At 35.5% G+C, this 72089-nt stretch overlaps 2 protein-coding genes across 2 annotated transcripts; both read right to left on the bottom strand.

Annotated features, from left to right (window-relative positions):
- Positions 1–29138: 29138 nt before the first annotated feature.
- Positions 29139–31518, bottom strand: LOC102592495 (IQ domain-containing protein IQM4-like). Its single transcript, XM_006357648.2, has 7 exons — positions 31102–31518; positions 30821–31001; positions 30638–30726; positions 30431–30518; positions 30094–30324; positions 29891–29992; positions 29139–29794 (listed from the first exon to the last, which is right to left on the bottom strand). Exons 1-7 carry the CDS (start codon positions 31404–31406, stop codon positions 29390–29392), a joined length of 1401 nt encoding a protein of 466 aa, XP_006357710.1. The 5' UTR covers positions 31407–31518; the 3' UTR covers positions 29139–29389.
- Positions 31519–42437: 10919 nt separating this feature from the next.
- LOC107062650 (uncharacterized) lies at positions 42438–43448 on the bottom strand. Its single transcript, XM_015313540.1, has one exon. It carries the CDS (start codon positions 43446–43448, stop codon positions 42438–42440), a length of 1011 nt encoding a protein of 336 aa, XP_015169026.1.
- Positions 43449–72089: the final 28641 nt, after the last annotated feature.

The raw sequence follows: 72089 nt of genomic DNA, 5'->3' as shown, positions 1-72089 counted from the left end.
GGAAACACTTGTTGGTATCTATTTCTATCTTTTTTTCATGTCTAGCTAAAACCCCAATTCTTGGGGTGTGATTTTGTGAATATGAGTTAAATTTCCTGTTGGGTATTGCTTATTGTTAGTCTATTTGTTGTTTAAATATGATTTCGTTTAGTAGTTGTGTTTGAACTTAATGGTATTGTAGTTGCAAATACGATTTCATGTTAATGTTTTTGGCTTACTCGAGAGAGAGGTTTTAAAACTAAGACTACTAAATCGATAGCCGATGGTTATTGGGTCATCGTGGGTTCAACTTGAGAGAGTGAATCCTAGACCTTTTCCCACACATTCAGCTCGAATGTGCTAAGGCGGAGGCTGCTCTTAAATGCTGCAACTTGGTGTTCGAGAGAAACCGAGTTGATTCAGGGTAAGTTGCTCGAGAGAGAATTTACCCCCACTAAAGTCTAGCCTAGTTACAAATATTCAGCGATTTACTATCAATAGCATTTACCCAATAGTATAGTTTATCCCATATTCCTATCACATCCCAAGAATCCCGTCTCCCTATCTCGCATCTTTATATTTTTACTGTTTTTGTTCATTAGTTGAATACCAAACCCCCCATTGATAGTTGACATTCGTGTCACCTTTAGATTTAGTATGTTTTTATTCGTTGATATAATATAGCTATGATTGATTAGAACTTGATTTTACTTTTCTATTTGATTATTGCAACCACTTCGTTGGGACTCGACCCCAACCCATTCAGTTGGGTTATATTATTGCACGCGATCGTTGACACTAGAATTGGAAGTTGTGTCTTTGATTAGGTCAAACATCACAGCACAACAACAACACAATTCTGATATATTTGGGTTCCAAAGAGCTAACACAATTGCTGTTGGTACCCTGTTTGTCCAGACCCTCCAGCCAAAGAAAGATATCTTAAGCGGGACTTCCTTCATCCATATCTTTTGGAATTGTTCATTAACATCATCTCTTCTTATCAATAAATCCCATACACTTTTAATAGTGAATTTACTAGTGCTAGTTTTAGTCCACCAAGGTCTATCCCCCTCCTCATTCTTTTTCACGTGATTCAAATGGCTTTTAACATGCTCAATGATGTTATTAGGGATGAACTGTTGCATACTCTCATAGTCCCAACCTGTATCCTTCATAAAAATATCAATGTTCACTAAAGGGTGACAAGTATGTACTTCTATTTGGTGTTTATATAATGGTCCAAGTTGGGTCCAATTATCATACCAAGCTGATGAAGTACATCCCTTAGGTTCCCACCATAAATATTGTTCAACTAGGTCCCTATTTTATAACATATGTTTTGATGACTGAGATCCTCCTTTCCACTCAACAAGGGTTGGAATTTGCTTCTTACAATACTTATTCCACATGAAGTTAGCCCAAGTAGAATTTTGTGTCCTGAATTTCCACCATAATTTGGCATGCATAGCCTTTGATACTTCAAACATAGATCTGAATCCCAAGCCCCTTCCTTGCTTTGGTAAGCACATTTTCTCCCAGGCAGCCCAATGTTTGCTCCTACCCTCAACCTTATTGCTCCAGAAAAACTTAGCGAAAATTTTATGAAGATCTTTTATTACACAATTAGGTGGTACAACAACAGATAAGACATGAATAGGGACACTTTGTAGAACACTAGAAATAAGCACGTCCTTTCCTCCATATGAGAGCATCTGACCTTTCCAAGCCTGAAGTTTGGATTTGACCTTCTGGATAAGCTCAACATAATGTATCTTCCTTTTTCTAGCATGAGTGATAGGACAACCAAGATACTTCAATAGGAATTGTCCTCTAGACATACCAGTGCAATCTTCCACTAGTTGTTTCTCTGTAGCTGATGCATTTTGATGCATATAGAAAACACTCTTCTCCTTATTGATTTTTTGACCTGATTCGTTTTCATATGCCTGCAAAACTGAGATTATCTTCTTCAAAGAATATATGTTAGCTGACGCAAAAATAATGGTATCATCTGCATAGGCCAAGTGATTTATAGGGGTACTCCACTTCGACATGCCATAACTCACATACAAATCATCCTCAAATAGAGCATTTAAGGATCTAGACAGAACTTCAGCTGAAAGTATAAATAGAGCATGAGATAAGGGATCCCCTTGCTTAACCCCTCTAGTGGAGTGAAATAACCCATGAGATTGTCCATTAATCAGTACTGAATACCAATTATTAGATACTAATCTCCAGATTAGGTCTACGAACAATTTTGAAAACCTTATTCTCCTTGGCACTTTCATCAGGAAAAACCAAGATACTCTGTCATATGCCTTTGACATATCAAGTTTCAACACCACATTTGCTGGCTTACCTCTTTTCCTAATATTAGTAACAATTTCTTGTGTGAGTAAAATATTTTCAATGATACTTCTACCCATCACAAATCCAGATTGATTATAAGACATCAATTTAGGAAAATATTTCTCAATTCTATCATGCACAATCCTTGATATTATTTTTCTGATGAAGTTGCTTAAACTAATTGGCCTCAAATCAGTGAAAGAGTGGATTTGTTCTTTTTTAAGTAGCAGGACCAAATTGGTGTGAGTAATGGATTTAGGAAGAGAATTACCTTTGAAGAATTCTTGCACCATTTTAAGAAGATCATTCCCAACAATGTCCTAGCAAGTTTGATAAAAGTCAACCCATCAGGTCCACTTGCACTGTCCCCATTTAGGTTAAAAACTGCACTTTTGACTTCATCAATCACAGGCTTTCTGCACAGGGACTCATTTTCCTCATCACTCATAATATTAGAGATATTTCTCAATAATTGAAAATCTGTGTAGTCTTTTTCCTGTCTAAACTGATTATGGTAAAAGTTGACTGCTTCTATAGCTGTCTCACCCTCCTCATCTAGACAGTCACCTTGATCGTTCTGAATTCTCTTCAACTGTAGTCTTTTCCTTCCTTTTACAATGCTATGGAAAAATTTGGTGTTTCTGTCCCCACTCTCAAACCAGTTATACCCTGCTTTCTGTTGCCAAAAAAATTCTTTAAAGTGGAGATATGTTTGTATTCTGCTTGAGCTTTCTGCAAAACAGCCTTGTTTTCAGCATTAGGGAACTCTTCTAACAAATTTTCTTTTATCTTGACAATATCTTTCCTAATAATTAGTTGTTTGAATATGTCACCATAAGTATCCTTACTCCATTTGGTCAAAGCAGTTTTTACTCTCTTTATATTAGCCTTAAACTCAACAAAAGGATCCAGTGTTCCAGTACGACACCAATTCTGCTTTACAGTATCAAGAAAAGAAGGATCTTCTGTCCAGAATTTGAGAAACCTAAATGGTTTTTTCTGCCTGGTAATTCTGCCATCACAACTTAATAACATAGGAGCATGATCAGAACAAATTCTTGCTAGATGCTCCACCTCCATTTAGTTAAACTTCCCTTGCATCTCTTGATTGACAAGAACTCTATCTAATCTTTCAAATATGTAGTCATTGCCAGCCCTCCCATTTCACCAGGTAAATGGGCTGCCCTTGAAAGGAATATCCACTAAGTCACAAGAGGAAATACAATTTTCAAAATCCTCATGATCCGCATCAAGAACTGGTAGTCCACCAATTTTTTCTTCAGAATTCAACACTACATTAAAATCACCTTCTAGGATCCATGGCCTTGACATATCTGTTGCTACTTGATAAATATCTTCCCATAATCTCAATCTCTCATTAGCATTACACTTAGCATAGACTAAGGTGATAACAAATGTGAAATTTAGATTAGAATCCTCTAGCTGTACAGTAAGTTATTGTGCAGAATCATATTAAACACATTAACACTCATATTATGATTAGAAAATAACCATATCTTTCCATTACAATTTTCCTTGGCATACTACATCTTTAATCTTCTCTTATACTTGTTGATGTGTCTTGCATGTTGAAAAGGCTCCATCAAACCAATGAAGGAGAATTTATGAAAGTTATGGAGCATTTGAACTCTATAAAACACTTGTTGGGTTTTCAATGACCTAATATTCCAAATGAATGCTTTCATTGGAATTTAGGGTATTATTTATTTCTCTTAGGCTAAATTCTGATGGGTTTGACATTTTCTCGATTACCATCTTTCTTCCCATTTTTAGCACTCTTCAACAACTTTGGAGATATGTCAGCTTCTAGTGGGATATCCCACAATTCCTCACTCTTCTCTGTTTCCACCACTCCAATAGCAATTTGGTTTTGATCAATGATACTACAACCCTCCTCCCCTATATTGTGAGAGATAATATTAGGAAGAATCATATTCGGTGAGTACACCATTAAAGTTTGCACAAGTTCCGAAATTTCCACTATTGCCATATCATTCTCTGGGCATATCAAACCTTCAATTATATCTGTATTATCCACATCAATATCCAGGGTTAAACACTCATGCTTATCACATTGAATTTTTTTCTTCAATTGCCAAGTATTTCTGGTTCTGCTTGATTTCTTTCGTACATGTGGCTAATTCTATTGCCTTATCATCCTGACTAGTGGTGTTATCTGTAGGTTTCTTTATAGACACAATATCTTGATCATGTGACTGAATGGGTGCTGCCTGCGCATACTCTACATTGTTTGATGCATGTTGTTTACCAATAGTTCTTGACACCCATTCTTTAGAGGAGTCACCATGTTGTTGATTAACAACCTTGCCACTTTGAACTTCATTATACTTGTTATTATTGTTTGTATTAGCCATTGGACTTGCCTTACTGTTGTTGAGACTGTTAACTGCTGACATTGTCGACTCATCTGCTATTACAACAAAGCTGTTCTTTAGCGGATGTGGGGTTTGTGTAATTGGAACCATCTTTTATTATCTTCCACTTGCCTGGATCACCTACTACTATACCACTTGAGAGGATCCTTGCTTTCCCTTTTTGCATCATGTGGTTATATGTAATAGTAGGTATTTGGGGTTGTTGATTCTGCACTCTTTTCTCCTCAATCTCTTTATTTCTTGTATCTTCATTGTTGATGTTATTTCTGCATTCATCCTTATTGTGGCCTTGAATTTTGCATTCATTGCAATACTTGGGGATGTAGTCGGATTTAATTATCACTACTTCTTTCTTGACTTCCCCTGTCACTTCATTTAGGATGTCCATTATTACTGATTTTGGAAAAACACCGTTTAAGTCCACCGATACTTTAATTCTTGCACAACTTGGTCTAGTCCTATTAATAGTAGCTAGATCAAGTTGCACAAGTCTGCCCACAGCAGAGGCTAATGAGAATAAACAATCTTTAGCGAAGTATGTGGGTAACAGATTGGGAAAAGATATCCAGGTGAAAGTTTTTGTGGTCTCTTCAGTCGTCTTGAATCGGGAGTCATAGATTAGAGTTCTCATTAAATATGAATAGCCATCCTTACTTGATATATAGAAAGCTCCATTTGAAATAAGATTAATGAAATCTTTCTGTTGGGTCAATCGAATCAAAATATGTTTGTTTCGAAACAATCCAATTTGACAACCACCTTTAATAGCACACTGTTGGGGGAATAATCCTCCTTAATTCCTTGAGGTCCGTCCATTCATATGTGAATTTACCTACAACTGCATATTGAAGATTATCCATCTTATTCATTGTTTCTACCTCCTTCTCCGTCCATCTAATATGTGGAATGCCTTCCACCATCATAACATCTTTACGTGGATTTGATTCAGAGGTTCTGGGAGTTGTTATCAGTGAGGCTGCAAATGATTTCTCTAAGATTTTGGGTTCATCATTAGCACCAATATTCAAAAAGGGGCAGAAATTGTCTAGAAAGAGTTGTTGACCAGCCACTGGGCATTAAACTAGGGTTCAGGCAGCCGTCATCTCCATCCTGCCAAAAAAAAAAAAGTTTTAAAAACATAAATTAGTATTCGATTTCATAAATATCAACTCTTTGATTAAAGTTGTGTCCCTAACAATTTTCCCATCAACCTCTAACTTTTTCATAAAGTTGCATCTTTTATAGAAAGTTGCAATTCTGTGGAAAAAAAATGATAATTTTGTCTTCCAGTTTTAACCATTGTATCCTAGATCTTTGTCTCCATGCAATCTCCTCCAATCCAGCTAGTTCTTCAAAATCCATAGACAAGTTGGCCTTTTGTAAAATTTCATCATCAGTTTTGTTCCTGAATACTCTCTCATGTTGCAATTTGGTTGGGATGTCATCTTTTCTCTACTTCTAATTGCCTCTATTATTCTTGCTCCACTCTTTCAATTTTACTTTCAAACATTTTAGCTTCTCATCTACAATGTAACTTTCCTTACCTTCCACAACGAAAGAACACCACCATGCCTTTACCTTCTCTTTGAAACCTTCCACTTTTAGCCACCAAGATTCAATTTTGAAGTATGATTTCTTCCATTTCCAATTCCCACAAGTTAGCATGATGGGATTGTGATCATAAGTTAATTTTGGTTGCACTTCTTGCTTGATGTATGTAAATGTCTCCCCCCATTAAGTACGATGCAAGAATACGTTAATTCTTGAGGCACATGTATGATCTTCCAAATAAAGGAGGAACAATCATTTCCAACTCTTCAATACATGTTGAAAATTATGAAATAGCACCATTAATTCTATTGTAATTTTTTCTTTATGATGAATATCCAATCACATTGAAGTAACCACAAATTGTCCATGGCCCTCAACCCTGTTTTTGACTCTTATTAGTTCTTCCCATAGTACTTTCCTTATCTCCCTATTGCAATCTGCATATACGGTTGTAATGTGGCAGCCCGAATCTTCATTGACTCCTGTGAACCTTCCACTAATACATTGTCTCCCAACCTTCAGTAGCTCTCCATTCCATACCCTTTTGTCCCGAAGTATTCGAATTCCCCCTTTATTATCCATTACTTCTTTATGTATTTCTTCCTTCCATCTATTTCCCCAAATGCTCTGTAGCAAATTGTCCAGTGGATCATTTATTTTTGTCTCCACGAGCACATAAATGTCTTGCCCCCATTGGTGTTGCAACTTTTTGACTCTTGTTATCCCTATTTAGGCCTCATTTGTTTTCATTAAGATTAAGATGCCTGAATCTTAATGCACTTCTGAATGATTGAGATGTTATCTCTAGATCTGAATGCTAAATGATTAAGATTGTTTCTTTTTTAGCATTTGAATGTATATAATTCATAATTATATAAGCATAATAAATATATAATTCAAATAAAATTATATTTGGGTGTTTGTTTTAATAAAATATTTTCAAGAAAATAATTTAAACAAAAAAGTTATTACTATGTGAAGTTAATGCTTAGTGCCTTTTGAGAATATAAACAAAAAAACAAGTAGTATTCAAAACTTTTCTAGCAATGAAGATGAAGACAACTTTTTCTCTGTTATTATTGAAGAGAGTGAATGTAACATTGAGGAAGAGAGTGATAAATTTAGGAAAAAATAGCTAACTAGTCAAAATCTCTAACATAATTATTAAAAACATCTACACTTTAAAATAATTATTAAAAATGTCAATATGTCAATATTTTAGCAAATAAAGTGTATCATAATATATTCATTTACCTTCCTTATATTTCTCAACTTGGGCTCACTTTTTTACTCCATTATTGGTGGAAAAAAAAGGGATCATATTACCCACTTTCCTCTCTCTAAATTTTTTACTCACATTCTATCCTTTCTCTCTCTCACGATTTCCCCCATTAATCCCTCACCTCAAGTAACTTAAACATTGCCTTGTTTAGATCAAAATTCTTCCATTTTTCTAAAAAACTTAGAAATCAGTCAAAGGATTTTCAATCTTTTATACAGGTAAATACATTGACATGAAGTATCTTTTCAAATTTTCAGTATTTTGGGTATTTATGGTTTAATTTTTTTTCTGTGATTTTTTATTTTGTATTGGAGATATAGAAGCATATATATTGTTTGACTTTATATACACTGTTGTATGTTTAGTAATTTTGAGAATTTTATTTAAGGTTTTAGGTAAGGAAAAAACATCTAATTTTCACTATAATATCTGATTCAAAGAGGATTACAAGAGGTATCCCAAATAATCATCAACTTTTTTGGGATTTTTCCTCTTTTGATAAATGCATTATCCAAGGATTGTGCGAAAATGTAGGCTCTGCGGCTAAAATGGCTGTAGAGAGTAGTCCAAAAAAAAGAGTTGTGGGTGCGGAAGAAATTGAAGAGCAAGTTGAATATCAAAGTGATGAAGAACAACTTTCCGACCATCAAAACGACGAAGAGGTTTTTAATTATGCTTCACAAAATTATTTTCAAATATTTTGAATGTTATATAATTGTAGTTAAATTTGTAGTTATATTTGACTTGAATTAAACATAACTTGTATATTACCCATAATTGTATTCAAGGTCGACTTGCATAATCATAATATGTATATTAATTGTTCCCTTCGACACAAGATTTGCTTTGTATTGAGAAAATTGTATTTATTTTTATGGTTAAAGTCACCCAAGAGGTTTGCAATTTGAAATTTGTATTTAATAAAATTAGTTATATCATTTCATAGTTTAAAGTCTCTGTGTTGTTACCTCCATTATAAATTTTGTGTTAGTGATGAAGAATATTGTATTCTTTTAGCTCCATTTTGTATCCCAAATTAGTTGCTTACGTACTCCGAATTATATAAGCTCCATTATGTATCATGTTTAATATATGTATTTATTTAAATGTCATTTGTTATTTTCAGTCCAATTAGTATCCCAAATAGATTGTATTTATTTAATCATTTTTCGTAGTCATGAATTCTTGTCACATTATATTTTTCTGGATTTCCATAATTCTCTATTATTTTTTCAAATTGTATTGTTTTAGATTCATTATGTATCCTTGTTGGAAATAGATACACCCATTGATAGGTGGGGGTTCTTGCCCATCTCTTGGGAGTCCATCTCATCTGTTCCAATTGAACAGTGTCCATTTTTTATTATTCTTAAAGGATAAGATTATTCTCTTTACTAAACATATGCGGATCCCAAAAAGTAGAAACGATATGACTTATGATACCGGATTCAAGAAGAATGGGAATATACACCTCTGGATGACCGAAGAACCAAAAGAGATGCTGGTATAATATGGGGTCTCCCCCTCCGACTAGTAACTTGCTTCATTTGAAGTAAGTTACAACTCCACTAAATAACTCCTTATAGTAAAAGAGGAAGAGATGTATTCTTGAATGGAGTGGGAGTTATAGGATAAGGGGTGATGTAACTCTTGAATGAATAAGAGTTACAAGTCTTAACCTTGTCTTATAAAAGGGAGGACTTGGGGTCATCCAAACATAACACAAAAACACAAGAAGAGAGTTTCTTAGATAAAAAGTGTAGTTATTGTGAAAAACAATATAAGACTCCATAGTGATCTTGTAAGAAACCACTTAGGCAGTTGGTGGTGATATCACTTGATCCTAGAACAAGAAAGATATGTATCATTCTGCATAAATCTCCGAGTATAAATCCTTCATTGGTATCAGAGAAAGATTTGTTAGATGTGATTATACTTTCACCATTGCATCATAAAAAATTAGTGATAAGAGAATTTTTGATTTTATTACATTTTGAAAAAAAAATTCATTTTTTTTATAAATGTACTGACTTTTGGCTAAGTTATATCCTAGAGTGGACTGACAATCTGAACAAGCCATATATTGATCGAGAGATATTTTCTATAGCTTTTCATCGATATATTATTTGTAAAAATTCGATATCGAATGAAAGAGATATGGGTGTTGAAAGTTGGCTGCCAAAGAAGAAGAAAAACTAGAAATTTCAGTAAGATTGCCTAACTTTCAAGCTCAACTTCTCCCTCTTAACATTTTCGATGTGAGCAAGACATATATCACTGTAAATATATTTTCAAAACCTTTCCAACGATATATTATTTGTAATTTTTTTGACATCGAATAAATGAGACATAGAGTGCTGAAAGTTCGCTGCCTGAAAACATAATCGAGAAATTTTTTTAATTCTAAAAGTTTTCTAGGTAAATTTCAATTAAAATAAAAAAAATAAATAGTTATCCATGATTATGGTTTGTGTCATTTGTTTGAGACATATGTATATTGAACGATTTATAAATTTATATATATATATTGAGTGAGAGTTCTTATTGATAGACAATTTTTCTTATTTAGAATTATCATAATTTATTAGTACACAATTGATTTAAAAATAATATTGGTATACTTAAGGTTACATGCGATGAAAGTAAGACAAACATAGACTTTTGAACACGGGCTTCTAGCTAAACAATATTAATTTAGATGCAATTTCAGCAAATAAAGAAATGTGTTTTGTGCTTATTTGTGCTATTTCTTCTATGTGCATAGATAAATTTATAAAATGGCTTCAAAGACTATCATTGTTGAATTGAATAAGGGTGAAAAATTAAATGGTGATAATTATGACATTTGGCACTGTAAGATTCAATACATTCTTGAAGAACAAGAGGCTTTGGAAACCCTAAACCATGTGATGGTTGAGCCAGTGGGTGAAGACACCCAACAACATAAGAGAAATCTTGAGACTTTTTAAGTCTGGAAGAAAAAAAATAGTATTGCTCGCATAACATTGCTAAGTAGTATGGTTGATGATCTTATGTGTGAGTTCGAATCTCATCCAAAGGCCCAAACCATGCGGATAGCACTAAAATATAAGTTTGGTGGCACTTCTACTATAAACTTAGGAGGTTGACCATTAAGTTTGACACCTATAGACTGTGCCCAAACTCATCGATAAGGCAACATTTAAGAGAGATGTCAAACATGATACGAGAACTAAAAGCAGCTGGTCATAACCTTTCTGATGATCAGCAAGTGCAAGTTGTTATAAGATCTATTGTTGCTAGTTGGGAATATATGAAAATTCATATGACCCACAATGAAAGCATCAAATCTTTTGAAGACATTAAACACCATCTTGTTCTTGAAGATAAGAGCCGTGACGCTTCTAAAGCAACTAATCAAGCTTTTCTTGCTGAATCTGCTTGGACTTCTAATCCTAAGCAAAAGAACAAGAACAAGAAAGCATGGAAGAAAAAGGAGTCTGATAAATCAAATCAGAAGGATAAATCTCAATCTAAGAAGAGAGGAAAACATGGTGTTAAGAACATTGATATGGCCAAAGTAGAGTGTTATTCTTACACAAGATGGGTCATTTTGCACGGGATTGTCCGGAGCAGAATAAGGTAACATCATGCACTAAAACTCCTCATTTTGCTTATGTCTCTAGTACTGCATTAATGGCAGATACTAATACTTTGTGACTGTTGACTCAGGAGCCACATACCACATAACTAGAGACAGATGATCATTTCTTGAATATCGTCGACTGTCTTCCAGGAGCAGATGGCTTTATGTAGGAAACAATGAATCAATTGAAGTGAAATGGAACGAAACATGAAAATTAGAGTTGCAAGGTGGACAAATCATTCTCCTACATGATGTCTTATATGTTCCAGACATTCAGCGAAATTTGATTTAAGTTGTTTCTCTTCTTAAATTAAATTTCAGTGTAAATTTCACTATAATTCTATTGACATTATTTATGGCACTGAATATTATGGTTCTGGTTACCTTTTTGATGGTTTTAATTATATATCTAATAATCATAGTTGTTTTACTTTAAGAGCAACTCCAATTTTAGATATAAATATTTGGCATGCTAGACTTGGACATATAGGCCTTGAATTAATGAATAGATTGGCAAAAGAAGGATTGTTGGGGTCCTTAACTAAAATTGAAATGTCAATATGTGAACATTGTCTAGCAAGAAAAACAACTAGAAAACCATTTGGAAAGGGAACTAGAGCTGAGTTTCCATTGGAACTCATCCATTCAGATATATGTGGTCCTATGAGTGTGAGGGCGAGGTATGGAACCTCATATTTCATCACATTTATATATGATTATACACGTCACGGTCATGTTTATTTGATCTCCCATAAGTCAGAAGTATTGAAATGCTTTAGATAATTTATGAATTTGGTGGATAATCAATTAAACTTAAGAATAAAAGCTTTAAGAACTGACAGTAGGCGTGAGAATCTATCAGATCAATTTAAGGATCTATGTGATGAAAAAGGAATTGTAAGACAGTTAATAATTCCATACACTCCTCAACAAAATGGAGTAGCTGAGCGAAGAAATAAAACTTTTCTTGAAATAGTTAGGTCTATGATGTCGCAGGCTAACTTGCCAATTTCCTTTTGGGAGACGCATTGATGTCTGCAACTTTTGTGCTTAACTGTGTGTCCTCTAAGTCTGTTGCTTCCACACCCTAGCTATGAATTATGGACGAGTAGAAAACCTGACTTAAATATATTGCGACCCTGAGCTCTGCAACATACGTGCATGATTCTTCTCATAAATATGAGAAGTTAGGCCCTAGGGGAAAGAAATGCATCTTCATTGGCTATTCAAAGCAATCAAAGGGTTATATCTTTATAGGAGAAATGAAGATGGAAGTATAACAGAGCTTGAGTCACGAGATGCCACATTTTTAGAGATTGAATTTCCTAGTAAGGCTGATATTGATAGAACTGTGTCATTTTATAAAGTTGTGGATCATCAAGAAAATCGTCAAGATTAAAGAAGTGAGGAACAAGAAGTTGTACCTTCTCTTGCTGATCCAAGTGGGAGAATTACTCATTTAGAGAATATTCCACAAGATACATATGTGCGGAAGAGTACACGAGGAACTATTCCACGACGTCGATTTTATATCGAAAGGGAAGCATTAATAGTTACTCCGCAAGATGATGAATAGCCTAATTCAGTTCAAGAGGCTTTTTCAAGCCCTACTAAGGATGAGTGGATAGAATCAATGAAAAAGGAAATGGAGTCCATGAGGACAAATCATATTTGGGATTTGATTGATCTTCCACCAAGTCGAAAGACAATAGGGAATAAATGGCTTCTCAAAATTAAAATAAAGGCAGACGGTGTAATTGAACGCTACAACGCTCGTTTGGTGGCTAAGGGGTACACACAACAAGAGGGAATTGATTATGAAAATACTTTTTCTCCAGTTGTGACATTTAGCTCTATTAGATTGATTCTAGTTATAGTTGCAAGTATGAACTTGGAGTTACATCAAATGGATGTAAAGACTGCATTTCTCAATGGGGAACTGGATGAAGAAATTTATATGGAACAACCATTAGGTTTTATCCAAAATGGTCAAGAGCGCAAAGTTTACAAGCTCAAAAGATCTAATTATGGACTTAAACAATCATCTAGCCAATAGTACTTAAGATTTCATCACGCTATTATGTCTTAAGGCTTTAATATGATCGATGAAGACCATTGTGTGTATATGAAGCGGTCTGAAACTGATTTTGTAATATTGTCCCTTTATGTGGATGATATACTATTAGCTGGAAATAGTCTTACTTTTGTAAAGGTAATAAAGAGTTGGCTGTCCCAAAATTTTGAAATAAAGGATATGTGAGAAGAAAAATTCACCCTAGGAGTTAAAATTCATAGAGATCCCTCTAAGAATTTAATAGCTTTATCACAAGAATCATACATTGAAAGAATTCTTGAATGATTCAGGAGAGGCTGTAAATCAATAGACACCCATGTAGCTAAAGGTGAAAATTTGACCCTTGAAACATGTCCCAAAACTCAAAGTGAAAAAGACGCCATGAAGAGGGTCACATATTCAAGTTCAATTGGGAGTTTAATGTATGCAATGTTGTGTACACGTCCTGATGTTTGTTATGCAGTGAGTCCTTTTAGTCATTATCAATCTAATCCATGACAAATACATTGGAAAGTTGTTAAGAGATTCTTGAGATACTTAAGGGGCACTGTTGATTACAAATTATGTTATCAAGGAAGTGACTTATAAGTGGTGGGCTACTCTGATGCTGACTAAGGTGGAGACTTGGATGAAAGAAAGTCCACTTCTGGTTATGTTTTTTTTGCTTAACAATGGTACCATTTCATGCAGTAGTAAGAAACAAACATGTACAACTTTATCAACTATGGAAATAGAGTTCATTGCATGCTCTTTAGCAGTACAAGAAGTTGTATGGCTAAAAAGGTTCATGGAACACTTAGGGATCATTGGCAGGTCAATAGATGCAGTGCAAATCGTTTGTGATAGCCAAGCAGCAATGACACATACTAAAGACCCTAAGTATTATAGTAAGACTAAGCCCATAGATACAAAGTATAATTTTGTCAGAGACATCATAGCACGTAAGAAAATTACTTTACAGTACATTTCTATGCATAAGATGGTAGTGGATCCCTTGACAAAGACACTAGAGATGTCTTTGTTAAACATGTGAAATCTATAGGCTTGTGCGGGATATAAAATGATATATTTCCTTATTTGAACATCTTGATCATGATGTTTGGATATTTTTTTAATTTTTTTATGGTTATTTCATACATTATTATTGATTAGCACATTCATAATATTAGAGTATGTCGTACAAGTTGATAAGGTTGTCTTTCTCACATGAGCAATGGTCTTGGGCGCTTATGGAAAGCGAGCCAAGATGAGACATTTGTGTTTCTTATTGCTAAAAAGGATAGCTAATAGATGTGGCACCTTCAATTAAGAACATATTATTTAAAGTTGCTCTAGTAAAATACTAGGATGAGATCCAAGAGAAATGTCAAAACGGATCGAAATAATGAATTTCCACTACCCATAATACTTGTAGCCAGATGTGAGATCTCCTCTAAAATTCCAATAGAGTGGTAGAACTCAGGTCAAGTAAAGAAATGAAAATTGACATACACTCTGATGAAATCTGAGGCACACTGTAACATGCATTTCATACTGCATGTGATTCATTACCGCAAATTGAAAGGTAAGTGATGACACCCTACTTCACTTTTATGTGAGACCTTAAAAATATATATTTTTAATTAGTGCCCTTATGATTTTGACAATATCACAATGTGATAGGTTAGTGTATGCTACTTTAGTATGAATCTAAATGTTATTAAAATGTGACATGAAAGAGTAATGCTAGGAAAGCAATTAATCCTGATCTTTGTGATATGTGGGAGAAAGGAAGATCATGTCAAATATATACACATTATGCTTGTGTCTGAGACCGGTCTATTATGAAACATATTTCAGTTAACATCATAAGTGTGGACACAAGGCACATAAAAATTGAAAATGGAAAGAGGGTTAAAAGAAGCCATATGTGTATATAGACATGTCGGGGCATCTACGGCACTTTATATGACATGATAATATATCATAAATAGTCATAAAATGGTGGTAGTCTCTTATGCTGATCTAGAAAAAGATTTCTAGTGTAAGAGCTCCCAAACTTAGTGTCTGAGCGGTCACGACAATACACTCGGTATGAATGTCTAAAGGAATTTACTTTTCAAAGGCCTATGTGTTTCATCCCATCATGTGTGAGTGAGAGATGTTGGAAATAGATACACCCATTGATGGGTTAACTAGTAACTGGCTTCATTCATGAAGTAAGTTACAACTCCACTAAATAACTTCCTATAGTAAAAGAGGAAGAGTTATGTATTCTTGAATGGAGTGGGAGTTATGGGATAAGGGGTGATGTAACTCTTGAATGAATAAGAGTTACAAGTCTTAACCTTGTCCTACAAAAGGGAGGACTTGGGGTCATCCAAACACAACACAAAAACCACAAGAAGAGAGTTCCTTAGATAAAGAGTGTAGTTGTTGTGAAAAACAATACAAGGCTCCATAGTGATCTTGTAAGAAACCACTTAGGCAGTTGGCGGTGATAACACTTGATCCTAGAACACGAAGGTATGTATAATTCCACATAAATCTTTGAGTATAAATCCTTCAATCCCAAATTAGTTGTATACATACCGCAAACTGTATTAGATACATTATGTATCATGTTTGTATTGGCTTATGTATATCTGCATGAGATTGTATCCATACTTTGAACTATATTAGATCCATTTTGTATCATTTTTCTCTATTATTTTTCAGATTGTTTTTCTTTTTAGTATTAGTGTGTTTTCAAATTGTTTTTTTAAAATGCATTTTTTATCAGTAATTAATACAAATATGTATTTATTTATTTGATGGTATGCAGGCTAACTATTTTTATGTGAAAAATCCGCCTACAAAATCTCCACATGTTCAACATATTTTTAACAATGAGATTAAATATCTGTACAAGCTTGTATATAAGGTATTTTGTGAGAGCACATGTTTCGGTCACTACATGCGAATGTATAATTGTTGTGCTTAGGCTCAAATACGTATGTGTTGTATGGTTTTTGAACTCAATTGCAGTTCCCAAAAAGCATATATCATCCGTGTTAATGGATCCATTCTTCGATTTACACTCAGAGAATTTGCTTTGATTAGTGGGTTGAATTGTGTTAGTGATGAATAAGATTTTAAATTTGACACTGAAGAACCCAATATGTTGATTAATCAGTATTTCGATAGTGTAGGTATGATCCGAGAATAGATTTAATAGAGAGTTTTAAGGCCTTTAAGGCCAAAGTGTGGGGTGATAACGATCAGAATGACTTGAAGTTTGTCATCCTATATTTCATCCACACTGTTGTATTTTCTAGTGAAAAAAAAACAAAAGAGTTTCCAAGCTATACTTTGACCTTGTTGAAATCGGTAGGTACATTGATTACTCGTGGGGTAAGAAAACATTTCATTTGTTGATGAAGAGTTTGAGAAAGAAGATGAATAGATCAAAGAAGTTTTACAGATTTGGTGGAATGCCAATTGTCATCCAAGTATGATTATATGAGTGCAGTTCAACTGTCGACTTAAAAATAACTCAAAAGGTTGATGATTGTATTATGAGATTATTCAATTGGAAGACGGTTGAACTGAAACCTCGTTATAGATTTCCTCTATCTATTCCACACATTACAACCCCATTTTCATATAGATTTCTATCCGTTAATTCGCAATCCTCTACAAATACAATTACACTTAGGGGATACTTTGCCAAATCTTTATTATCTCTCTTCAACGACACATACACTCTCACACCCATCTCGTTGTGTATTTCCAATGGGGCATTACTACCTTCTATCTTATACTTAAGTTTCACACAATTGTATCTCAAATCAACATCAATCTGTTTAGAAACTTCATCCACTTAATCTCTAAATATTGCATATTATTTTATAATAATTGTCTCTATTGTGTAATCAATGTAGCAATTTTCTTTGTTCCATCTTCCAGAATGCATGATTAGAAAACCAATGCTCCCCATATTTTGCTATCTATTCCAAAAAAAAAAAAAAATACAAAACAAGTCATTAATAAATACAAGTTCACATTCGTTTGACAATATTTGTATTCAAGATTGATAAATGTATGTATTTACTTTCACACTTGTATTCTTGTGTAAAAATTTGTATTCGAGAGATCAAAATTGTATTACATTAATGCATATGTATTTGTATCCTTATCAAATCGGTTTGTTGTTTTCCAAACAAACACTTACAAAATACACTATTATTATCATAACTTTTCCGATAATGGATACAATATTTCTGGAAAAAAATAAAAAACAAACCGCCGAACAGACCAACGTTTCTTCCATTGCACTAAACATTACAAAAAAAAATCTACAAAAATTCCACATTCATTCTTATTTTGTATCCAAACAAAATAAATTAAAACTATCCAACAAAACTAATCTCCACTTAGTTCATAATGATACAATTTACAATTATCAAGAAAAATAGATACAATTTATACTTATAAAAAAAATTCATAGCCATTTTCGATTCACTTTGAAATAAATTAATGATCCAACAATCAACTAATACCTGATCGATTTTAGAGAACAACGATTATATTGAAGTTCCAGTTGGGAATTACTTCCCCAAAGTTGTTTGTCAAAGAACTTTTAATCGTTTGTTTCAAAAATTTCTTCCAAAACAGAAAAACCACAATTGAATCGAATTCACTTCAATAAAGATTAAGTATTAATAATGGAATGTTTAAAATCGATATTTGAAATTTGATGAATAAGGGGGTGGGTGCCCTGTCATTTACTTTTGAAATTATAACTAATGAGAATTTTAAGTGATATGTTCCTTTTTAAAAATATTCTCTCATGATTTTGTCCTTTCTATTATTAAATAATTGTATTCTTTCAAATCAAACAAATAAAAAATACATAAATCAGAAGAATAACAAACTAAAACATTGAAAAGTGGCTAAGAAATGCTAAATAAAAAACTAAAGCATTTAAGATACGGAAGCAAGTTAAATAGCTAAAGACTGAAGTTCCCATAAAACTTCCAAAAAGATACTACCAACTAAACAATGCGGAAAATACACCTACAACCTGAAAGTCAATGTACCAAAACATCTAAAGTTCAACAAGTCTAAACAAGAAGGGGTACAACCCCAAACAAATGAACTAATAACTAGCTAGAAAATTTACGTCCGAATGTGGACGTAGACAGAAAGAGAACTCATGGCAGCATAGAAGAACTGGCTCACCCTTGAATTCGAACGACGATCACTAATCTTCTAAGCGAGGTTTGTCAATAGCCGCCTGAAGATTCCATGTACTCAACAAAGAAAGAGCAAGTGCAGTATCTGTATACAACCATAGCGTACTTGTAAGATCACGCGGCTATCCCACTAAGTGTAACATACATAAGTCAATACAACAATATAATCACATGCATATATCGAACATATACAATATTAACAACATTCAAGAACAACGGAGCATTTCACAATTCTCAATTATACAGTTATGTCAAGTCAATGGTCCTCACATGGAACCCATACCCAAACTGTTAGCATACCGGAACGTGGTACCCGATCCAATGATTATATACATGGCAATCGATCCCATAATTATGCTGGAACGTGGCAACCGATCCAAGTTAGTGTGTCGGAACGCAACACCCGATCCATTCAGCAAGACAAAATCACAATCACAAATACATTCTCATAATCATACAATCAAGTCATGATTCATGACATTCATCAATCATATATCCTCATTTACAACAAGTGCGATCAATAATGCAACATCCGCATACATACATACATGTATCATAATGAAGTAAGACAAACATACATCACACAATCATAGAATCACAACCATCACCTACCTCGAAACAAGCTTGAAACCCTAAGAACTTGATTCTTCCCTTTCCGGATTTATTCCGATTGTTCTTGGTCTACAAACAATCAATATGACACGGGAATCAATAAACAATCACTAATTACCCAAATTACTAACAATTTTATCAACCTTACATCATACCCATGATCCCATTATCAAAATTAGGGCTTTTCCCACCATAATTCTCATATCAAAACTCTCTCCCCTAGATAACTACCCATCAGATTACATTCTACGGATTGAAAAATAGATTCGGGGAGTTATAACCTTACCTTTAGTCTTAAAGGTAAGGTGGAAAACTGTCAAGAATTACTTGGGGTTCGTTCCTTAGCTCTCAAGTTTGAAAATTGCAGAATAAAACATTTTTGGGGTTTATTTATGACTTAAAGTCGCGTATGCCCCGCCACAGAGGCACTAGCCCGCTACAGCGGCCCCGCCCTGGCGGCAGAAATCACCGCCAAAGCGGCTTGAATGAAACAGTGAGAAAAATAATAATTCCAAAACCCTCATTTCACAACACACCTTCAACCAACGATACTCAGAAACTACATGTTCACGCCAATGTCAGTTTCGGGAGTTCTACTCACCCGAATTCAATTCCATAAAGTCGTACGGATTCCTTAACGCATTAGATATCTACTCATGTAATCAAAATCACATTTAAACCACCCAATTGCTATCAGATTTTCCTAATCTTTACTGACTCCGATTTTGTCTAAATCTGGACTAGGTTGGGAAATCTCAAGTTACTACGAAAAAGTTTTATGGCCCAAAATCTTTCCCCATTGGCTTTTCTATAACGAAGGAAACCGGCCGTTACAATAGATACCAATTTACCCATCACTCGTCCCCGAGTGAAAAACTTAGGAAAAATAGGCTAAGGAAAGAATGAAGTAGTACCTGAATCGATAAACAACTGGGGATACTTGTCTCGCATGTCCTTCTCGGTTTTCCAAGTAGCTTCCTCAACTGGACGATGCTTCCATTGAACTTTCACGGATTTGATCTCCTTGGTCCTCAACTTACGCACATCACGATCAAGTATTGCAATTGGTTCTTCCTCATATTGTAAGTCCTTATCTAACACAATTGAGTCCCACTTAATGATGTAATCTTTGTCACCATGATATCTCTTCAATATAAATACATGAAATACCGGATGAACTCCTGATAGGTTAGGAGGTAAAACCAATCTATACGCTATTGGTCCTACATATTCAAGAACCTCAAAGGGACCAATAGACTGCGAACTTAACTTGCCCTTCTTGCCAAATCTAATCCCCCTTTCATGGGTGAAACCTTAAAAAGAACATTCTCACCAGTCTGAAATGCCATATCTCTTACCTTATGGTATGCATACTTCTTCTGTCTACTTTGGGCGGCTAAGAGCTTAGCTTGAATACTCTTCACCTTATCTTGAGCATCCTTCACTAAATCAACCCCAAAGGTTTCGCATCTCCGGCCTCGAACCATCCTATGTGTGATCTACATCCCCTCCCATAAAGTACCTCAAATGGTGCCATATTAATGCTGGAGTGATAACTACTATTATAGGAGAGCTCACACAAAGGTATGAATTTATCCCAATGCCCTCCAAAATCAATCACACATGCCCTCAACATGTCTTCTAACACTTGAATAGTCCTCTCTGACTGCCTGTTTGTTTGTGGATGGAAGGTTGTACTAAAAGTGAGTTGTGCGCCCAATTCATCATGTAATTTACTCCAAAACTTGGATGTGAATTGGGTACCACGGTCTGAGATGATAGAGATGGGCACCCCATGCAACCTCACTATCTCTTTCACATAAGCTTTAGCCAATTGTTCAACATTATAATCTATTCTTACCGGAATAAAATGGGCTGACTTAGTCAATCTATCATCCATAACCCAAATAGCATACAACTTTCCCAAAGTTTTGGGAAGACCAACCACAAAATTCATTGTTATTCTTTCCCACTTCCATTCCGAAATTGGCATTCTTTGAAGCAAACCTGTAGGCCTTTGATGTTCATACTTCACTTGTTGGCAATTTTGACACATAGCCACAAACTCCGCTATATCCTTCTTCATGCCCGGCCACCAATAAATTTGCTTCAAGTCTCGGTACATCTTCGTCACACCCGGATGAATAGAATATAGCGAACCATGAGATTCTACCAATAATTTCTGAATCAAGTCATCTACTTTAGGTACATAAATTCTTCCTTTAAAATTGAGCACACCTTTCGCATCAAGAGTGGTCTCTTGTGCCTTACCAATCGCAGTTTTCTTCTTAAGTTCATTCAAATTTTCATCCTCAAACTGTTTAGCCTTGATCTCCTCAATGAACGTGGCCCTTACTTCAATGCTATCTAACACCCCACCTCTTTCTGAGATGCCTAACTGCATGAACTTAGACTCCAAGGTCTGAATTTCTTTAGCCAAAGGTAGCTTAGTTACACTCAAGCAAGCTAAACTACCCATACTCACCGTTTTTCGACTCAAAGTGTTTGCCACTACATTAGCCTTACCTGGATAGTATTGAATGGTGACATCATAATCTTTAAGTAACTCTATCCACCTTTGTTGTCTCAAATTTAGATCCTTTTGAGTGAACACATCCTGCAAACTACGATGATCAGTAAACACTTCACACTTAACACCATAGAGGTAATGTCGCCAGATCTTAAGAGCAAACACCATTGCTGCCAACTCCAAATCATGTGTTGGATAATTTCTCACATTCACCTTCAATTGACGCGATGCATAAGCTATAACATTCTTATCCTACATCAACACAGCACCCGAACCAGAATGTGAAGCATCACAATAAACAATAAAATCCTTACCTTCTACCGGTAGTGCTAAGGTAGGTGTTGTGGTAATGAGAGTCTTGAGCTTTTGGAAGCTATCCTCACATGTTTTAGTCCATTCAAATGGTATCTTCTTTTTGGTCAAATTAGTCAAGTGAGTAGCAATAGAAGCAAAGTTCCTCACAAATCGACAATAGTAGCTAGCGAGCCCCACAAAAATCCTAACTTCCGTCACAGAGCTAGGCGAAACCCAATTCTTAACCGCCTCAATCTTTTGGGGATCTACCATTACCCCTTTTTTGAAACATGTCCTAAAAATGCAATAGAAGTCAACCAAAATTCACACTTAGAAAATTTAGCATACAACCTTTGTTTCCCGAGAACACCCAGAATAATACAAAGATGGTCGACATGCTCTTCCTCACTTTTCGAATAGACCAAAATGTCATCAATAAAGACTATGACGAATGAATCAAAAAATGGCTTGAACAACCCATTCATTAAACTCATAAAAGTGGCGGGCGCATTAGTCAAACCAAAAGACATAACTAGAAACTCGTAGTGCCCATAGCGGGTTCTAAACGTCGTCTTGGGCACATCCACAAGCCTAATTTTCAACTGATGTTAGCCAGACCTTAGATCAATCTTGGAGAAAACTGATGCACCTTGCAATTGATAAAAAAATCATCTATTCGAGGCAAAGGGTACTTGTTTCGAATAGTGACCCTATTCAATTAACGATAGTCTATACACATTCTCATACTACCATCTTTTTTCTTAACAAACAAAATTGGAGCACCCCATGGAGAAGCACTAGGACGAATAAATCCATTATCAAGAAGCTCTTGGATTTGAGCCTTAAGCTCTCTTAATTCTGCCGGAGCCAAGCGATATGGAGGAATAGAAATGGGACGTGTACCAGGTTCTAAATCAATGCAGAAGTCTATATCTCTATCCGAAGGCATACCATGCAAGTCATTAGGAAACACTTCTCTAAATTCTGACACCACAAGAATAGACTCAACAGATGGAGTCTCAACCTCTACATCCCTAATATGAGCCAAATAAGCTAAACAACTCTGTCCTACCTGTTTCCTAGCCCGAATGGAGGATATGATTTTAGCTTGATTAGGCTTGTACACCCCTTCCCACTCTATTTTTTCCCTTCTCGGAATTTCTAGAGTTACAGACTTAGTATTACAATTTAACACAGCATAATAGGGGGACAACCAAGTCATGCCTAAGATGATATCAAAGTCAGTCATATCCAAAATCACCAAATCAGCCCAAGTCAGAAAACCCATAAACAAAATAGGACAAGCACGATAGACATGGGTGACTATGATTGACTCTCCAACTGGGGTAGAAACATGGATGGGGGGATCAAGTATATCACAAATCATAGCAAATTCTGAGGAAAATCCCAAGGATACATAAGAATAAGTAGAACTCGGATCAAATAACACATTAGCCATCCGGTCACAGCAAAGAATAGTACCTGTGATCAATGCGTCAGACGCCTCTGTCTCATTCTTTCCTGAAAAATCGTAACACTGAGCCCGATCATCATGTCGAGCGATTTCCCTTCCTGGTTGCACGTTACCTCTACCTGCGTTACCATTTCCTCTACCCCCACGACCTCACTGATTACCTCCTCGCCCACCTTGTGCACGCCCTCGACCATTATTACCATTTCCCACGGGTACCACTGCTCTAGTCTGCTGCTGTGCGGACTCCATCATGCGTGGGTGGGAACAATATCTCCTCATATGCCCAAGTTCTCCACAGTTGTGACATGTCCGATCAAAAGATGGCATGTCGCCCGCTGAATGTGCGACTCCCTGGCTATCCTGAATCAAATTATGAGGTGGATTTACCGAGTAATTACCTGTAGAGGCGGGCATAACGGACTGAATTGGCTTGGCTGCAAGCATTGGCCTTCTAAACCCCCTGGAGTAAGAACCCTGAAAGTTACTCGAGTTCTTGGCCCTTTTTGCCATTGCACGAAACTGAGTCCAAGAGAGTGGGGTAAAGTTGAAGATCTGCATTCCACATAAGCTCTCCACCACTGCTTAGCCTCACCTTAAAGCTGAAAAGTCACAAACTCAACCCCGTGCTGATGGACAATTCCCAACTTATGAAGCCTCCCATAACAATCTAAAATAAACTCATAAGAATCCTCGCTCTCGGAACCAAGAAATACAGGAGGCTTTAGCTTCAAAAATTTAGTCAACATTTCATGCTCATTACCAGTCATAACAGAAACCAACAAAGGACGGAAGAAAGCTTCATTACCTTCTGTTCCACTTACCTTGGGGGCAGTGTTAGCAGTAGGGGGATAGGCGGGAGCCTGAGTTGCTTGAATAGAGGGAAGCACTCCAGCACCAACCAATCCCTTCAAGAACGACATGATCTGTTGAGCTAACACTGGGTCTAAGGGACGAATACATGTAGTCTCAGCCTGCACCTCTTCCTCTTGTCCAACTTCCTCATCTATCTCTTCATAACGCACATGAGGGTTCTCATTCCTAGGAGAATTCTCAACAGGAGCTTCATCCCCAACAGGCGTTACTCTTTCATGGCCTCTACCCCTAGCTCTTTCTCTACCTCTGCCTTGACCGTAACCTCTCGCTGTAGATTCCTCAACTGGAGCATTGACTAGAGCTAAGGGCCTGACACCATTGAATCTAGTGTTAACCATCTGCGGACAGAAGAGTGAAAGAGGCTAGATACCAATTTGAATCGCCAGATACGAAATATAATCAACTTATAGCACGAAAGGAGACAAGAGAAAAAATAGAGATTTCCTAAAGTCTTATAGCCTCTCGAAGAAAAATACAAACGTCTCTGTACCGTTCCGCAAGACTCTACTAGATTCGTTTTGGTACATCGAGATCAACAAACATAGGCTCTAATACAAACTTTGTCACGACCCAGACCATCGTGATAGGCACCCACACTAACCCTTCGGTGGGAGAACCGCTACTACAACCCAAACCAAGAAACTAAACCAAAACTAAAGCATTTAAGTTACGGAAGCAAGTTAAATAGCTAAAGACTGAAGTTCCCATAAACTTCCAAAAGATCTAACAACTAAAAAATGCGGAAAATACACCTAGAACCTGAAAGTCAATGTACCAAAACATCTAAAGTTCAAAGAGTCTAAACAAGAAGGGTTACATTCCCAAACTAATGAACTAATAACTAGCTAGAAAATTTACGTCCGAAATGTGGACGTAGACAGAAAGATAACTCATAGCAGCCTGGAAAAACTGGCTCACCCTTGAATTTGAACGATGATCACTGATCTTCTAAGCGAGGTTTGTCAATAACCACCTGAAGATGCCCTGTACTCAACAAAGAAAGAGCAAGTGTAGTATCAGTACACAACCAGAGTATACTGGTAGGATCACACAACTATTCCACTCAGTGTAACATACATAAGTCAATACAACAATATAATCACATCCATATATCGACCATATACAATATTAACAACATTCAAGAACAATGGAGCATTTCACAAACTCAATTACACAGTTATGTCAAGTCAATGGTCCTCTCATGGAACCCAACCTAAACTATTAGCATACCGGAATGTGGTACCCGATCCAATGATTATACCGGAACGTGGCAATTGATCTTATAATTATGCTGGAACGTGGCAACCGATCCAAGTTAGTATGTCAGAACGCAACACCCGATCCATTCAACAAGCCTCAATCACAATCACAAGTACATTCTCATAATCATACAATCAAGTCATGATTCATCGCATTCATCAATCATATATCCTCATTTACAACAAGTGCGATCAATAATGCAACATTTGCATACATACATGTATCTTAATGAAGCAAGACAAACATACATCACACAATCATAGAATCATAACCATCACCTACCTCGAAACCCTAAGAACTTGATTCTTCCCTTTCCGGATTCGTTTCGCTTGTTCTTGGTCTACAAACAATCAATATAACACGGGAATCAATAAACAATTACTAATTACCCGAATTATTAACAATTCTATCAACCCTAGATCATACCCATGATCCCATTATACAAATTAGGGCTTTTACCACCATAATTGTTAGATCAATACTCTCCCCCCTTGATAACTACCCATTAAATTACGTTCTACGGATCAAAAAATGGATTCGGGGAGTTAAAATCTTACATTTGGCCTTAAAAATGGTGAAAAACTGTCAAGAATCGCATGGGGTTCGTTCCTTAGCTCTCAAGTTCAAAAATTGCAAAATAAAATGTTTTTGGGGTTTATTTACGACTTTAAGTCGCATCTGCCCCGCCACGACGGCACTAACCCGCTACAGCGGCCTCGCCCTGGCGGCAGAAATCACCGCCAAAGCGGCTTGCATGAAACAGTGAGCAAAATAATAATTCCTAAACCCCCATTTCACAACATACCTTCAACCAACGACACTCAGAAACTACCCTTTTATACGCCAATGTCAGTTTCGGAAGTTCTACTCACCCGAATTCAATTCCGTAAAGTCGTACGGATTCCTTAATGTGTTAGCTATCTACTCATGTAATCAAAATCACATTTAAACACCCAACTACTACCAGATTTTCCTAGACCTTACTGACTCTGATTTCGTCCAAATCTGGATTAGGTTGGAAAATCCCAAGTTACTACGAAAAAGTTTTTCGGCCCAAAATCTTTCCCCGTTGGCTTTTCTATAACGACGGAAACCGGTCATTACATTAATAGTAGTAAAAAAAAAGGTAGGTGAAGTTTTGGTAAAAATGGTGACATTGAAAGTGAGAAGCTTTAATGGAGATGACAGTGAATTTATGAAGAAGAAAGAAGAAAGAAAGAAAAAAAATAATAAGAAAAAAAGTTAAAATAATAAGAAAATATATTGTATAATAAAATACTTGTAAAAATAAAATTGTATTAGTTATTTTGGGTTGCTCAGTCTCTTTGAGAGAGTGCACACACTCTTTATGTACGGTGGACAAAAAGTGATGTAATAATATCAGTTCAAGATTGTTTAGTCGGGTAATATGACACTCGCATAGTTAAGGTGTCTTTTTAAAAATTTGGGACAAGTTCGGTTGTCACTTTATGTCCTTTCTCTTAATTTAATAAATGTGAAACTTGAATTAGAGTGACAACAAATCCACTATTTATGAAAAAAAAGATATATAAATAGATAATAGTAATTTCAACAATAAAACATATAATTTTATTAGTAATTATCGAAATCCGACAATAACAACAATAATATAGTCATAGTGGTAAAATAATAATGAAAAATGAATTTTTTTGATACATTTTAGAAGCTCGAAAAGACGAAAACAATGAATTAAAATAAAGAAGGGTCAAAATTGCCAATCCACAATGGCCTACAGTATCATTAGGTCCATTCGAACTTAATTTTGACTAGCCAGATGACCAAGAAATTTGATCTCCTTTTGAGAAAACGCACACTTCTCCATTTTTACATAGAGTGTGTATCCCCTCAAATGAGACAACACCACACTTAAGTGTTTCACATAATCATCAAGTGTTGAACTATAAATGTAATGGCACAACCCGCTAGTGATATTGTCTGCTTTGTGCCTAGGCCCGCACAAATTTAAAATGTGTCACTAGTTGGTAAGACCTGCTTAATTATATATCAAATATCTCTCCTGTGTTTTACCGATGTTGGATTTCTTATCTTAAGCTAGTGTGTCACATACACCCCTTCTATGGACTCAACGTCCTAGCTGAGGTTTGCCCCACCGAATGGGATTTGCTTAGACTCAGCACTGAGGTTTGCCCGGCCTTATCGGGATTTGCCTAAACTCAATTGAACTCTGACCCACATCAACAAGGCTGCCACATGAGTGACTCTGATACCATTTGTAATGGTCCAACCTGCTGGTGATATTGTCTGCTTTTGGCCTAGGCCCGCACAGATTTAAAATGCGTCACTAGTTGATAAGGCCTGCTTACTTATATATCCAACATCTCTCTTGTGTTTTGGTGTGAGATTTCTTATCTTAAGTTGAGTGTCACAATAAATGACAATATCGTCTAAGAATACTACCATAAAGTCAACAATATTGTCTAAGAATACTACCATAAAGTCATCAAGATACTCAAACAATATGTCATTCATTAAGTTACAAAAGGTAGTCGGGGAATTGGTAAGCACAAACGGCATTACAAGGAACCTAGACGATCTATATTTAGTTACACATGTTGTCTTAGGCTCATCGACCTCTGCTATCCTAACCTGTCAATAGCGTGCCCTAAGATCTAACTTAGTAAACTAGCATACCTTCCTCATCCTATCCATCATATCCAGCACCAAGGGAATCAAATATTTGTCCTTCCCTATCGCCTTGTTCAAATCCCTGTAGTCCACACACTTCCTCAGCATCCCGTGCTGCTTCTTTTGGAACAAAACAAGTGCACCATATGGAGCCTTAGAAGGATGAATCAGACCATGATCTAGCAACTTGTTCAACTATTTACGCAACTCAGCCAACTCCTTAGGAGTAATATGATAAGGAGCCTACGCAGAAGCAATTGAACCTGGAAGCAACTCAATCTTATGATCAATGTCCCTCCTCGGCGGCATTTTCATAGGCACCTCCGGTGGCATCAAATCAAGGAACTGTTTAAGCACTTTTGCCACACAATCAGGCACTTCAACTTTGACATCAGATTTTATCATGACCAAGGCAACAAGAAAGGTTGTTTCTCCCTTCCCCAAGCCTTTGTCAACAACAATAGCAGACAACATAGCACCCCTGCACTTTGCAATTTTCCCCGCTTCTCCGTATGGATGAACAACTTTCATGAAACTTGGATTGCCTTCATTCATGATCATCATTCCATCAAGGTGAGGCCAAGGAATAAATATAACCTTCCTTAAAGAAGTCAATCCCAAGTATGATCTCAAAATCTCCAAGTGGAATCACCATTAAGTTGTGTTTTCCCATCCAATAAATCACCATTAATTCATTATATATCGATTTCTCTCTCTTTTTTCCCCTCCTCACTGAGTTGTATGTTCGTGAGAGCAATTTGATATTTCACTATCGATCTGTAATGTACTTTGTCCTTTGATCTATTGTCAAAACAACATTGTATTTCTTTTATGAAAAATCTCAAGTAGGCTTTTCCCTATCTGTTGCAAAATGGATACACATTGAGTGTCCAAAAAACAAGCATGAGGTGAAATACCACAAAGAGAAGTGTATCCAATAAAACTGTTATTTGGTAACTTTCTTAAATAAAAAGTTTCTATTTTCAGATTATTTTAACAAAAAACCTCTATACAAAGGAATAAAGATCATGTCTTATCTTATTTGTAAATTCAAATGCAATTGGATGGAACACTATCTATAGAATACAAATATGAATGAACAAATAAGTTGAAGATTTGAGTTAGTTTGTTCCACCCGCTGGCTAATTTGCTGTGTGGAGTCAAGGGGGTCAGTCACTTGTTATCTAGGCACAGAAATTGGTGTCCGGGGACTCGGTAGTCCCATATGTGCAATTCTAGGTGATAGCCTAATGTTTGGGCTTGGCCTTGGTGAGGGGATTGGACCAGAGAAGTTGAAGCCTCCATTGACCACCCGAGGCGACAAATTAACTTGTTCAAGTGCTCGGAATTGTAGTTCTGTAGGGTAATCCCTAACGCAGCCAATACGAGGTCCAGTTCCACTTGTCCATTTGCTAGACAAATGTTTGGAGAAGCTAAATGCTTGTGCTTTCTTATTGATGATGATATCCTCTGGTTTCTTGGATTTCGATGTGCTTCTTTCTTCAGATTCTTCAACAATTGAAAGATCAACAGATGGTTGGCTGTTTGACGCCTCTGATAGATTGTCGTCATCAACTGCACATCTCTGTATAAGAAAATAAATCATGTATATGACAGTTAGCAATGTTGTTGAACATAACACCATATATATAGTACGTCAACTATTTCAACATTTATGTACCTTAACATTTGTAAGATCAACTTTGTGCTCTTCAAGAAAGTTAATGAACTCCTTGAAGTTCTCTTCAGTTGGGTGATAATGACCACTGTATGGCCAAATAGCCTGCAGAAGACAACATATACATAGACAAGATAAGTATATTTATCTTCGCTATGGATCTGTTTGTTGTGTATATGGATATTGTTGGATAGTTAGTTAATTACCTCCAGAATTCCAGAATGAGCAACTAGTCTTCCAGCAGCTGTGATAGCACCACCTGATAGAAAACTCGAATGTTGAAATGTGCCCTTTTGCTTCTTTCCTACATACAATGTTCTTGTTGTGCTAAGAACAAATATCGACTTTGAACCCTCTACTGACTGAACTAATACACCACTTTGTTTATATACAAGCTTCCCATTCTCAATGACTACTTCATATGATTCGCGCTCCTTCTGAAATTGTAAAGCATAAGCAATTAAGTCAAAAAGAAGTTCAAACACATCTAATGATCCATAGACAAAGTATACATCCGGTTAATTAAGTTGCATAAGAACTTACTGGTCCGAGATACTTGATGCATTGATGGTGCAATTTTGTCCTTGGACATTTCTCGAGGTTTATTTCTTTCCCATCTCCAACGTCCAACCTTAATCGCAAGAAAAAAAGAAGGGAACACTGATCAGATTGGAGAAAATTTCTCATGGAACACTACAAATTCAACTTTCTCAAAAATTTAGTATGTTATATTCGCGATGAAGTACTCACCAGTAGAAGAAAGGCTGAGAGCTTTCGCTCAAAAACCACAAATCATAATAAAAGTGCAAGTTATGGCCATATCGGTGTCGTGGATCAATCTACACAGAAACAAAACGAAGAGTCAATTGCTAGATCATACGAAAACTTAACTTAGCTAATATGAAAGAAAAATCACTTATTTTCCCAACTTACAGCTTCTAGCCAATGCTGCAGAGCCAATTTTTGAGCCTTTTCATCCTTGGACAATCCTTTTCCAACCTTAGCAGCTCTTGTACGTGCTCTAGCCCATCGAGAAACAGCAGTTTCCGGCTTTTCAACGTTGAAAAATGAAACAGAACTTCTCTTCAAAGCTGCAAAATCTAATGCCTTCCACCTACATACATATACGACTTCTTCAATAAACATAAAATTGAAGAGAAAACATGTACACAAACACAAAGATTGAAATGGAACAGGATTATTATAACACGAACCATAATTCTTCTACAACAACAGCACAATCAGCTAGATTTCTTCTAGTCCTGTAACTCTTGTATACTTTTTGAAGCTTAACAGCTGCAGCATCGAGTTCGCAAACAGGTCGTGGTGAAAATATGATAGCAGGTTCAGGAAGGGCGACAACAGAATCTTGAACTTGAACCAGATTTTTGAATGACAGTGTTGTCTGTAGCATAAGTTTTAGAGGCTCGCAATTTGTTACATTTATCGAATTCTTCTTCTTCGTCGTGATGGTTTCTGACTCTCTTCCTTTAAAACTGTTTGTTCTTATCACTGTCATCTTTCAGTTTACCCCCAACTATTCTTTACAATATAAGATTAACACAAGAACAAAGGAAAACTTTGAAACTTTTTTTATTTATTGTCTTTAAAAATCTTTAAGTTTTTTTCACAAAGATATCTCTTGACTATACAATCTTGGTAGTTATATATATGAGAAGATTCAAGCGTGGATTTGTGGAAAATATAATTAAAATTAGCAAGTGGACCAGGGAACTGTACTGTAACTGGTCTTTTTTTGTTTTTCCTTTTGTGGTCGTCTCAGTTTGAATTGACTTATTTTTATAATTTTAACTTAAAATTAAGCGTTTATAAGCACTTTTAAATGTAGTAAAAAATTTCAAAAGTATTTAATATAATTATTTTAATTTAAAAATATTTAAAATTAGTCAATTCAAACAGGTATCAACTGGTTTTTAAATCTACCGTACAGCGTACTGTGAACAGGAAATTGGAAAAGATATAAGAAAACAATTTTTTAAACTTTGTAACCCACGAGTTGTTTGATCAATTCAAAGTTGTGAAATTTCACTTTTTCTAACCCAAAAAATGAGACAATTTTAAGACTTTTTTGGAAAAATTAGGTGGTCAAAGAAAGTAAGCTCTAGGAGGTTTCTTGCATGTAACCCAGCCACAAGGACTCTTGTTTTCCCCCCAGAAAGAAAGAAAAGAAATTTTTTAATTTTCTAGTGAAAAAATTCTTTTCAAATTCTTGGACTTTACATTGAAGGTAAAATCTCAACCGTCATCAATAATGATTGTGATAAAGAGATAAATATTTTTTCATTTTTAATCAAAGATATCGGATTCAAATCCCCCTTGATATTGAGTTGCCTTTATTAGGAAGTGTTTAACCCTCCAATATAGGAGTCATCGGCACAAATTTAAATTTAATCAGACTCCAATATGAATACCATCGTAATAGTCAACTACTTGTCGAGAAGGGTCATGTAACGCGCCATAAATAACTAAACTCTGACGTGTCGACGTGTTGTTTTGGTTTATCTCCATCTGTTTTCCTCATCTTCTAATGTTGAACAACCCCTGGCCTTAACTATGTTTTTTATATATAAACTATATAGTATATTATTAATCAATTTATTTTCTAATAATAGTTGATTGAATCTACTAATTTAAAATGTGCAATTGGCTTGAGTAAAAAATCTATTTTAGATAAAAATGAATTAGGATATTATTAGTACGGCATGGAACAATTCCAAAAAAGATTTGTTCTAAACTGAAAAATGTGAACATGATTATTCAGATTCATATTTGGTAAACCTTTTTCAGTCTTTCTATTTTTACGTGTGTTCTCACTAGCTCAAGTACTATCATATTGTATTTTATGCACGAAAATGTTTTAGCACGTGAAACAAGAAGTTTCAAACACCTTGAATTCTGTAATTATATCATACAGGCAATATACAAGACTGAATAGCAAAATTCCTAATTTTGTTTTATTTATTTATATTTGTAAGGTCCGTTTGATCATATGAGATAAAATTGTGATTTGAAATTATGAAATGAAATTGAACTTTGTATGGACATACAAATTGAATTTTTAAGTTGTATTGTTTGATCATAAACAAAAACAAATCTTACAAGTTGTGAAAACTATTAAAATCACCTCAATTTTTTTTAGACAACTTTACCAAATAAACAAAAGTTCATAACAAAAGTATAATCAACTATCACTAAGTTATTCTAAGAAAAATAAAATATTTATTGATCGAACTTTAATTTAGTTCAATAAAAATGTAAAATTGAACATGAGTTATAGTAATCTATCAATTCTCTAATAAAATTGAACATGGTCAATGTCATTAGTAAATAGTAAATATATCTTGATGTTCATATTCCATTAATAATTATCAATCCTTTAATATTCTTGCAAAAGAATATGCAAATATAAAATGATGGATTTTATTTTTACAAAATATAAATTTGTGGGATAATTTTTACGCTTATTGCTAGAGTCTATGTCGTTGGGATAAGGGTCATTATATTTGATCTCCTTATATGATTTTATACAATTTTCTTTTGATAAACTAATTTTTGAAGTCGATTAATTTTTTATTATGTAAATAAAGCATGATTCATCCTAAATTATCATTTTCAATGTGGGCTCTATCTGATATCTTTGCTGCTTATGAGATAGTTGTCTTAAATATGACTTCGATAACTTTCTGATGTTAGGTCATCATATTAAACTGTTCACACTCGAAATGTCTTTGCATGAGTATGAAGAGTCCCATATCTTCGTTGTTTATAGGATAATATAATTTAAGTATAATTTACATAAATTTCATTAGTGATAAGAGCTAATTACATTATATTATTTCTCCTTTTTTTTTAATTATCAAAATCCCTTAAAATTGATGGATTTCGAATACATTACTAGACTTCTGGATACATCCCTTAAAATTTAATGAATTTCAGATACATCACTGACTTCTGGACATCACTGAACATCCAGATACATTGGTGAGCGATGTATCCAATAGAGGAGATATGTACCAGAGAGGGGATAGGACATCTGAATACATCACTGAATTTCCGTATACATCAGCAAACATCCAGATACATAAGTGAAGAATGTATCAGAGAGGGGAGGGATGTATTCGAGAGGAGGATAGGAATGTATCATCGAGAGGGAATTTTTAATTTTTTTTAAATGATAGATAATTTTAAATATTAAATAAATATGTATTAAGTAATTTTTCCATCATTTAAAGCATCTTCATCTCTTAAGCTAATTTTCTAAGTTTCAGTATACACGAACATATATTATAAGTTGGAGCACCTAGTAGTATTAATAATGGTCAAAATCAAAAGAGATTGGTCATGAGTCAATGCAAAATTATGACCATTTTGGATTCCTAAGATATTTAAAAGAGGACTGACCATACCCTGTTAGGCAGTAGGAGTTATGTTAGGGCTGCCAGCCGTATTTTGAGGTTTTGGGAGAGTAGATGAGACGTTAAGCATCGTTGATTAGTTTAGTCAACCTGCTACGCATCCCAATGAATAAATTAAATATATAGAAATATTTTGGGAAACTTACATAAATTTTATTACTTAGAGATACTTTAATTTGTAATATTATGTATTTATTATATTTTGATGCGTCTATATACGTGAGGTTAAAATTAGGTATATTTTGTTCTCAATACACTGTAACCAAGATAATTCACATGCTTCTGGAACACATAACAAATCTCGTTTGCCTCCTCCCATCGCGCTCAATACCCTCCAATGTATCTGAGGATCGACTGGAATATATGATTATCTTGTTCGTCTCCCTTCCCATCTCGTTCCCTTTTTTCTCTATTCTAGTGTATCTAGTAATAAATATGTATTTATCTAGGTGTACTTTTTTTTAATATGCAATAGAAAACTCTTAATTGGTGATAAAAATGTGATAAGTGATAAAATATGTAATATTTTAAAAGTATAAATCATAATAGTGTATGTATAGTAGAGTATATTCTAACGGACTCAAGTTTTAGACCGTACATAATTTGCCCATTTTATATAATCTTTAGATATACTTTTTCACTCATTAAGAAGTTATTAAGAAACATATTGTTAACTCCGTTTCTCTTATTTTCTGTGAATTCTAATTTGTTTTTTTAGACAGGTGGCGAATTATGCTCCTTTTTTATTTTAAATTTAAATTGGATGGGATTAGAAGAAGACCATCTCAAAATTTTCATTGTTGAGATTTTTTAGTACATTTCTTTAAAGTTGAATCTAAACTTTTTAAATCATGTTGATTGTTAGTCGATAAATTTGAATCAATTATTGGATTTGAAGTTCAAATTGTGAGGTAGGCATCTTTGAATCTCGAAACTCAAGAGATGTCATATAAATTAGAATACAAAATGAGTATATATTTATATTTCGCGTAAAAAGACTTAATTTGTGTTTGACCTATTGGAACTGCATGCATTGCATTCTGCTTTGTAGAACAACACAGGGGCGACTCTTTGCTTACAAAAAATGGGTAAATTGTGCATTATAGCAAATTAATAATTCAAAATAAATGATATAGACAGTTTCATTTAATTTCAATTCGGAGCAAACTTTTTGCCATTCACCTCTCTCCCCTCTTTCTGGAATCTCGCTCGCCACTCTCCTCTTTTTCAGTTAGCTGATCTCTCTTGCCTCTCTCACTTTATACAAACACAAATGTATAATTTATGTTTATGTTTGTGTTTGTATAAAGTGAGAGACACTGTATATACAAATATATATCTCTCCATCCTATACACTTATGATTATACAAATACAAATCTTCCCCTGTCCAATTTTCTTTTGACTTTCTTTTTCTCACTTTATACAAACAAAAATTATACAAAATACAATGTATAATTTGTGTTTGTATAAAGCGAGAGAGATTTGATATACAAATACAAATGTTTTAACTTGATTCAATTGTATACGAATTCAAATTTTATGCAGTTATACAAACATATCATTGATACGTATATAGTAGTTACATATATACAATTATATAACTGATATACATATACAATTCACCTCTCTCCACTCTCTGCCCTCTCTCGCTCGCCACTCTAGCCTAAAACAGAAAACATATACATATACAAACGCAATTTTCATAGACACATACAAATTAGAGCCCAATTTATACAAATCGCCACGATTTATACAAATCAGATGCTCCATAGCTAGCATAATTTGGCTATGGAGCGCAAATAGCAAAATTACAATTATTGAGCGATAATATGATTTTTATTTTTGCTATTCCTAAAATTTACTCTACAGAAATTGAGGCATATGTCTTAGGCCTCCAATTTTTGGGCCTCAATTATTTATTAAGAATAAATTTTGTGTTATTAATTATTTATAATAAAAAGAATCTCTTTTTAAAAAAATAATTCTATTATTTTATTCTCTTTAACTTCACTCAAACAGAAGAAATCAATTCTTTTCAATTTTCGCTAGCACTCATATTATTTATCTTCTTGCATTCTCTTTCATCAAATCTTTGATAATTTAGAGTATTAATGTTCCGTAAACAATATGAGTAAGTAGTAAAAAATTATTGAACAAAGGGAAATTGCAAATTCTTTTCTTATTTCTTCTTAAATTTTTAAGCATTACAATAAACATACTAAAGTAGGTATACCAAGTTATCGACTTCTTGAATCAAATTTTATGGTTCTAACTCTTATCTTTATTTAAAGTTTGTCAACTTATTTACTTATAGAATTATGTTAACAATTCATATAATGATTGCCTCAGTAAAATGATGTTTTCCAATGTTTAATTGATGAAATCTTACCTAAAACTAATAATTAAATTTTTTTTTTTTGAAGAAACGGAAAAGGGTTAAATATACCCCTGTACTATTGGAAATAGTTTAAATATACCCTTTGTTATACTTTCAGGCTAAATATACCCTTCATGTTATACTTTTGGCACATATTTACCCTTATAACTAACAGAGGGACACGTGGACGGGTAAGATTAAAAGAACTCATCCAATTTAAGTCATACCTGATTATAAGTTAACCCGCCCCACCAAATCAATTTTCCCCAACCCAATTAATATTACCCAACCCAATTTAAACTTCAAACATAAAAAATCTAATGAAGGTGTTATATTTTGTTTATGATTTGAAAAAGAGTGTCCAGGTTTATGTTTAGATGAGTTTGGGTCTTCTAACTTGGGTTCTGCTAATATGTTACCTCTACAAGTTAGAAAAATAAATTTTAAATAAATACATATGACATTTGTTTAGACTTTAGGCTTCTAATTAAAATTTCACTTTAGACCTCTAATTATGTTGAGCCGCCTCTGTCCCCGACCTCCAAACTCCTCAACTGCTTTCTACAAACAACAGTTTGTTCCTTCTTAGCAGCCTAAGTTGTTAGAGTAGTTTTATTACTAATACTTGTTTATTTACCAAGACCAATAATTAGAAAAATTGATCATATCTTATGAAGACCTGAAATAGACGGATTACCAACTGCAGCCTACCATCATTTGACTTCTTATTAGTTATTATTACTATATTATATGTGTTTTTATATTATTCTTGTCAATTAATTGAATCCAAGACCAGTTGACCATTAACTTCTAATTTCTATATTATTGCCTTCCACGAACCCCGATAGAATCTTTAGGAACTCACCAATGAATGAAACATTTTATAATTATAAACAAATTAAATTGCAAAGTGAATGGTATTAGGTATACACGGATCTATTGACTTTAATACAAATTCATCAGTAGGGATTGACATCGAATTAGGACGCACATTCAATTAGTTCAAAATGTAATTGACATCGAATTAAAGAGCACATTCAATTAGTCCAATCCATTTTGGACTAACTTGATTCAATTTACAAGAATTTTGTTTCATAAGTAATATACGGTCATCAAATAAAATTTTGTTTTATATAATTCGATCTAATTTTTAGTCAAATACTATTGAACAAAATGAGAAACATAAAAAAAAAAAAAAAAATATTTTGAATATGCTATTAAACCTCTTTCAATCAAACATAATATACTTAAAGCATGGTAACTAGCTAATTGTAATTTATGATGAGTTCTATAATAAATGAAAGCCAAAACAGGTTTTAAAAGGGACGTTTGCCCTTCCATCAATAATATATACAAGTAAAGAAAAAAATATTTGAGGATAACAATTCTTTAGTGCACCGAAGAACAAAACTTTATGAATTAGATTTTGGGAAAATTTCATAAATAGCTAAAATAGGAAACATAATAGGATTCCTTAACTATAATGATCCGGTGGGTCATTTTTGGAAATTTTCATAAAATAACCATTTTGCCTCTCTCGATATTGACCCCGAGTTATTTCTGTTTGAGTTGTGAAAGTCGGGTTCGAACATTGAGTAAAAAGTTGTGAATTTTTGTTCGTTTTGAGTTTGAAAGACTAAAGTTGTTAAAAAGTGGGTTTTCAGTGTTTTTTGGAGTTTCGAGTGTCGGAATGAAATTTCATCGATTTCAGCAATCCTGGAATGTGGAAATCGGTCTATGAGAGTTGTCGGTTTTAGATTCGGAGTCTTTTTGAGGATTTGAGGTCCTAAGTTGAAAATTTGTGAAATTTTAGCATTTGGATTGACTTTGATCAACATTGGGGGTTCGGATGCTCGGATTGGAATTTCGAAAGTTCTGTTGGATTCAGGGGATGATTGTAGGCCTAAGTGAGGTCTTGGTTGATTTTTCAGAGGTCCCAAGCTTGTTTTGGTCTTTTTAGGCGTTATGTTAGTTTCTTGTGACTTTCACGGATGTCAGGTAAAGGAGACCTCAAATTCGTAATTTGGCGGTTTCATTGTGTCCGGAATGTTGAGTTTAGTCAATTTGCATATATGGTTTGAGTGTACAGATTCCGTATGAATCTCAAGGGTCTATTTGATGATTTGTCTTTTATTGTGTTTTACTGGTGTCTGCAGGCTTCGCTTTTGCGAAGACTTGTTCACATAAGCGAACTTCGCAAAAGCAAAGGAGCCTTCGCTTTTGTGATAGGTGCCACTTTTGCAGGGTACGCAAAAGCGAACTTATGGTTCTCTTTAGTGATGTTCACTTAAGCGAACCTGAGTTCGCTTTTGCGACATCTGAGAGAGGTTTTAAGCAAAAAATTTGGGGTTTAAGTCCTATTTTCCTTTTTTGACCTTTGTAAAACCCTTGGAGGTAGGGGTGTACAAAACTGAATCGAAAACTGAACCAAACCGCAAACCGAGAAAAAAACTCGACTAGTGGTTGGTTTGACTTGATTTGGTATTGAAAAAAAAAATCGACTGTATTTGGGTTGGTTTGGTTTTAACTAAAAAAAATCAACCTGAGACCAAACCAACCTGAAATTATATATATAATTTTAAAATTTTATTTTATACATAAAAATATTTACTTTGATATAATTTTTAAATATTTCTTATACTTTTTCATAGTTTTTATCTTTTAATATATTATTTCAAGTTTGAAACTTAGAATTCTGAATGGTTCAATAAAGATTATAGTCCACATATGTTTGTAATTATAATAAAGCTTAAATCAAAATCAATTTTTTTTCCCGAAATATTGCAATTTATTCATCTTCCATCAAAAAGTACATGTTGATCTGTAGGAGGTTACAATCAGTGAATTACTCCTCCCTAGCATGAAGGATACCAAGATCCTGTATGAGATGAAATAAATACAAAAGACAGTTTAGACAATGGCTTTCTAAGTACAAAGCCTGCGTGCAAAAAGTTACAAGTCTAAACATCCCAAGGTCCATCATGGAGGATCCCAGATTAAATCTTGCTTCTTCTTTTGCCTGGTTCTGAAACTAGTCACTCCCCATCTGTCCATGGTCATGAGTCCCTTCACTTTAGCAGGGAGTTCTTCAAAATATTCGTAGAGTATGTTGCCAGGGCTCGAAAAGCTCGTGGAGGCTAGTGCATCAGCTGCCTGATTCGCCTCCCTGTAACAGTGGTTTAAGATGAAACCCGTAGTTTCCATGTGATTTTTCAGCTCATTTACTTCTTCCAGTATTCTCCAAGGGGTGACACTCGAGTTGTTCACACAATCCACCAGCAACCTAGAATCGCTCTCTGCTAAAATGAATTCATGTCCACTACTTATGCACCATTGAACTCCATACAACAAGGCTTTTGCCTCTGCCCAGTTGCTAGTTCCTTGGCCAAGGTTCAAAGAGTAGGCAAAAACTAGTGAGCCTGAGTGATCTCTGATCACTCCCCCACCTCCACAATAACCATCCTTGCAGCTACCATCCGAGTTAATTTTCACAAAGCTGATGGATGGCTTCAACCACTTAACTTGAATGAAGTTTGTGGCGTTGATCTACTTTTCATCAGACAGACAATGGAATCCCAATTTGGATCTACATTAATCAACTTGAACTGGTTTTTCAAAAGCCCAGCAAGAGTGCTAGAAATATTGTTGATGGTTTTCCTTGTATTGTAGAACTCTTTACCATATTTAGCATCACATCTAGTCTTCCAGAGTTCCCATATAGTTATGGCTGGTAGGCATTTCTTGATCATATCAAGGACTGGATTTTTAGTTTTCCATGTTCACCAATATTTGATCAAGAGTCTAAATGGGACGTTAACACATGGAATGCCCACAGGACCACATAAGGTTGACCAAATCCTTTTAGCAAAATCTCCAGAGCAGCTGAACTGTTCAATGTCCTCTTCTTGAGGTATTCTGCAACAACAGCATATCGAGGCAATAGATATTCCCATTTTTGAGAGTCTAGAGTTCATAGGGATTTTATCTCTTAGAACTCTCCACAACATGAAGTTCATCTTGAGGGGAACTTTTTTATGCCAATTTTTCTCATCCAACCAGTTCCCAATCTTCTTCTGCCTCAGCATCTGCCAGGCTGAGGACACTGTGAATTTTCCATTTTGTTCCGGAGTCCATATAGGTCTGTCATCTAGTGCCAGATTCAAGTTTATCTGCATATCATGAATGTGATCTATCACTATGGAAGGTAGGAAGATGTCCCACCCCCTCCAATGCCACTGGCCATTGATGTAAAGCTCTGACAGTTTTTGTTCTCTTGGCTTTCTGTCTTTATGGAAAAATTGCCAAAGAGCTCCAAATCCTGTCCAGTTGTCTTGCCAAATTGATACATTTCCTCTACCTATCTTCCAGAGAATGTGTTGATCCACAGTACTTTTGATTTTGTACATGGCATTCCAGGAGTGAGAATTTCCTGAGTACCATCTCTTAATAACAGGGTGGATTCTTAAACAATATTTGGCCATCAGAAACTCTTTCCACAGTGAATTTGTAGTCCTCAGTGACCACCATTGTTTCACAGTGAAAGCCTTGCAGTTATCTTGAAGTCTTCTAAAGGAGGCACCACCTTCATCCCAAGGATAGCACATGGATTCCCAAGATGCCCAGTGCATTTTTGTTTTCTCACTGCTTCCACCCCATAGGAATCTGTTAAGCATTTTTTCCATTTGATTGAGAACCCCAATAGGTGGATGGATTGCTGCAAATGAGTGAACTGAAAGTGACATTAGGACATGTTTAATAAGAACAACTCTTCCTCCTATTGAGAGGAATTTGTTTTGCCAGCCCCCAATTTTGTGAAGAATTTTGCTCATCATCTCTGAGAACAAAGCATAATCTTTCCTTCCTTCATACAAAGGGCAACCCAGGTATTTGATTGGTAGACTTCTGTAAGTCATTCCAGTTATTTCTTGAACTCTTTGTCTAGCTTGCTCATTTTCTTTGCTGGAAAGTGAGACACTGGACTTTGATTTGTTGATCTTCTGTCCAGATACTCTTTCATAGTTGTTGAGTGTCTCCATCAGCAGATCCAGAGATCTCCTACAACCACTGGAAAATAAAATGACATCATTAGCAAATGCTAAGTGGTTAATCCTAGGCCCCTTTTTGTTCATGCTAAAGCTAGAGAAATCAGTATTGTTGTTCAATTCGTTGAGTTTTAAGGAGAGATATTCAGCACTAATCACAAACAAAGCTGGAGAAATAGGATCTCCCTGCCTTAAGCCCCTCTTGGATTGGAAAAAATCATGTCTATTGCCATTAACAATTAAAGAGTACCAATTACTAGAGATGTGCCTAAAGACCATGTCAATCCATATTTCACAAAAGCCCATTTTTCTCATAAGGATACAAAGAAAAGGCCAAGAAACTCTATCAAAAGCTTTCGTCATGTCAAGCTTAAGCACAACATTTCCTCCCACATTTAGAGAGTCTAGGTCCTGGATGATCTCTTGAGCAAGGAGAATATTTTCAGTAATAGATCTACCTTTAATGAAATCACTTTGGTTCTTACTGATCAGGGATGTGAGAATCTTGTTGAGTCTAGAGTTAAGCACTTTAGAGAGGATTTTACTGATTACATTGCAAAGACTAATAGGTCTCATGTCAGAGAATGTTGAGGGTGATCAACTTTAGGAATCATGACAATATTAGTATGGGTAAGCCATTTAGGGAGATTAGCACCACAAAAGAAAGATTGTAAAGCCTTAGTAACCTCGGGGGCTACCACTCCCAACAGGTTTGAAAAAGCTTAGCTGTGAATCCATCATGCCTAGGGGCACTATCAGAATCCATGGTCATGAGGTTATTTCTGATCTCCTCTTCAGTTGGAAGCTCAATCAGGTCTCTGTTGATCTCATTGGTGATAGTTGTGTTGATACACTCTAGGTCTTGGAAGTCATTATACTCAGGAATATGGCTGAATATTCCTTTAAAGTATTTAACCCCTGCCTCTGCAACCTTTTCATTACCTTCCACCCATTCATGGTCTTCATCCATGATCTTATTAATTCCAATTCTCCTTCTTTTGTCTGTGATGGTTTTATGGAAGTATGAAGTGTTGGTGTCTCCGTCCACTAGCCACCTCACTCTGGATTTCTGCCTTAGGATGTTGGCCTGAGTTTTCAAGTAGAACACATACTCAACCTTTTTCTTACTGAGACTTGCTCTTATGGATGGAGAGTTGTTGTTCTGGAGAGCAAGTTCAAGATTGTTGATCTCTTGCTCCAACCTCTTAGGGACTTCGAAAATGTCTCCATAGGTGTCTTTAGACCAAGTACTTAAAAGGCTGCCAGTCCTTTTAAGCTTTTGGTGTAGTATCCACATTGGGTTCCCTTGGCATTCAAAGCTCCATATCTTTCCCATGACTTCCAAGAATTGAGGGTGGTCTGTCCAAGCATTAAGGAACTTGAAATATTTGGTAAACACCTTTTCTGTATTAGTGAACTGGATTAGAAGAGGGGCATGATCGGAACCTGATATAGCCAGATGAGTGACAGTGGTTCTATTGAATAAAACAAACCATTCAGAGTTGTATAACATTCTGTCAAGTCTCTTCCATATTGTGTCTGGAGCACCTCTGTTGTTGCACCAGGTGTAAATATTTCCTACAAAACCTGCATCTTGAACCCCTGTGTCTTCCATGAAATTAAGGAAGTCAAAGCTCTTCTCCAGCCTATAAGGAGTTCCGCCGAGCTTTTCCTCCACTTTGGCAATAACATTGAAGTCCCCCATTATACTCCATGGGCCTTGTATGTTGTTAGAGACAGATACTAGGTCCTCCCAAAGTGTTCTTCTCAGAAATGTCCTGCATTTAGCATAAACTAGAGTCAAGTGAAACTTAGCTTCTGAGTTAACATGATTAGCATAATAGGTGACATGTTGAGTGGTGTCATGAAGGATATTAATATTGAAATCATTTGTCCAGAAAAACCAAATTTTATTATTGACATTAGCATAGGAGCCTTGCATGTCTAGCATTCTCATATAATGAGTTATATGATCAGCATTGACAAAGGGTTCTTGGAGGCTAATGAGGGAGATGTTATTTTGATTTTTGATTATTTTGAGCCTATCGAATGCGCTTAGAGTTTTGACACTCCTAATATTCCAAGATAATGTGTTAATCATTGGGAACTATTAAGAGTGGAACTATGCATATGCATTTGTTTTTTGTTAACTACATCCACCATGTAACAGTCCTTATCAATTAAGGTTGTTCCTTTGGTGATTAGTTTAATAGGGACAGTAACAAGATTAGAGTCAATTGAACTGCTAGTATTTGAGATAGGAAGTTCTCCCTGAGTTTCTCCAATGAGATTTTCGGGGTCTTTCTCCATCTAATTGTCTTGAATGTCATGGAAGTGGTCCTCTTCCATTTCCTCCTCTGAAGCTGACTCATAGTGGTTATAGTCATCCTTCATTTTGCTAGTTGTTTCTGGCTCATTTTTTTCCTTTAGATATTTGTTTTTCTCTTTACCTCGGTCGATTCGGTCTAGGGATTCCTCCACCTCTTTGTCGATCCTGTTAGTAGTCTGAAGGGGATCTTTGTCCTTAGTTTGGGCCTTTTCCTCTTTGTAACCATCATTTTTGTTGGCTTTATGAATGTCCATTTGTTGGTTAGTATCTTTGTTCCCTTCTTCCTGATTTCCTTTCCTGCTTCTTGTTCTCCTTTCATATTTCTGGTTGTTGGTTTCAGTAGCTTTCTTTTGCACTCTAGCTTTTCTTAAAGAAGGATTTTCTTATGTCATCTTTGGTGTGGCACTGACTTTCCTCTTTCCTCTAGCTGTTTCAGTCTTGTTTATTTCTTGAGCTTTGAAGGTGATACCGAATATCTTAGGTTGTTCCTGAATGTTGTCCAGAACCTTATCTTCCTTCCCATTTCTTGGGAGGTCAACTTGGTTGCTAGATTCTAAACCAATCTGTCCCCCCTGATTATTTTCCCCCGACGTCTATTTATTTCCTTTTCCTTTAGTCACTGTTGTCCACCCTTCATCATCCTTTGTGTGACACTTTGTTCCCCTATCTTCATCTTTTTTCATGGTTGCAGATGTTCCTCCTTTGTTAAATTGTACAGGAGGCTCATTAGTTTCATGAAGATTCTCCTTTGTCTTTTGTTGGGATTTTAGTATATTCACATTCTCTCCTTCTTCACCATTGTTGTTACCTCTAAGCTCAGGGTGAAGGATTCTGCAGTTGGTGTCATTGTGACCTTGGGCCTTGCAGTAGCTGCAGTACTCTGGGACGTTTTCATATTCCACTCTTTGTTTGATAGACTCCAGCTCTCCATTCTCATTTTTTATCACAATTTAGATTTCAGCAATTTGAGCCTTTGTGATATCAATTTCCATCTTGATTTTTGCTGTGGTTGGTCTAGTTTTGGAGAGAGTGGCTTTATCCGAGATAATTGGGACCCCAATCGGAGCAACAATTCTACAGAGTGCATCCCATTCGAAGAAGTGCCATCTCAGGTTTGGCAGGTTAATCCAGACGGGAGCTAAGGTGGTTTCAGCCTCCGGAACAAAATCAGATGTCCATTTCAATAATTTCGTTTGGAGATTACAGAGGGTGAGAAAATTTTTCCCATATATATTTCTATGGTCCTCCTCTAGGTCGAAATCCAAGAAAACATGATGCAAGTTGTAGGCTCCTATCTTAACTGAGCCTTTAAGTTGAATATTTTTCTTGAAATCGTTTCTTATTTTCTTAATTGATGGTCGAATCCTTGTAAACTTACCTATAAGGGTAAGCTTGCAGGTTTCAGCCAACATATCATTTTCCTCCTTCGAGAAAGTTACAATTGGGTTTCCTTCTTTCAGGTCATAGGATCTATGAGGAAGACGAATCTTCCTTCTTGATCCACTGCCTCCATATCTTCCCAGAGCTGCTGCAAAGTTGATCGAATCTGATTTGCCGTTTAGGGTACTTAGAGGAGAAGCTATGTTGAGTTTGTTCAAAGGGGGGGAATCTGTTTGTCGGAAATTGGGGGGGTTAGGGGGGTTCGAAACATGTTTCCTGAGTTCTTCTGAGTTCCCATGAGGAGCTTCGACGATCGGAGCTCCCGATTCCGACCGTTAGTGGTCGTGATTGTTACCGTTAGACTGCCGTTTGATAAAAAGTGGAGAGAGGATTTAGTGTTGTTTGCAGAAAGCCACTATCAGGTAGAAGCTGTCTATTTTCCTACATCAATCAAAATCAAATTAATACTAATGCAAAATGAAAATCAATTCAACACTAAGAATAACAATAATATTGAATATTTGTTCTTTGGATTTACATTGGTTTAGACAATTCAAATACATAATCTAATTTTAATTTCCTTTCTTATTTAGTCATGTAACTAAGTACTTATTAAACTTATTTTAGCATGATTTAGTACTTTTAAATTATTGATCATTTTCATTATGACTTGCTAATTTGCAATATTGTTTTACGTGATTTCATTTATTATTATTTTTTGTTGGTATATTTTCGTGTTCATTACTCATATCATATTTTGTGTTATTTTCTTAAGAAACATCTTAGATAGTTGTATTTTGGTAGGACTAAAGAAATATTTGAAGTACAAGTAAATTATATGTTTGTATGAATACTTTACCGGAAAAACTCGAAAAAACCTGAAAATCCAAAAAACCCAAAAAAATCCGAGTTTTATTGGTTTGGTTTGGTTTATAGATTTAAAAATCTGACACAAATGGTTTGGTTTGATATTTGAAAAACCCGAACCAACCCGGTCAGGAATTTCAAAGAGATTCCTTTTGCTAAATCATTTGGATAAGCTTTTGTGACCCTAAAACTTCATTTTTCACTAATCATTTATGAATTTTAATATCAAAACTTGAGATTTTAATTGGCAAATGGCAAGGTTTTTCAAGAACTTGAGTTCTAAACTAAACTGGTGATTGTGATATGATTTTAAGTCCTTTTTCGAAATGGTTTTCATCAATGAGTTTCAAATGCCTTGGATAATATTTAAGATTTTTTGGAATTGGGTTTTTGAGTTGATTGACCCATTTTTCAAAGTGTTTTTTTATATGGGTATTGTTATTATCAAAATCTCATTGTGATTACTTGATTGAATTAGATTGTATGGTTTTAGACATTGTCTGGAAAGGGAAGATTCAAGTCTTGAATTGACTAATTGATTGAATTGAAGCAAGTAATCTCCTTAACCTTGTAAATCTAGTAAAATCGTGTATTTCCCTTCATTGTGTATATTGAGGAAGAATGAGAATGAGGTGATGGGTTCGTTGTTCCACTTGATTAACCTTAATAAATAAAAAATAGATTAATGAAAAGGCAACATGTTGATCATAATGCTTTGTGAATTGCCTTATTGTGGACCCTATTTGGTTGATTGATGAAATGCTTTGATGACATTAATGTGTACTTGAATCTAGGGGTGAGCATGGTATGGTATATACCAAATTATCATACCATACCAAAAATTTAATACCGCGATTTTAGTATTGTGGTATTTGGTATGACATATGATATACATTTTAATTTTTTTGGTATTTGGTACGGTATTTAGTATCTAGAAATAACATACCGAAATACCGAATATCATACCGAAGTATATATTTTAATAAATAACATATATATATATATATGTATTACTAAATACTAACAAGTATGCAACCTCATATTAGTATAAACTAAATGTTTAGAAGTTGAAACTTTGACTACTCTATTTTGATTAAAATGTAGTTGAAATTTAATTGATTAACAAAAGGAGTTGTTTGTACTTTATTTTGGATATATATTTCTACATTTGTAATGTTTTAGTATGATACAATAGAGACCCTTTTTTAATTATCGATGTCATAATACTCTATTATACGAGTATATATTAGAGAAAAGACATAAAATCACCATTGAAGTTGTCACGAATTTTTAAGAAGACACTTTAACTTTGCGGGTGTCCTATTACCCCATTGAACAACTTTAAAATAGTATGTATACCCCATTTTCAGTCAATACCACTTATACAAAAATATTTGTAAGTCACGCACTAACAGTCTCTTGCCACGTGTTAAAAGTAATTTTTAATTATTTTTATTTGATTTCTTTGCTTTTCTTTTTCTGTTTTCCTTTCTTCTTTGCCTCAATTTCTGTTCTTCTGCTTAGCCATTTCCTTCATCGTCGCTGCAACAGTCGTCAATCCCGTTGTGGCATGACCGATTTTGCGGCAGCACTACCAATTATTTGTCAAACTACCACCAATTGATTTATTTATGAAAATAAACACCTTCAAATAATCAAAATATAAATACTCAAAATATCACCAAGTTAAAATCTAAAATTTAAATCACCACATTCTCCCACTCCTTACTCCCAAATCGAGTTTCCCATAGTTTCACTACTCCCAAATCTCAATCTTGTATTGTAGGAGGAAAAAAATCACTGAACTAATTTTTGTTTTTCAAAAAAAGAAGAAGAATAAGAATGAACACATAACATTAGTTTAGAAAAAACAATGAGTAGAAAGGAAAAAGAAAAAATAAAAAAGAAAAAAAATGAAGGAAGACATGGATGCTCCAAAAAATATGTGTAAGTTAATGATGGTAGGGAAGATGAGAAAAATATTTGAAAAAAAAAGTTGTAAAAAATTAATACATGAGTTTTTTATGTTTTTTCTCTCAAAATAAGTCAAATTAGGAGTGCCACATGGCAATTTTACGTTGGTCTGAAGTTGTATCAAGAGTCCTTCACGCGCCCATATTTCGTGACAACACGAGTGGTATTAAAATTAGTCAAAAGAGTATATTTATTGTGGATTTAGATGGTTTCGTGGGGGTAATAGGACACCCGCAAAGTTAAGGTGTCTTTTTGAAAATTTGGAAAAAACTTCAGTGGTGACTTTATGTCTTTTCTGTATATATTAGCCAAAGTTGAACAAATAATGGTTACAGATTTACCATACCATAGAATACATAAACCAAACTTCAAAATACCGAACCATACCGAATTAAATTGGTATGTTAATAGTATAATGTTTTAAAAACTGAATACCAAAATTACGGTATTGAAACTGTCAAATACCGTACCATACCGTGCTCAACCCTACTTGAATCGCTTGAATTTTTGTCTCTTCTTTATGATGTAAAATTTCATATGTGCATTGATATTATTGTACATCGTGATTAGACATGTGATGTTATGTCGAAGGGAAATGGTTTCAACATGTAATATGATAGAAAGCCGAAGGGAAATGGTTCCAGCTAGTGATAATGTGCCAAAGGAAAATGGTTTCGGCAAGTAATGTAATATAAAGCCAAAGAGAAATGGTTCCGCCTAGTGATATGATATAAAATCGAAGGGAAATGGTTCTGACTGGTGATAATGTACCGAAGGAAAATGATTCCAGCAAGTAATGTGACATAAAGCCGAAGGGAAATGGTTCCGACTAGTGATATTCTGTCAAAGGAAAATGGTTCTGATGAGAGTTGACTATTATTACTTGATGCATTTTGATACTTGTGATTGATCTATTTGTTACTTGTGATTTATCTACTTGTTATTTGTGATTGACATACTTGATACATGTTGATTGTTGAATTGTAACTATTGAACTATTTGGTTAAGCCTTATGAACAATGTATTGTAAAACTGTTAGGTTGGGATGATTTCTATGCAAGTTGTAGTTCGAAGAGGTTCGGTTGGGATGAATAAGTATTCGATGTATAGCTAGTTTGCCTTATTTATTTGGTTACTTGCTAAGTACCGTGTTGGTTGGTACTCACTCTTAGCTTCTACACTTGAATAGGTTATGAGCTCGGTACCGATTACTGTTCTTCTTTTCCTATTTCTGAGGCTTGTCAAAGAACTTTCGAGAGGTAGTTGCTTGTCATCTCGATGGACTCTCTTGTTCTTATTTTATGCTTTGTTCTAATATTGAATCAAAGACATTGAGACTTGTAATTATCTTTCATTTATGCACTTTATGTATTCCTGGTTTGTACACGTGACAACCAGGTTTTAGAGTTATAATAGAATGAATAAGTTTTCTGCTTTTATCTTGTTCTTATTTTACTTTCAATTTTCTTTCATTTTGTTAGGTTGAGGTTGACTTATTTTGGTGGGAATAGACAAGTGTCATCACACCTATTTTTGAGTCGTGACAAATGGTATCAGAACCCCAGATGCATAGGTCTCACGTGGTTACAAGCCAAGTCTAAGTAGAGTCTTGAGCAACGGTACTAAGACATTTGCACTTATCTTCGAGAGGCTATGCGGACTGTTAGGAAACTTTCTTTGGTTCATTCTTTCTTATCGTGCTTGGTTACCTTCGGTAGAGCTAAGTTTCCACATGTTGTTTTGGTAGATACCAAAGACCATAGCTTCTGTTTCCAGTGGTAAATGAGAGGTAGTCCCCGAGGCAGTTGTTGAGGCCCTAACTAAGGGTAGAGGCAGAGCCCAAACTCGAGGTCGTGCTCATGGAGTAACACCGGTTAGAGGTCGTTACCGTGAAGTGACACCAGCTAGAGGTAGAGCTAGAGATGTTTCTCTTAAGCCACATGTTGAGGTTGCTGAGGACTAAGTTCTTCCCGAGTTGGGAGCTTCTTTGTTTCGGGAGACTTTGTTGAGGATGATGGGTGTGTTGGAGAACTTTTCTCAGAGTGGTGCAACAGGTACGCCACAGGGTTCTTAATCGAGGGTAGGGGTGCAGACTCTAGGTTAGCAACAAATTCTAGATATTCATGATTAGGTGGGTGAACCACTAGTGGTTTCTGTACCGGTTGTTGGTGAACAGATCGTTTCTGAGGTCATTCTGACAACGGTGGATCAACAATGTTATAAGAGGTTTTAGAAGATGAAACAACCCCTTTCAGGGTTGTAAGAGCGAGGATACTCATGAGTTCTTGACTTTGTGCCATGAGATGCTTGAGGCAATAGGTATGATTGATACTTGCGGTGTTCGTTTATTGCTCTTCATGTGGACCCACCAAAGAGTGGTGAAGGACTTATGTGAGATTTAGGCCAATTGGATCTCCTCCAGCGGAGTGGATACATTCTCCAATGCTTTCTAGGACCGTTTCATCCCTTGGAGCGTGAGAGAGGAGAGTCGATTAAGGTTTGAGGGCTTGGCATAGGGAACTTTGTTTAAGACTGAGTATGAGGCTCGTTTTTGTGAGTTATACAAGTATACCATGACTATTATTTTAGATGAGGCGGAGAGAGTCCGCATGTTTGTGAGAGGGTTGACTTTGTCGAGGCAAAATTGATGGTTAATGAGGATTTCGAAGACCCCAAAAGGGCCCGATTGTCCAATTAGTTTTTGGTGCCTCTTTTGGAGGTAAGGGTTCACATAAAGTTAGCAAATCTTTTTAGCGTCAGGGACCTGATCGCGCATCTATGCCAACAGTTGAGAGTGGAAAGGCATCCCAAGGATCCTATGGTTCTGGCTAAGGTGGCCATGGTAACTTATCTAGTTCAGAGCAACAATTATCCATTCCGAGGTCTTGTTATGGGTGTGGCAATACGTGTCATCTAGTTTAGTAGTGTCCTTTGCAGACTCACACAGGTCCAACATACTCATTCAGCTACTCCAGTTAGAGATTTAGCACCTCCTGCCAGGGGTCGAGGCTGAGGTCAGTCTAATAAAGGCATCAGGGCTTCTGGTAAGGGTGTTATAGCTCTACAGAGTGAAGGTTAGGGTTCTACTCAAACTAGTGGTGATCGAGAGGGACAATGTTATGCTTTTTCGGGGAGGCCTAAGGCCGACAGGTATTGTCCAGTTTTCCATTGACATGCGTATGTATGGCTTGATCCGTGTCTACTTTCTAGTATGTGTCTACCTATTGCTGTTGGATTTGATATGATGTCTGACAGCATGATAATGCCTATTGATGTTTCTACAACAGTGGGTGAGTCCTTAGTGGTTGATCGAGTGTATCGATCATGTGTTGTTTCCTTGACTGGATATGATTCTTGGGTAGACTTGATCATTCTGGGGATGGTAGACTTTGATATTATCTTGGGTAGGGATTGACTTTCATCGTATCATGTTATTCTTGATTGTTATGCTAAGATTGTGACCTTAGTAATATCGTGTGTCTGGAGAGTTGAGTGGACGGGTGCTAGTGGTTCTTTTCCTAGCAAGGTTATCTCCTATATTCGAACCTAGAGATTGGTTGATCGAGGGTGTTTGGCCTTCATTCGGGACACTAGTGTGGAGCCACCTCACATGGATTCTTTACCCATGATTCGAGAATATGCAACTGTCTTTCCTACTAATCTTCCAAGTGTTCCTCCTGATAGGGATGTTGATTTTTCCATTGACTTGGAACTAGGCACCAAGACTATCTATATTTCTCCTTATCATATGGCTCCAACAAAGTTGAAGAAATTAAATGATCAGTTGCAGGATTTGTTGAGTAAGGTGTTCATTCTCCTTTGTGTTTCCCCGTAGGGTGCTCCTATGTTGTTTGTGAGGAAGAAGTATGGGACCATGAGAATGTGTATTGATTATCGATAGTTGAACAAAGTGACAGTGAAGAACAAGTATCTTCTTCCTTATATTGATGACTTATTTGTTTTCTAAGATTGATTTGAATTCCGGCTATCATTAGCTGAAGATTAGGAAGTCATATATCTCCAAAACAGCTCTCAGTATAAGTTTTCGGTAATATGAGTTTGTTGTGATGTCTTTCGATTTGAATAATTCCTCTACAATGTTCATGGAGTTTATGAACGGGGTGTTCCTACTGTATTCCTTAGTAATAGTGTTCATTGATGACATCTTGGTGTACTCCGAGAATGAGGAGGACCATGTTCGATACTTGAGGACTGTGCTTCAAAGATTGAGGGAATAAAAACATTACGCCAAGTTCTCAAAGTACGAGGTTTGTCTTGATTCTGTTGCATTTCTGGGATACATGGTGTCCAAGGAGGGTATTCGGGTGGATCCAACAAAGATTGAGACAGTTAGAGGTTGGACCAAGCTTACTTCAGTTATTGAGATTCAGAGTTTTATGGGACTTGCGAGCTATTACAAATGATTTTGTCAGAGCTTCTCTACCATTACATCTCTTATGACCAGATTGTCTCGATAGAGTGTGAGCTTTCGGTGGTCTGATGAGTGTGAGGAGAGCTCAAGACTTTGTTCACTTTGACTTTACCCGAGGAGGGTGTAGACTTCACAGTTTATTGTGATGTTGATGAGTCGGGGATTTTGAATCATTTAGGGCTTAATATTTAAGGAATTAGTGTCCTCAATGCCTATTTTATGCTCATAATTGATATTAAAATGTTAATTTGCAGCAATGAAGGCAAAAAAGCAAGGCAAGGACATTACAAGGTAAAAAAAAGCGAAAAAAATTAAAAAAGTTGAAGGAAAGCAAAGCTGGTACTTGACAAAACCACTCGGCGAGTCGCCAAGTGGACCTTCAGCTTGCCCAAAGTTCCAATAGGCCAACCCATGGTCAAGACTAACTTGGCGAGCAGATTTATGGTTCAGCGATGCGCCGAATGGATCGGCGAGGTCAATCTCGATCGCCTAAAGTTACAGAAAAGAGGTGGTGAAAGGCTAACACAAGAATGCGATGGAAAGGAGGACTCAACGTATCATCGACCAGGTCGGCGGAGCCCGACTTACTTTGCCGAGTGACTCCGATGCTGAAATTCTGGGAACGTATAAATGTGATATTTAAATGGAGAAAAAGAGTTCCCACATTGTCCAGTTCTGAGTTTTTGATCTTCAACATTCTAAACAGTGTTCTTACACTTTTTTAGTAGAGACTTAGTGTTTATTTGATTTTTAGCTTCAATTTGAGCATCTGGAGACTTGCGGATTGTTGCCCAACCTAATGGAAAACATAGTTGGTAACAATTTCTTGTTCTTTATTATGTTTGGCTAAAACCTCCATTCTTGGGGGTGTTATTATGTAGTTTAATGTCTCAATTAGCTTATGGGTGTTAATATTTACTTATTTTATTGTTGATTCGAAGTGGGTTCAATTAATAGTTTGTGTTTAAATTGATGAATTGTAGTTGCAAATACAATTCTAGTTTAGTACTCTAAGCTTGCTTGAGAAAAAAAGTATTAGAGTTAAAACTATTAGTTGATGATTGTAGTGATTGTGTTGTTACGTATTTAGCTTGAGAAAGTGGGTCTGAATGTGATCCTACAAATTTAGCTTGAAAAAGTAGATTGATTAAGGTATTAGGTTGTTAATATGTGTTGTGCTTGTCAAGGTTCGAGAGAACTCGCTTGATTCATGATAGTTGATTGAGAAATGGTTATTACACCTAAAGCCTAACCTACCCACTGAGGTTTAACGACTTTTAGTAAATAATAATCACCCATTTTGCGAATTTGGTATTCTATTTATCGCACTCCCAAGAAACCCGCTCTACTTGTTTACTCCCGGTTATTTGTAGTTGTAAATTGGTTACTCAAATCCCCCTATTTGACATTAATTGTCAAAACCTTATGATTTAATTAATTGTTGTGAAATTTCTACTTCTACAGACAATTAGAACACTATTTTACTTCTTAATCGCATTTTTTATCGTATCACTCCCTGTGGGATCGATCCCAACTCTTAGTTGGGTATATACTTGTTAGCGACCGCCTACACTTAGAATCGGATGAAGTGTAGTTGAGGGTTTAGTTTTTGTTTTTGTTATTTGAATAACGGTTGTTAGATGTGCATGTTAAAAATTCAAAATTTGGGAGAAATAGGCAATTGGGTGAGCTCAAGTACCATTTGGCGAATCACCAAAACGGTCGGCGAGCCTGATATGGATCACCTTTTTGACCAACCTAAGGGTTGGATTTTTGGCAATTTCGGCTGACAAAAGAGTCATTCGGCGCATCACCGAATGGGTTGGCAACATAAGTGGAGACCGCCGATCGAGGCATGAACAGATGGATCAAAAGGGTTTCCAACTGTTTTAAATTCAAATCTCTCAATTTACATCATGTTTTGCTTGATATCTTCTTGTGGGTGTCATTGCTTGGTTGGAATTCGCATTTGCTTTCATATTTGTTTGCCTGAATTTTAAGTCTAACTACTTTTGAGGTTGGTGTCCCGAACTTGTTTTTATTTCTCACCTTTTCATATGCATGCTCGTATAATTGTTAGATCTATTTTATGATCTTGTGTATTTGGTTGATTGTGAACTATGGGCTACTGTTTATCGTGTTAAAATTCTGGTTTAGCCTTTTATATTTTGAATTTTGTGTCTTAATTGCTTAAAGTTTGCGGGTGTTTAGTTGTAGCATGTTGATCGACTGAATTTCCCTAATGATAGATCGGGTGACGTCATTCTTAAGGGCAAAAGACGTTGATTGGTCGATTTTAGACAAATCGAGGGAAGTTTGAGTACCCCGAGATCGATATTGATGTGGGTCTAGGTTTAATTGCATATGATAGGGCTTCAATTTCATTATCGTGGGCTGTGGATTGAAAATTGAAGGTCGGGGTCAAAATTTGGCACGAGAGACCAGTCGACGAGCTTAGTCGAGCTAGCCGAATGACTCGACGGTTCGCCAATTGACCCCTTGCATCGCCTTTTTGCTCTGAATTTTAGCTGTTGGATTCTGTAACATTCGGCGATACGCCTGAGCTCGCCGAATGCCCTTGGGAACGCCTTTCCTCAGCCTTTTTTTAAAATTCTTTTTGTGAAATTTGGTGAGCTACTTTTAGCTCGCCGATTTTGTTCGGCGACTCGTCTAGTGACTCTGAACCTCGCCAACTTGTTCTGAATTCTGTTCATTTTATTTCTATTACTTTTGGCGAGCTCTCTAAGGCTCGCCGAGCTGGTTGGCGAGTTTTTTGCAAATTTTAAAATCAATATTTCACTAACCTATTTCTGATACATTTATGGGATATGTGTTGTCTTGCTGACATGGCTAGACCCTAAGTGCCTAGGAAGAATGAACCACCTAGAAAGCGGGTAAGAGGAATAGTAATTGCCGAGGAGGCTGCCCCTCAATGATAAACGCGACCTAAACTTCCTCTAATTGGGGGAAAGACACAGCCAAAGGGAAGAAACCTACAGAGCCAAGCTTGAGTATTTCCAGCTCCAACATCATGGGGATACACTCCACCCACCTCACCACTTTGGAGTCTGATCGTGAGAACAATTCGGGGTTTAGATCGCCAGTATATGAGTCAGAGCCGGAAGATGACCAAACTCTACAGCGGAGACAGGCTGAGTTGCGCTGCATGATTCGGGTAGACTCTCGGTCACTCCGGCACCTGCTACCTGTAGCACAGATAGCTAAGAAGGCACCACCGGTGCCCAGGTACAAGCACCTCTACCTCGCTAGATGAATAGATGGAAAGCTGCCGGGTTGCGTACAATTTTTGAAGAGAAGAGGTTGTCCACTAGTGGAAAGGTATCTAGATGTATGGGACACCATTCGGTTCCACAATTCGAGTAATTTATACAGCCAGAGGCTCATACATACCTTCTTGGGTCCGGGAATTTTACACAGAGTACATGAAGCTGGTCTCGAAAGGCAAGAAGAAAGCTAGCTCGTTTACACCTATTGACCATGTAGTAGTCCAAGGAAAGAGGGTGAAATGCAGCAGTTCGGACATCAATGAGGTGTTGGGTGTACCATGAATGTGATCCATTTCTTGGTGGATCGGATACGGAAAAAAATCCTCAATGACCTTAAGGAGTGGTTGGACTCTTTGATTTCTTACATTACACCGCCATGGATCGAGCAAGGGGTCCATATTGAGAAGAAACACCTGAATGTAGTTGCACGGTACTGGTTTGGATTTATTAGCAGCACATTGATGCCATCTCAGAATGAGTTCATACTCCGGCATCTAAAGGCAGCTTTGTTGGGTTCCATTATTGACCGGGATAGACTAAATCTTGAGTTGATCATTGAGCAGGAGATGGCCATGAGGGCCAAGCAGAGACAAACATCATTTCCCTATCCGGTGTTGATTACAAAGTTGTGTAGGCGAGCTAGAGTTTCATTTGTGGCAAAGACTGATGTAGAAGTGACTCCCTCTTCCTCTACTGACATTCGGAGGATTGAGGCCGAGTACACTAGGGATGAGGCTGAGCGGAGGATAGCAGCGCTGGTGGACACGTCCCCGGCTGTTGATGTAGATATGCCGGAGGTAAACACAACTCCTTCCACTCAGGTCGGTGAGCCTTCAGGTACTCCTAGTTTATTTTCTCCATCTATATCTGCTCCCATTTCTGCTGTTATTATTGCTGCTGCTTCCCGTCCCCCATTAACACAGGTGATGCTTTCTAAGATGGGTTATCTAGTTCAATATGTTGATGTACATGCTTCCCGGGTTGAGGTAATTGTCCCTGGACTGATTGAGTGGGCTATTGCTACTGCCCTAGCCCATATACGAGCCAAGTTGTGTGACTACCGGGAGTTGATCACCGTATATGGTCTAGCTTTGGACGCCCTTACTGTACGAGTTGAGACATGTGAGCAGGGAGGTCGCCAGTCCGAGGATGTTTCGGCCTTGAGAGCCAATGATGTTGGTTTGAGGTGTGACGTGGATAAGCTAAAATCCACTGATTTGTCTATGTTGTTCGGCACTGTAGACTTTCTCAAGGTTCTGAGTACATAGATGCAAGCTATTTCTGAGATCCCTCCTGTTACTGTGACCAGAGATGCTGCTTTAGCTGATGAGGGTGATGAGTCGGATGCTCCAGAGACTGATAAGGAGAAACTTGAGACTCGTGATGCAGTTGTTTATGATGATCTTGAGGATCTGGAGGGTGCAATGGTGCAGACGGTTGTGGAGGCTTCACTTCGGGACACCTCGATGATTGGCTCTAGTAGAGCACAGTCTACTGGTGTAGATGAGCTGAGCACTGATGCCCAGATTGAGAGAGCCCCAGACATGCAGCGTTCACCTCAGGCTTAGCTTGACAGGGGGATCTTGAATCTCTTCTTGTTTTACTTTTGAGTCAGTTATTTTATTTTACATTAAGGACAATGTTTGGTTTTGTTTGGCGGGGTGAGGTATCTTTATACCTATCCCCTTGGGTTGTATTTATCTTGTTTTGTATGCTTATTATTGTGCCTATTGGTTTGTAATGTGAAGTTGGTTTTTGATCCAAATTAAAATTCACCTCTTGATTTTTGTGTTTGTGAATATGTGGTTGTTCTCTTTCATATTTGAGTATCGATTGCGATCAGTACCGATGACTTGAATAGTGTTCTTGACTGAATGATATGTTTGTGCAATTCCAATGAGGCAAATTTGAGTTGCATAAGTCATGTGTGAACTCTTAGCATCTCATTGTGACTATCCAATTGTTGAAATGAGTTTTGTGATGATCGTTGCACGCGAAATCAATTTGTAGAGTCTTGATCGATGATTGTGTTGAATGTCATGTGTGGTGAGACTTCCTTGAAATATGTTCTTAGGTGATACCTAGAACTTGCCCCGTTTGTCCAATTGATTAACATTAGTGAATGGAAGAAATGATCTTAAGCACAAATTTTGGAGAGCGAACCAAATTGCTATTATACCTTTTTGTGATCACCTTGTGAGAGTGTGAACCTAGCTTGGCACCATTTGAGCCTAACCTTTTCTTTGGATGAAACATGAACACATTTGGCCTTTTCCTCCCCACCTAAAACCTTCATGAAGCTTTAGTCCTTTTGAATAGCCAACTTAGGCCAAAAGCCTAAGTTGGGGGTGTGGTGAAAAATGAGAAGAGTCAAGAAGTTCGTGAAACTCACCCTTGAAGGGTTGTGTTGAAAAAAGATGGAACACCTCCATATAAAAAAAAAAGCAAAAGAAGAAAAAGATTGAAAAGAAATAATGTTGCAATGCAATTTGTGCACGGATCACTATGGACTTTTTTTATAGGTCTACTTACATTGTGGGTGGTTATGATTCTATTTGGGTGGTCATTGATAGGTTGACCAAGTCTGTTCATTTCATCCCACTTCAGGTGAAGTATACGGTGGAGAAGTTGGCCTAACTTTATATCAGTCAGATTGTGCGACTACATGGAATCCTTGTTTTCATTATCTCTGGTCATGGTTCATTGTTCACTTCCTATTTTTGGAAGGTTTTACAATATGGTTAGGGCACTCGGTTAGATATAAGTACATCTTTCCACCCTCAGAAAGGTTAGTCCGAGCGTATGATCCAAGTGTTGGAGGATATGCTCCGAGCTTGTGTGATTGATTTTGGTGCTAGATGGGAGCAATATTCACCATTAGCAGATTTTGCCTACAACAACAGTTACCATTCAAGTATACCATCAGTCCCAGAATGTGGAAATTATTGTATAAGAATTGTCGGTTTTAGATACAGAGTCTTTTTGAGGATTTGAGGTCCTAAGTTAAAAGATTGTGAAATTTTAGCCTTTGGGTTGACTTTAGTCAACATTAGGGGTTCGGATGCTCAGATAAAAAATTCGAGAGTTCTATTGGATCCGAGGGATGATTTTCGCCCTAACTGAGGTCTTGGTTGAATTTTCAGAGGTCCCAAACTTATTTTTTTCCTTTTTAGGCATTATGTTAGTTTCTTATGACTTTTACAGATGTCGGGTGAGACCTTGGATTCATGTTTCAATGGTTCAATTGTGTTTGTAACGTCGAGTTTAGTCAATTTGCATATATGATTTATGTATACGGAGTTTCGAACAAACCTGAGAGTATATTCGAAGATTTATGTTCGGTTGTGTTTTGCTAGTGTTTGTAGGTTTCACTTATGTGAATACTTTTTCGCATAAATGAACTTCACAAAAGCGAAGGAGCCTTCGCTTTTGCAAGAGGTACCACTTTTGCGAGGTTCGCAAAAATGAACTTGTGGTTTGCTTTAGCGATGTTCGCTTAAGAGAACCTGAGTCCTCTTTAACGATATTTGAGAGGGGTTTTGAGGATAATTTTTTTGTTTTAAGCCCTATTTTCCATTTTTGAGTTTTTTAAAACCATTGAGACGATTCTGAAGAGATTCCTCGTGCTAAATCATTTGGATAAGCTTTTCTGACCCTAAAACATTATTTTCCATTAATCATTTCTGGATATTAACATCAAGACTTGAGATTTTGATTGGCAAATGACAAAGTTTTTAAGAACTTGAGTTCTAAACTAAAATGGTGATTGTGATATGATTTTAAGACCTTTTTTCGAAATGGCTTTCACCAATGAGTTTCAAATACTTTGGGTAATATTTTCAAGTAAGGATTTTTGAATTCTAACCTCATTTTCGGAATTAGATTTTTGAGTTGATTGGCCCATTTTTCAAAGTGTGTGAAATGTGTATTGTTATTTAAGGAATCTTATTGTGATAAATTAATTGAATTAGATTGTGTGGTTTTGAACGTTTTTTGAAAAGGGAACACTCAAGTCTTGGATTGACTAGTTGATTGAATTGAAGTAAGTAATCTCCTAAACCTTGTAAATCTAGTGGAATCGTGTATTTTCCTTCATTGTGTATCTTGGGGAATAATGAGAATGAGGTGATGGGTTTATTGTTCCACTTGATCAACCTTAATCAATAAAAATGGGATTAATGAAAAGGCAACATGTTGATCATAATGCTTTGTGAATTGCCTTGTTGTGGACTCGATTTGGTTGATTGATGAAATGATTTAATGACATTAATGTGGAATTGAATTTCTTGAATTATTGTCTCTTCTTTATGGTGTGAAATTGCTTACGTGCATTGATATTATTGTGCACCGTGATGAGATATGTGATGTTATGCCTAAGGGAAATGATCCCAACGTATGATATGATATAAAGTTGAAAAAAATGGTTTTGGCTAGTGATAATGTGTTGAAGGGAAATGGATATAGAAAGTAATGTGACATAAAGACGATCTTGTGTGATTGATTTTGGTGCTAGATAGGATAAACATTTACCCTCAGCAGAGTTTGCCTACAATAAGAGTTACCATTCCAGTATTCAGGTCACCCCATTTGAGGTGTTGTATGGAAAACTATGTGGATTTTCAATCGGACATTGGACTAAGATAGACTCTTTGGATACAAACTTTCTTAGAGATGTTATGGAGAAGGACCATATGTTTCAGGGTAGACTGTTGACAACCTAGAGTTAACATAAGAGTTATGCAAACCAGAGAGTCCGAGTCCTACAATTTATGAATGGTGATCACGTTTGGCTTTGAGTATTACCCATGAAGGGTGTGATAAATTTAGGAAAGAAGGACTAGCTTAGCTCTAGATTCATTGGTCCTTTTGAGATTTTGAGACGAGTCAGAGAGGTGGCAAGTAAGTTGGCCTTGACACCTAGTTTGTCAGTTGTGCTTCATGTGTTCCACGTACCGGATGAGTCTCATATACTTTATCTTGATTCAGTTTTGTTGGGTACAAACTTGTCCTTTGAGGAAAAACATAAAGCCATCTTGGATAGGCAGGTCTGTAAACTTAGGACCAAAGAGATTGCTATAGTCAGGGTGTAATGGAAGCACCATTTAGTTGGTAAGGCAACTTGAGAGATAAAGTCGGATATGCGTGCCAGATATCCTCATAATTTCTTGGCTTCAGGTACTTTTTTTTTGCTTTATGATCGAGGACGAACATGATTTTTAGTGGTGGATAATGCAATGACCCAGATGGATATTTTTGAATTTTTTTGTAAAATACCGTTTTACCCCTTCCGATATTAACCCTGAGTTATTTCTATTTGAGTTTTGAAAGTTGGTTTCGGACTTCGACTAAAAGGTTGTGATTTTTTGTAAGTTTTGAGTTTGAAAGGCTAAAGTTGTTAAAAAGTAGTTTTTGCTATTTTTTGGAGTTTTGAGTATTGGAATGGAATTCCATCAATTTTATTAGTCTCGGAATGTGGATATTGATCTATGTGAGTTTTTGGTTTTAGATTCGAAGTCTTTTTTAGGATTTGAGGTCCTAAGTTGGAAGTTTGTGAAATTTTAGCATTTGGATGTTCGGATCAGAATTCTGAGAGTTTTGTTGAATTAGCATGATGATTTTAGGCCTAAATGAGGTTTTGATGGAATTTCAGAGGTCCCGAGCTTGTTTTAGTTTTTTAGGTGTTATGTTAGTTTCTTGTGACTTTCACAGCTTTCGGGTGAAAAGACCTCGGATTTATGTTTTGATGGTTCCAATGTGTCTGAAACGTCGATTTTATTTGCATACATGGTTTGTATGTACAGGGTTCTTAACGAATCATGAGGGTCCATTCGATGACTTGTGTTTGGTTGTGTTTTGCTGGTGTCTTCAGGCTTCACTTTTGCGAAGACTTGTTCGGGTAAGCAAACTTCACAAAAGTGAATGAGCCTTCGCTTTTGCGAGGGTGCCACTTTTGCGGGTTTCACAAAAGCGAACTTGTTCGCTTTAGCAATGTCTCCTTAAGCGAACCTGAGTTCGCTTTTGCAACATCTGAGAGAGGTTTTTGAGCAAAAATTTCATGGTTTAAGCCCCATTTTCTATTTTTGACCTTTGTAAAATCCTTGAAGGCGATTTTGAAGAGATTACTTGTGCTAAATCATTTTGGTAATCTTTTGTAACCTTAAAACTTCATTTTCCATTAATCATTTATGGATTTTACCATCAAAACTTGAGATTTTGATTGGCAAATGACAAGTTTTTTCAAGAACTTGAGTTTTAAGCTAAAATAGTGATTGAGATCATATTTTAACTCTTTGTTCAAAATGATTTTCACCAATGAGTTCCAAATGCCTTGGGTAATTATTGAGTTGTGTACTATGTAAATTCTGAATTGTTAGGTTGGACTGGTTTTATGCAGGTTGTAGTTGTGGAGGTTCGGTTGGGGTGGTACGAGTACTCGTATTCTATACCCTTAGCTTTGTGTTTAGGAGTTTGCTTGCTGAGTACCATGTGATTTGGTACTCACCCCTTGCTTCTACAATTGTGTAGGTTACGATCCCGAATCTTTGTGATACTCTCTATTCTCTTCTTGTCTGAGGCTTTCTATGGAGATTTGTAAGGTACTTGTTTGTCATCGCAACAGACCTTCTTACTCCTATTTATGATCTTGTTCTACTTTAGAGACATCATCATTTGAGACTTGTGTTTTCTTTCAAATGTACCGTAATACATTAGAGGCTTGTGCGCATGACAACCAGGTTTAGGGGGAATTTGAATATAAATTTTCAAATTATTTTATAGTTGATCTTTTATTCTCGTTTTACTTTCGCATTTATTGTATTAGTTGGGTTTTAGGATGACTTGTCTTGGTGGGATAAAATGAGTGCCATCATGTCCATTTTTGGGTCGTGACAAAATCAAGATTATGGATATGGAACAATGAAATAATGGGGGAAATTGAATAAATTATATAAATACAAAAAAAATAAAAACTGATGGAAGTTAAAAAAATAAAATGAATGGTCGTTACTTGAAATTGATTTTGCACAATTAGGAGGGCTAATTCAAAATATTTAAATTTTGATTCGATATAGTTATTTATGGGGGGTTGAGAGATTGAAGCAGCAAATTAAGTGGGTGTGGTAAAGAGAATAATGTGTAGATTGTATAAAAGGGGAAAATAGATTCTACATGTTTTAATACAAAAAGGTGGGATCCGGCATAACCATTTCTTAAACAATAACCGTTTTTCATAATTAATTTAAATTGTAGTCATGTAACATAACTAGATATTAAATGTTAGCTTGGTTATGTAATTTTCTCTTAGATTTTTAAAACATATTTTAAAATATATATTATATTTAACTGGCACATAACTTTTTTGGCTCATATAACCCTTTTTAATGAGTTAGGACGCAACTAAACAAATATCTACTAGTAAATTACTTAACACAACTATAGTTATATTACGGGGAAACTAAATAAATGAGCCACAAAATATAAAATAATTATAATTTCATAGCCTAACTCAAATTAATTGAGCAAATATCCATTCTCCCATAATAAGTTACATTTCATGCCCCTCCCCCCCCTTTTGGTTTAGACCTAATTTTCCTCCAACTCTCTTTAAATTTAGGCTCAATTTTGCTCAATTCCGTTAAATTTAGGCCCAATTCACCTCAGCCCAAGTCTTTTATCTTATTATTAATTATTTTTGTTCTTTTTTCTCCTTTTGTTTTTTGTCCTATCATTAATTTCTTTTGTTCTTTATCATTTATTATTTTCATTTTCTCTTTTATTCTTTTCTTATTTATTATTTTTATTTTCTCATGTATTATTTTTATTCTTTTTTATTTTATTTTATCTTTTATTAGAGATACCATTTGGTAATATTTTTATTATTTCTATTTTTTGGTAGTTTATCTTCTTTTTATTTTTTTCTCTCTTTCTATATTTTACCCTTTTTAAGAAAATAAAATAAATTACTTTTGTTCTTTTCTTATGTACTATTTTATTATTTTTCTCATTTATTAGTTTTATTCCATTTTCCATATTATCCTTTATTAACATTTTTATTATTTCTTTCTTCTTCTTTTTTCTTTTCTTTTTTAGCCTTTTTTATTAGTTTATCTTCTTCTTTTTTTCTCTTTCTATATTTTTTCCTTTTAAGAAAATAAAATAAATTGCTTTTTGTTCGTTACTTTTGTTCTTTTCTCATTTTATTATTTTTATTTTCTCTTTTATTCTTTTCTCTTTTTAATTTATCCCTTATTAGAGATATCATTTGGTAGTATTTTTGTTATTTTTTTCTTCTTCCCCCTCCTCCTATTCCTCCTCCTTCTTCTTCTTTGATTCTTTTGTCCTTTTTCTCTCTTTTTTTTATTAGTTTATCATCTTTTATAAGAAAATAAATACAAAAAAAATAAGTATTGACTAACTACTTTCATATTAATAAAAAAAATAACTAGACTATAATAATAATTAAATAAGAAAAAAATATATAATTATGTGATTTTGAATCTGTATAAAACTACATTTGATATTTAGTGTGTTTTTAAAAAAAATAATACATAATTATGTTAATGGGGCACAATTTCGATTTGAATTGGCTGAATTTACTCTGGTTACTGGGATGTTGTATCAGAAATACATCAATTATAGTTCCATCAAATGGAAATCGGTTGACTCATGAGTAGGGTGTGAACAAGAAACCTTAATGATATGAAAACTATATATATATATATATAAGTGTGAACAAGAAACCCTAATGATATATATATACACACACACACTTGTATAGTATCATATATATATATATATATATATACTTGTATAGTGTCATTGACTAACGAGTAGGGTGTGAGCAAGAAACATTAATGATACCACAACAATATATTTATACTGTTATAGTATCATTGACTAATTAATAGGGTGAGAACAAGAAACCTTAATGATACCAATATAACACACACGCACGCACACATAAATTTAGTATCAATTAAGCGAAATTATAAGTTGGAGTAACTGTTGTACTTATAATGGGGGGGGGGATCAATGTAAGGGGATATATATTTGTAATTAATTTGTTTTTATGGGCAATTTGCTTAGTTTCAGCTAGTGTTTCATCTAGATAACTATGAATGTCCAGCCCTTCCTCCCTCAATTTGTATCCAACTATAAATTCCCTCTCTCTTGCCTTTCTTTCCTTTTATACAAATTATCATTCTCTCATCTTACACCGTGCTAATTTTTCTCCTAATTCCACTCAGCCATATCAATTTTTTAAATTTTAAAGATATCATTTCTCCCTCCTAATCATATTCCCCCAATTCTAGAAGATTCAAAGGTTTCTCTCAAGCTTTGTACCAAGTTAATATGATATATGGTTGTTCTATCACGCCTAAGAGTAATATTCTCATCATATTTTCTATGGGAAGTTCCAAAGTGCAAAGTTGGATTATCATTTTACTCTGATACTAATTAAAAAATTATAAAACATCTAACTAATTAAATATTAAATAATAATTATATCATATTATTATTATTATTATATTATACTAAATACTAAAATTAGAAAGGTGTTTTGACATTTTACCCTTTTAAAAACTAAAATAGTTACATTTTTACAAATCCTTCATATTTGTTTTATTTTTCCTCTTCAATTTACTGACACAATCTATATAAATCACAAAAAGCGATGCATTTTTATGATTCCCATGAAACTTGAAAGATCAAACTAAGAACTACTTATTTTAGAAATATTTTTTAAAAATAATTTGTTACAAAAATGCTTTTGAAAGAAAGCAATTTGTGTTTGACCGGTTCATTTAAAAAGTGTTTTTATAGGCGGATTGTGGTTGCCTATTTTTTATTTAAAAAAGTACTTTTGAAAGTCAAATTACGAACAAGAAAAAGTATCAATGCACTTTTAATATTAAAATTATTTTAAATATCTATTATAAAAATTTTAATTAAATTTTAATTTATATTAAATTAAAATGTACATATTCAAATTTTCAATCAACATTATACATAGATGGATAAAAAATTAAATTAAATATTGATGTAATATTAACATGATGATTTAAATATAATTAAGAATATCAAGCGACATAAATTTAAAAATCATTTCACAAATTAAATCACAACATATGAAAAACTCATCACCAAAATAAATAAATATAGGAGATATATTGGTATATATATATATATATGAAAGAGATATTTTGATCTTGCGATAAATAATTTTCTGCTTGTGCTTCTGTTTTTTTTAAGAAGCAAAAAATTTTAGATTCTTCCTAACAACAGAGAAACTCTTTCTGCTTCTATTTTTTTTTTATAGATTAGTCAAACACTTTATTTTTCCAAAATAAGTGCTTTTTACTATTTCTGAACCCTATCTTTAAGCTCCCTTGAAAAAGTTTGATAACTATTTTTTAGACTTGTCGACTTAAACAATGGTATCAATACCTATGTGGTTCAACATGTTGAGAAGATTAGTCAAAGATTGAGTATCAAAATATAAAAAGGTAAAGTACACTTATCTTGGTATATCTTGAAGATCAAATTTACAACCATGAGGACCTCCAACTTCAAGTTCTTTTATTAGAATCAATTCTCTGCACATATCTTTGTGACTAGCTCAGTGTGATTACATCCAAGATGAAAAAGTCTTCAATAGTCGCTGAATTATGACATCAGAAATATTTTTATGTGGAGGTGATTGCAACACGCACTTGGACATTTCTTGATTGTAGTTGTGTTTCTCAAATGTGTGCACTTCAGGATTTGATTCCTTCGTCGAAATCACCGGAGAAGAAGACATTGTTTGAATATGTGATTGAGGATGTCAGTTCAGCTAAGATTTCTAGGCTCTCCATTATAATTTTTCCTTGTTTCTTCTTTTATTTCTTGTTTTTTCTGTCAGATTTGTTTTTCGGCTCTCCACTTCTGTATACAATATTCATATATTTTATATATACATGGAGATACAATGGCTTGGTGGCAATTGGGTGTACAGTTGCGCAGGGTATTTCAAGTTCGAATTCCTATAGGTACTTTACCACAACGTGGTATCATGAAACAATCACCCACATATATTTAATATACAGTAACATACATACATTCATTACATATTTTCATATACTCTTTTATACATTCTTTACATATTTTCATACTCTTTTATACATTTTTTTTAATATTAAATACATTATTTACACTAATAAATATACTCTTTTAAATTAACATAAATACATTTATCTACTAACAATATACATTCTTCATACCCTCATTTATATTTTTTTCCTTTATACTCACTAAACATTTTTATACATAATTGATATGCATACATTCTTTCAATATACACAACTATACATTCTTTTACACTTTTCTATACAATGATATACATTCTTTTATGTATGCACATATTTTTATATACCCACATATACATTGATATAAATTATTTTCAAATTTGATTTTAAAAATACATATTCTTTTATACATGTTTTTTTCATTGTACATATTTTAGTTGCAAATTTTATTTTACTTTTTCCTCCTTTGAAAAATTAAGTTCATGTGGGAACCATGGTTTATAGATTTTGAAGTGTGTCCAACACCTTTCCTTCGAAATAATTTTTGAACATTTATTTGGAATCTAAAATGATTCTTGCAGAATAAATCAGGAGTCATATATGTCAATAATTGATATACCATGAGTTTACGATATTTTTTATGCATTTCACTTAGATTTTGTGTGAGTCTTGGGCAGTTTTGTTGTTAGATATAATGGTTTTTAAGTAATCTTTGCAGGAAATTGGTTGGGAAATGGTTGAGAGAGAAAAGAAGTGAAGTGGCAGCAGTGACAGTCGGCGAAGCCAACCACGGACCGTAGGTACTGAAGCGTAAATAAGAGTTCAAGGAAGTCTGACCAAGTGAGGAACCACAGAGGCAAACGACACCCCGTAGAGTGAACGATGGACCATTCTGCACGACCGTCATCCCTGATTAGAAAGTTGATTTCCAGCGCTTGACCGTCATTTCAAGACTCTGAAATATTTTCCAAGTGCTGAACCACGGAGGTGAACCACAGACCGTAGGCTGATACACGGTCTGTAGATCGTATCGTCGATCGAAATCGCGTTTGACCCAGTTTTCCTTATTTTGTTTTCCTATTATGTTTAGGATATGTCTACTATAAGTATTAGTTGTAATTTCCATTTTTGGGGGTTAGACAATATTGAGAACCTTTGTTTGTGGCTTGGATATTTCTTTGCAAACACTTTTGGTAATTTAAATTTTGGAGTTTGGTTTTATGAAATTTTCTTTTAAATTTCCAATTGAAGATTCCGGTATTCATCTACTTTGATTGTAAGTTCATGATTCTTCCTAACAACAATATGAATTGTGAATTATCAAGCATGAGTAGCTATATCCACAACTAGGGTTGTGGAACCATGAGCAATTAACAACGTATGACTAATAAATAAGTAATTCTTGAATAGTATTTATGCATGTATTGATATTCTTTTCGTCTAAAAGTCTTTCTAGTGGTGCACAACGTTAGAACTCGCCTTGTTCTTACTTGCCTTACCAAGGGGGTAATGAATGAGAAAAAGATTAAACAACAGAGATTTAGTTAAGGATTTTCTGCTATCTAATAGTCTGACTTTAATAAGTTGATGTGAGGGTTAATACCCAACTCAATTGCCACGATGACTAATCCGGGGTAAAGGTAAGGGTTAGTAAAACACACACCCATATAATTATTAAGTTGCTAGGTTAAAGTTCCTACTTAGATTACCAATCACTTAGGGGTATCCAACTTATCAGCCTTGGATGACAAACACTAGGATAAAATTGCTATTATTAGGAATATTGCGTTAAGAGCTTGTGGGGAACACACATACCCTAGTTTTCATCTTATACTGATATATCAAACCGTGAATCTTGTTTACTTATTACTTATTAAGTCAAATCAACAATCTGTTACTTAGTTTACGAATCCCCCCTTTTTGTTACTTTTCTTGGAAATTGTTTGAATAAAAAGAGATAACTATGAGTTAAGTTTAAGTCTAAAACATATTCCTCGTGGTATCGACCCTAACCTTCAAGTTAGGTTCTTTATTTGGCAACGACCGCTTATACTTCTTTCAGGAGGCGTAATTTGGACGTATCAAATTTTGGCGCCGCTGCCGGGGAATACAACTTTTAGATTAAACTAACTTCATTATTGAACTTTAGTCAACTATTTCCTGATTTTACATTTTTGTTTTGCTTTTGTTTTCTACAGGTCTTACCTCTTGTGTATGCGAAGTACCCGGAGTCAAGGCGAACCCTTAACCCCCTACGATCCTGAATTGAGAAGAACTTTGAGAAGAATGGTTAATCTTGGGGTACACAATCAGAGAGGGTCAAGGAGGTGGAGCTAAATTGTAACCTCCTGGAGTTTTGAATGTACCTGTTCAGATTCAGAATGGTAATCTAATAAAAATCCAGAAAGGGTGCAGAATCCGCCAGCACCGAGGGTTCATGATAACTACAAGGTGAACTATGACGCGATCGGATCAACTGAGCCTATTGTTCTCCCTCTACTACATATGGGACATACATTTGTGGTGACCAACAGTCTTATGCAAATGCTTACAGCAAGAGGGTTATTCACTGGGTTATCTTCGGAAGATCCATACGCTCACATGGCTAAATTGACAAGTGTTTGAAAAAGTAGTGTGGGACGATCGAACCTGGATATGAACATTATAGGTTTGAGAGTATTTCCACTTTTGTTGACTAGTGATGCTGCTATGTGGTTTTCTGAGCTGCCATACAATTCAATAAACACATGGAACCAACTGCACCAGGTGTTCATGGAAATGTACTTTTCGGTGTCTAAGAAGTTGAATTACAAAGATAAACTGAATAATTTCACGGCACTACCTAGAGAGTAAGTAAGTAGTTCATGGGATAAGTTCACTGGATTCATGATGAGTGTTCCGAATCACCGATAGATGATTAGTCACTAAAGGATTACTTCTACAAAGGAAAGGATGACAATGAGAAGGCTGTGTTAGATACTATTGCTGGAGGAACTTATGGTGAGTGCACTTTTGGAGAGATTGTCGAAAAACTTGAGAGGATCTCCTAGAACAATAAAGCATGGAGCACTAGGAAGGAAAATACTGGTAAAAGCATGCTTAATGTCCAAACTACACCAAGTCAATCCAATGATGATATTCGTGAAGAGATGATCCAAATGAGGACTGAAATTAAGTTGGTATTAAAGCATGTGAGTGAAAGTGCAGAGAAAATGAATGTAGTAAATTATCTGACTAGAGCTCCACCATCGCCAGTTGAGGAGTACTACTATGAGGAGGATGCAAATTTAGTGAATGATCAGATGGGGGGTTTCTGAACCAACGCCCAAGGTTCTAATTTGGATAATTGGTGTCAAGGTCAAGGAAATCGTGGCCGGAACTATGGTAACTACAATCGAGAGGGAAACTATGTCCGGGATGGGAACTTCAATCGTGATAACAACTACAACCGAAATAATTATGGCAACATGAATGAGAAGGTTAGGCCCTATGTTCCACCTGGTAATAGAGAGGCTGGTACTAGTATGACTCGCATTGAAGATATGATACAGAAGATGATGAAGAGGTTTGATGCGACTGATGAAAATGTGAAGGAGTTACATAATGATTTATCTGAAATTGTTTAGAAAGTTGATGCCCATGCAGTGTCGATCAAGCAACTTGAGCAGCAGTTTAGTCATTTGTCCGCTACTGTGAACCCACGTTAGCTAGGCACACTTCCTAGCAATACCATCTAAAATCCTAAAAATGATGGGCATTATATGACAGTCACTACTCATGGAGGAAAAATAGACTATTGATCCCCCCATGCCGTCTGAGGTTGGAAGAGTGATAGAGAAAGGTGCGGATGAGATTGAGGTTACTGAAGATCTGAAAGATGATACAAAAAAAGAAGCTAAGGTGACCCAAAAAGTTGTTCCCATGCCTTGACCTCCACCTCTTTTCCCACAAAGGTTGGTGAAAAAGACTGAAGAGGGAAAATATCGCAGGTTCATCGCTATGTTGAAGTAACTGTCCATAAATGTCCCTTTGATAGATGCTTTGGAACAGATGCATGGGTATGCAAAATTCATGAAAGACTTGGTGACCAAAAAGAGGGCTGTCAGTTTTGAGAATGAAGAGAAGTTGCAACATTGTAGTGCTATGGCTACTAGGTCACTTGTGCCGAAAAAAGAGGATCCTGGAGATTTCACTATTCCTTGTACCATTGTGATATTACACTTTGTGAATGCTTTGTGTGACTTGGGTGCTAGCATTAATTTGATGCCACTGTCGATTTATAAGAATTTGGGTCTAGGAGCTCCAAAGCCAACTGCGATGCGATTACTTATGGCTGATACTGTGAAGAGGCTCATAAGAGTGCTGTAAGACGTCCTTGTGAAAGTGGAGTCATTCATCTTTCCAGTGGACTTTGTGATATTAGATTGTGTGAGGTTGATTTTAAGGTTCCCATCATCTTAAGGAGACCATTTATTGCTACTGGGTGTGCGTTGGTTGATATAGAGAGAGGACAAATGAGGTTTTGATTAAATAATAAAGAGGTAACTTTTAACATCGGTAGGTTTATGAATAATGAAAGTGATCTTAAGTCGGTATCAATGGTAAATTATAAGGTGGAGCAGGAATCTGAAGTGTCCATTGAAGAGAGGTTAGGTGTTGAGGCACTAGCAGTTGTGACGTTGATTTTGAAAGTGATGGTATTGATGACTATGATGAGCTGGTTGCTGCACTTGATAGGTTCGAGTATCATTTCAAACCAAAATGATTGGAATTAAACATGAAGAATCGAGTCACCTCACCTGCAATACCGTATGTTGATGAGCCTCCAAAATTGGAACTTAAGGTTTTCTATCCCAATTGCGGTACATATTCTTGGGACAAAATAACACTTTGCCTATAATCATTGCTGCTGATTTGAGTAAAGGGAAAGTAAAGGCTTTGGTATCGGTACTGAAGCGGTTTAAGAGGGCTATAGGATGGACTATTGCGGACATTATTGGGATTCCTTCGG

Source organism: Solanum tuberosum, unplaced genomic scaffold (genome assembly GCF_000226075.1).
Source record: "Solanum tuberosum cultivar DM 1-3 516 R44 unplaced genomic scaffold, SolTub_3.0 scf00252, whole genome shotgun sequence".
In the NCBI taxonomy this organism is placed as follows: Eukaryota; Viridiplantae; Streptophyta; class Magnoliopsida; order Solanales; family Solanaceae; genus Solanum; species Solanum tuberosum.
Note: the sequence above shows the minus strand (reverse complement) of the source record. Positions and strands in the feature narration are given on the sequence as shown.

Excerpts from the sequence above, each read along its gene's own strand:
- LOC102592495 (XM_006357648.2), bottom strand. The coding sequence starts at position 31,406 with ATGACAGTGATAAGAACAAACAGTTTTAAAGGAAGAGAGTCAGAAACC. Across the intron at positions 30,325-30,430 it reads GCATCAAGTATCTCGGACCA|AAGGAGCGCGAATCATATGA; the intron begins GTAAGTTCTTAT and ends TTACAATTTCAG. Across the intron at positions 29,795-29,890 it reads TTGATCTTACAAATGTTAAG|AGATGTGCAGTTGATGACGA; the intron begins GTACATAAATGT and ends TTTCTTATACAG.
- LOC107062650 (XM_015313540.1), bottom strand. The coding sequence starts at position 43,448 with ATGGGGGACTTCAATGTTATTGCCAAAGTGGAGGAAAAGCTCGGCGGA.